This window comes from Lotus japonicus, chromosome 1, assembly GCF_012489685.1.
Source record: "Lotus japonicus ecotype B-129 chromosome 1, LjGifu_v1.2".
NCBI classification, from domain to species: domain Eukaryota; kingdom Viridiplantae; phylum Streptophyta; class Magnoliopsida; order Fabales; family Fabaceae; genus Lotus; species Lotus japonicus.
In genome coordinates this window covers 47,273,783-47,344,663 of record NC_080041.1, presented here as the reverse complement: position 1 = coordinate 47,344,663, position 70,881 = coordinate 47,273,783, and the positions used below count along the sequence as shown (strand labels likewise).

Sequence of the window (70,881 nt, the reverse complement as noted above, 5' to 3'; positions counted from 1 at the left end):
ACAAGCTTTGAGCTTAAACCACAATTCTCACTCACGGTCCCTGTGGATTCGATATTAAAACCTGGAGATATCTGTGCACTTGCAGATTGACCCAACAAGTTTTTGGCGCCATTGCCGGGGACTGTTTATGGTTTTCGGTTTAAGTTACAAGTTTGTAGTTTTACATTGCATTGAACATTACTAACCTTTCTTTTGTTGTGTATTTCAGTTTATGCAAGGTAGGCTTGGCACGGATCTGAAGGTGCGAAAAACACTAGAAAGGGGGGGTTTGAATAGAGTTTTTGAATCACATGTATACTTTTAAGCTTTTTCAAAACTCAAAGATAAAAACTAAGTGCTGAATGATAGGAAGTAAAGCACGCAAGTATTTTATCCTGGTTCACTTGAGATAAAAGCTCAAGCTAATCCAGTCCACCTGTGAAGGTGATTTCTTCCTTCTTCTGATGAAGGCAATCCACTAAAATCAATGAGTGTTACAACTGCACTTTGCAACCTGCTAAGTGACTAACAATACACTGATTTTCTCACTAGTATCCTCTTAAGAAGCTGATCTACCGATCCTCTTAAGACTAGCTAAATACTGAATCAGCCTTGATTCAGTCCTCTCAAGATCCGACCAACCTTGGTCTCTTGATGAACTTTACAATGTGATGTAAAAGGTTTCGGGTTTACAATAAGTGCTTCTAACAAGCGAATAGTAAACTCAGATGTTTAAGAACAGTGAAGAAATAATGCTAAGAGAATGGTTCGTATATGTTGAATGTTTTCAGCAAAGTTTCTTAACTTCTTTCTTCTTTCTTCAGCCTTTATATACTCCAAGACTTGTGATGTAGCCGTTGCTAGGGTTTTATCCCTTGGAGTGGCAATTCTGTGATATCAGACTGCTAGGCTGTACAAGGTAGGTGGCGGACAGACTGAGACATGTACGACGTTGTACTGTGAAAGCGACCTGTCCTTTCACCAGTTGACTTGAGATCAAGGAGCTTCAGATGAACGTTGGTGAAGCTTCTGATCATCGTCAGATTGAAGCTTGGATTCTTCTGACCTTTGCAACTTCTGCTTCTGAACACGTTCCTCAGAACTTCTGATCATCAGAGCTAGAATAGCTGGGGTCTTCAGAACCAACTTCTTGCAAGTCTTCAGAACTTGAGTCTTCTGCTTCTGGACCGTTCCACTGGAACATCTGGTCTTCAGAACTTCTGACTTGAGTTCTTCAGAACTTCTTGAGAGCTTCCATCTTCAGAGCTTCTGAAGTATTTGCCACTGTTCATAACGAACATGGTAGGTTAAAGAGCTCTCGTTTTAGTAACCCTTGGTTCTTCTTCTTCTGAACGAATAGGCTTGGGTCAGATTCAGAACCTGTTTGTCACATCTTAAAAAGACAAACGTTAGGGTACCACAATTGTTCATCATCACAAACCTTAATTGTAATCATCAAAACATAGAGATGCAACCACTGATCAAACCTTGATCTTACAATCTCCCCCTTTTTGATGATGACAAAACAAGTATTTTGATGAACAATTTTTACAGAATAAACTGAATACACAGGAAAGAAAGGATCAGAGATTAGACTTATCCTTGTGTAACGATTTGCATTGCTCTTTTTGAATCTGGGATAACACCTAATTCTGAGCTAGGGTCTCCCCCTGACTCCCCCTGAATCTATGACTTGATGAATTGGTGAATAGTCTAGATTCGGAGTCTGGTTATGTGATCAGAATTTACGCTTGAAGGGATGTATACTCATCAGAAGTGATGGTTCAGAACTTAGCGTATATCACATAATAACATAGAGTCTTGTTCAGATTTAATTGGAATAAGGCGTTAGAAGCAAGATTAGTTCAGAGTATGAACAAAATGTATTCCTTATCTGAGACGCTTGACAATATCTATGTGCTATAAGTATTGATACTTGTTCTCCTCTACTGGTTTTATATAAAAATTTATCAAAACCATTTTATGTACTCCCCCTTTTTGTCATAATCAAAAAGAGTGAAAAACAAAACCAACAATAACAATAACAAGAGGGTGAGGCAAATAAGAAATGTTATTATCACTGAACGGAGAAGAAGTACAGAGGAGTGAGAGGAATGAAGAAGACTAATCCTAGATAAATAGGAAGGCTCGAGAATTCTTCATGGAGAGAAGTTGAAGGTGGAGGGGACGAATGTCCTGATCAATTGAGGCTAACTGAGTAGCCAGTTCTTCCTTCAAGGCAACATTCTCCTGGACAGCCTCTTGATCCGCTTTAGTGTGATCTTCTTCATATTCCAGAAGCATACAAATGCCCTGGAGCTGATCTTCAACGTCCTTCCGGTGAGTGGTCAGACGGAGGAGGTCAGTCAGAACTTCTTGAAGGTTCTGAAGACAGTGAGTCTGATGAGAAGTGAGCCAGTATTTCAGAAGAGTCTCAATCTTCTCAAGAGCGAGAGAGATCTGAGAAGAAGATAGATTGACACTCCATGGAAAGACTTGGTCGAATACCATAGTCTTGAGTCTAGAAATCAAATCGACAGTAGTCATTTTGATGTAGAAGAGAGGAGAATGGATATGAATGGAGGAGAATGGGATTGAATGGTGAAGGAGAAGATGAACGCAGTGAATATAAGGAAGAAAAGTAACAGAAAAACATGCATAAAACTTATCAATCATAAAAGCATGTGAGTTACTAAATGGACGGTGCATTGAATCAGAGAATGAAACATTAACACAGTCAACATGAATTAAATTTAGTCATAGTAAATAAGTGCATGCATGATAGATGTGGGGGATTCAAGGCTTGGAAGATGAGGGAAGATTGTCCATTAAATACTTCATGATTGCTTCCATTTTGCTTGAGGACTCTTGAATTTGCTTGCTTTTCTCATTCTGAACATGTCCTTGTTGCTCAACCATCTGAAATAACCTCTGCTGATCACCCTGAATCCTGTCAATCCGGGCAGCAAGAATGGCAACTTCTGGAGCTGGAGCTGAGGTAGGAACTTCTGGAGCTTGTGTATGAGCAGCAACTTCAGCTTCTGAAGACATTGCAGTATCAACTTGAATTGGCCCTTGCTGCTCAACTTCATTTATATTTGCATCTTCCAGAATGACTATACCGTCAGAGCTTTCTTCTTCAACCTCTGCTGAAGGCCTTCCAGCATCTTCTGAGGTACATTCAGAGACAACACATGATCTTTCAGCCATAGCTCTTCTCAAGGGTTCACAAACCCTGTGCAGCACTCTCTGCCTTTGCTCATAGGCCCTCTCAGATGCATCATGAACTCTTAGTCGTTTCTCCCTGCTAAGTTGCTTCTGAAGTTCATGAACTTTGCCTTCTGACCATCTTTCAAAGGCAGACCATAGACCATCAACCAGAGAGGCATCAAACTGATTATCAGTTACCTGATACAGCCAATTCAGTCTTCTAGTGGCCTCTTCAGAGAATCCTTGAATGAGTTGAGTAAGATTCTGAGGTTGGAAGGAGGTGGCCAAGGTCAGAACAGGCTGAGGAGTTCTGACAGCATTGGAGCTTGAAGCGTTTGAGCTATCAGGTTTGAGTTGTTCTGAAGGAGTGGACTCAATCTCATGGTCCTTCTCTATGCCTGAGTGATCTGATTCATCCATGTGCTCAGCTTCAGAGATTGTGTCTGGCCTTTGCCTTGAGGTAACAGTCTTCTCAGGTGAGGTGAAACTCAGATCTTGTGAGTTGACTGCAGAGTAGTTGGACAAGGACACATAGGATAACTCAGGAACCTCTTGAAGCTGATCTTCAAAGTTGGAAGCTACTTGTTGAAGAGGCTTCACATTGAAAGGCGGTACAAGGATCTGAACATCATCATCCTCCTTTTCTGTCTCAGCAGGGATCTCACCAGTCTGGGTTATGAGGAAGGTGTGTGAAGTGGATGCAGGCTTGGGAGTGAATTGTTGAACCAAGGTTCTCAGGGTAGCCTCACTTTGAACAATACCTTGAATGAAGGAATTGAAAGGTGGTACTGGTTCAGTTGGGATGGATGTGGAAGAGGTGTAAATTGGAATGGGAGGAATGGTTGTGGTAGCTGTTTGGATGGTTGATTTAGGAGCTTGAGGTTCAGCTTGTGTTTCAGCTTGTGTTTCAGGTTGAGTTTCAGGTTGAGTGGGTGCTGTTTGGTTTGAGGTAGGCATGGAGGTAGATATAGGCAGAGGTTGTTCATGAATAACTACTAAAGCAGAATCAGAGTTAATGCTTTCAGTAATTACCTTACTTGGACTTCTGATGGATGTGGTTGTGGTAAGATTTGCAGCCCTTGCTGGATCAGAAGTGCGTTTAGATCTTCTTTCCCATTGTGCTTCTGAAGCAGATTCAGATGCTTGCTCTGCTTCTGCCTCTTTCTGCTGAAGTGGACCCCTCAGAGGAAGCTTCCTTCTCTTCACTAAGGGAACAGCATCAGAATCAGTTGATTCTTCAGCGTCAGAAGATTCCCTTATAACCTGAAGCACATTCTGGATGATCTCATGGTCATCCTGCTCATCTTCCTCTTCCTCAAGAGTAACCTTTCTTCTCTTAGCCACAGGAATATCATCATCTTCAGTTTCCTCGCTTGAGGAATCTTCACATGTGTCTTCAGAGCTTTCAGATTCAGACACTTGACGTGGTTGAGCTAAGGTTCTCTTGGAAGGTCTTTCAGGAGAGGGTTCCCTGATGACCACAGTCTTGGATGCAGCTTTCTTCTTTGTAGGTTCCTCTGTCAGAATCCCTTTGCCCTTAGGATCTGAAGGCTTGCTGCTTGTTGCCCTTCTTGATTTCCTTGTTACCAACTTAGGAGGGCTTTCAGGAAGTGCTTGAACAAATTCCTCAAGAGTGATAGGATCTCCTTGTCTTCTGAGCATCCGCACATATTCCAGAATACATGTTGGATTGTCCTTCTTGGACCAGAGAGGAAAGTCATCAACAGGATAGTTCCTCTGACGAACTTCATCAGAAGTGTCTTCTTTGGGAGCAACTTGTACTTTCTCAATGATCTGCATTTTCTTCAACTTTGTTCCATTGAGAGCATCGCCAATAGACATGGCCAGATCTTCATGAAGTCCAATGTCTGACAGGGTCTTGACAAGCTTATTCTGGACGAAGATATCTGACAGCAGCCTTCCATACGGAATGTAAGAAATGAACCTCTTGTTCTCAGAACCAGTTGTGGTCCTTGATTTCTCAATGCATTCCTTCAGATAATTGAAGAGCAGGAATGGCAGACATATAGGCTCACATATGGAAATGTAGTACATGATTACCTTTTGAGTTGCATTCAGGTAATCAGTTCCTCCAGTTCTGGGGTGAATGCAGTGAATGAAGATCTTCTGCCAAATCTTCATCTGAGACTTCAAGTCCTTTATGTTATACTTGGTTTTCTCCTGAGACCAGTTATCATAAAGCTCCTTGTTGACCACGGTCCTCATCCCAGGAACATTTGCATCAACATTTTTAATCATTTTACCTTGCTGGAACTCCATACCCAGCAGCTTTGCAATGGACTCTTCTGAGATTACAATCTTCTTGTCCAGCACATGAGAAACAACGTAGTAGTGGTTGCAGACAGCGTTCTTCCAGAACTCTACAACCAATTTGTGATAAATCGGACCACGAAGTCTATTGAAGTAGCCAGACCACCCTTGTAAGTTGACCTGATCCCTGATGTCGAACGCATGTTCAGCCAGATTGTCGAAGTCAACTCTTGCTTCACAGCACACATTCAGTTCTTCTACCTTCTTGGCACAAGTGACTACATTTGGTGCATTCAGAATCTTCTGTGCTTCTTCAAACCTTTGATTCTCTTGTTCTTCGGCAGTTTGTTTGGAAGAAGCAGAAACATTTACCTTGGGTTTCCTCGATTTGCCCATGATTCTCAGAGAGTGAGGTTTAGGGTTCAGAGAGAAAGGGGAAATGTTGGAGGGAGGAGTATGAATGAATGCAATGCACACGAAGAGTTTCAAAACCGTAAGTGTAAGTGAGTGGAAGATCGTGTGTGACAGTGCATATAGTGGGTTTAATGGTAACCGTTGACAGTTTTAAGAAATTAAGGGCAAAATCAACAGTTATAAAATAGATAGTCTGAAAATAGCATAATAGAGAAGAGTAGACATCATCATTATAGCAGATATACCACGCGACTCAAGGAACTATGTCACAAATGAAGTGACACGTGTATTGTTGCCTACCACAGAAGTTTAACCGGTGGGTTAAGTGTTTCTGATCGAGTAACTTCTGAAGAGGTAACATCTGATGACTTCAGAGGTACCATGGTCAGAAGTTCTGAGGAAAACCTTACTCTGGACAAAAATCCATGTTCAGGTTTTCAAGAATAAATAAAAACCTATCTTCTGCTAAGGGCTTAGTAAAAATATATGCCCACTGATGGTCAGTATCAACATACTCTAATGATAGAGTGCCCTTCTGAACATGATCACGAATATAATGATACTTTACCTCTATATGCTTTGCTCTTGAATGTAGAATAAGATTCTTGCTGAGTGAGATAGCAGCTGTGTTGTCACAGTAGATAGGAACCTTCTTCATAGACAATCCATAGTCCTCTAGATGGTTCTTCATCCATATGGTTTGGGTACAGCAAGTGGCAGCTGAGACATACTCTGCTTCAGCAGTTGATAGAGCAATTGTGTTCTGTCTTTTGCTTGACCAAGATACAAGATTTGATCCAAGGAAATGGCAGCTTCCAGAAGTGCTTTTCCTTTCCACTCTATCTCCAGCAAAGTCAGCATCACAAAAACCTGAAAGTGTATACTCTGATGTTTTTCTATACATCAAGCCAAGATAGTGGTTCCTTTCAGATATTTGAGGATCCTCTTAACAGCAGTTAAGTGAGTCTCTCTAGGATCTGATTGGAATCTAGCACAGAGATGCACACTAAACAATATATCAGGTCTAGAGGCAGTTAAGTAAAGGAGAGAACCAATCATTCCACGATAGAGCTTCTGACAAACCTTAGAGGAAACTTCCTCTTTCTCAAGAATGCATGTGGGATGCATTGGAGTCTTAGAGATGTTGCAGTCACTCATGTTGAACTTCTTCAGAAGTTCCAAGGTGTACTTCTTCTGATGGATATAGGTGACTCCTGGTTGTTGATCTATTTGAATTCCCAGGAAGTATTTAAGTTCTCCCATCATGCTCATTTCAAATTCAGCCTGCATTAACTTAGAAAATTCCTTGCACAAGGAGGGATTAGCAGAACCAAAAATGATATCATCAACATAAATCTGAACTATAAGAATGTCATTCTTATAGGTTCTGCAGAAAATAGTATTGTCACCTTTACCCCTTACAAACTCATTCTGTAGAAGAAAAGAGCTGAGCCTTTCATACCACGCTCTGGGAGCTTGTTTCAATCCATAGAGTGACTTCTTGAGCTTGTAGACATGCTCTGGATGTTTGTCATCTTCAAAGCCAGGAGGTTGCTTGACATACACTTCCTCTGAGATGTAGCCATTGAGGAAGACACTTTTGACGTCCATCTGATGGAGAATGATTTCAGGAGATCAGTAGCCTTATAGCTTCAAGCCTTGCTACAGGAGCAAAGGTTTCAGTGTAATCAATTCCCTCTTGTTGACTGTAGCCTTGAGCCACCAGTCTTGCCTTGTTTCTTGTTACTTCTCCTTTTTCATTCAGCTTGTTTCTGAATACCCACTTAGTTCCTATGACATGGAAATCTTTGGGTTTGGGCATTAAGGTCCATACATCATTCTTGGTGAACTGATCTAGCTCTTCTTGCATTGTCAGAATCCAGCCTTTGTCTTCAAGAGCTTCATCAACTGATTTGGGCTCAATGAGAGAAACAAGTCCCTTCAGACTTAGAAGAGTTTCTTCTGAAGGTTTGAGCATAGACCTGGTTCTGACGGGAGCATCTTTGTTGCCAATGATCAGTTCTTCTGGATGAGAAGCAACTATTCTTTTCTTCTTCTGAGGTTGATCAGAAGTTGTTGGAGCATCTTCAGATGCTTCTGCCTCTGGAGCAACATCCTTTGGGCTTTTCATTGGTTGATTTGCTTCTGAACAATCAATGCTTAAATCTGCAAATCTTTCAAACAGCTTTGACTTTTCTGAGCCAAGCTTATCATCAAATCTAATCTGGATAGATTCCTCAACGGTTTGATGAATATTATAAATTCTAAAACCTTTAGATCTTTCAGAATAACCAAGAAAATAACATTTTAAAGCTTTAGAATCGAATTTACCTAATTGCTCCTTAGTGTTGAGCATGAAGCAAGTACTTCCGAATGGATGGAAGTAAGAGATGTCAGGTTGTCTTCCTTTGCATAGCTCATAAGGAGTTTTCTCCAGAATTGGTCTAATGGAGATTCTGTTCTGGATGTAGCAAGCAGTGTTGATTGCTTCTGCCCAGAAGTGCTTGGTCATACTTGATTCTTGCATCATGGTGCGAGCCATCTCCTGAAGAGTTCTGTTCTTTCTTTCAACAACACCATTTTGTTGGGGAGTGCGAGGACAGGAGAAGTTGTGTGAGATTCCTTGAGAGTTGAACAATTCTTCAAAAGCTTTGTTCTCAAATTCTCCACCATGATCACTTCTGACAGTGATCACTGAAGCTTGGAACTCCTTCTGAACTTGAGTGATGAAGTTGGTAAACATGGTGTGTGTTTCATCTTTATGCCTTAGGAACTTTACCCATGTCCACCTGCTGTAGTCATCTACAATGACTAACCCATACTTCTTTCCTCCAATGGATTCAGTTTTCACTGGTCCAAAGAGATCAATGTGAAGTAGCTCAAGGGGTCTTGTTGTAGATACCACATTCTTTACTTTAAATGGCTTCTTGGTGAATTTTCCCTTCTGACAAGCTTCACATAGAGCCTCTGATGAATACTTCAGACGAGGCAATCCTCTGACGAGATTTAGCTTGCTAAGTTGAGAAATTTTCCTGAGGCTGGCATGCCCTAGGCGTCTGTGCCAGATCCACTGCTCATCATTTACTGACATGAGACACTTGACCTTCTGAGATAGCAGTTCAGAAGATCTGATTTTGTAAATATCGTTTTTCCTTTTTCCAGAAAACAAAATAGATCCATCTGTTTGACTAACAGCTTTGCATCCGGTTTGATTGAAGATCACATCGTAACCTTTGTCAGCAATTTGGCTTATGGAGAGCAAGTTGTGAAATAATCCTTCCACCAGAAGTACATCATTGATGACTGGAATTTTTCCATCTCCTATGGAACCTTTTCCAATGATTTTTCCCTTCTGGTTTCCTCCAAAGCCAACATCTCCTCCTGACTTAAGCGGTGTCAGTTCTTGGAATATAGACCTTGTGCCCGTCATGTGTCACGAGCATCCACTGTCCAGGTACCATGACAGGTGTCTTAACTGAGCTGCATAAGATGTCTGCAACAGGAATAATTTTTGCTTTAGGTACCCATATCTTGGGTCCTTTCTTGTTAGTTTTCCCAGAAGTTCTTGGAACTTTGGGTGCAACAGGAGGATAATGCAGAGGAACTTGAGTATAATATCTAGACATATCAAGTTTAAACTTTCCCTTTGGTTTCACCACCTTTGGTGTAACCTTTTCTGGAATGACAGTGCCAGCGGGAACGAAATGCTTATGCAAAGGTTCGCGTTTGGGCTCAGATGACTCATCTTTCATGGATTGAAAGTAGCCAAGGCCTTCTGTTCCCATTTCTGCTCATGCCATAGATCATTGAAGCCATAAGACTTCTGTCTATGCCCTTTGCAAGGAACTTTTGAAACGCTTTCTCATATTTTGTCTCATACTTAACATCAGATGATGCAAGTTGGTCTTCTAGCACATCATTTTTAGCTCGAAGAACAGCATTGTCATTAACAAGAGTATAGTTTTCTTCCATGAGTTCAGAGACTGACTTCTCATGAACTTCTGAAGAACTGGTTTGAACAGCATATTTCCTTTTAAGCTCTTTATGCTTATTTAGCAGAACATCATGTTTCTTCATTATTTCATATAAGGCAGTTCTTAGCTCAGATATAGAAAAATTAGAGAATACCTCATCGTCATTGTCAGAGTCTGAGTCATCTTCTGAAGCTTCAGCACCTCTGCTGGTGGTAGCCATCAGAGCCTCCACAGCTTCATCTTCTTCTGACTCAGCTTCATCAGAATCAGTTGCATCAAAGGTTATGAGAGCCTTCTTCGTGAAAACTTTTCTTGGTCTCTTATCCTTCTTTAACTTGGGACAGTCACTCTTGTAGTGTCCAGATTCCTTGCACTCGAAGCAAGTGACTTCCTTTCCAGATGATTTCTTCTGACCAGATGAAGATTCATATCTTCCTGAACTTTTCTTTGGTCCTTTGCCTTTGTTGTGTCTGTTCTTCCAGAGTTTGCTTAATCTCTTTGTGAAAAGAGATAGTTCTTCATCACCAGACGCATCTGATAGCTCTTCAGAGGAATCTTCTTCTTCTGCCTGATAAGCTTTAGCTTTGTCAGACTTTGACTTAAGAGCAATAGACTTGTCTTTCTTCTGAGGCTTGTCCCCTTTGATTTCAATCTCATGGCTTCTGAGATAACTCACGAGTTCTTCTAACTTCAACGAGTTCAAGTTCCTGGAGAGTTTCAGGGCCGTGACAAAAGCTCTCCACTCCTTAGGCAAACTTCTGATAATCTTCTTGACATGATCACCAGTAGAGTAGCCCTTGTTTAGCACTCTGATTCCAGCAATCAGAGTTTGAAACCTTGAGTACATCTCCTCAATGGTTTCACCAGATTCCATCTTAAACTGCTCATATTGTTGTATGAGAGCAAGAGCCTTGGTTTCCTTGACCTCTTCATTTCCTTCATGCGTCATGACCAAGGAGTCAAAGATGGATTTAGCAGTTTCTTTGTCAGAGATCTTCTCATACTCAATATATGATATTGAGCTGAATAGCATAGACTTCGCCTTGTGATGATCCTTGAAACGCTTCTTCTGAGCGTCAGTCATTTCAGAACGGGGGATCTTCACTCCTGAAGCATCTACTGGATCAGTGTAGCCTTCAATGACCATATCCCAGAGATCTGGGTCAGTGCCAAGGAAATAGCACTCTATTCTATCTTTCCAGTACTCAAACTTTTCACCATCAAAGATTGGTGCTCTGAGTTGGTTGTTGTTGTTGTTGTTGTCAGCGGAAGTGTTGGCTTGGGCCATTGTTTGTTTTTCACACAAGGTTCTGGATCACTGAACACTGTTAGGTGTTAAAATCAGAACCGGAGCTCTGATGCCAATTGAAGGTGCGAAAAACACTAGAAAGGGGGGGTTTGAATAGAGTTTTTGAATCACGTGTATACTTTTAAGCTTTTTCAAAACTCAAAGATAAAAACTAAGTGCTGAATGATAGGAAGTAAAGCACGCAAGTATTTTATCCTGGTTCACTTGAGATAAAAGCTCAAGCTAATCCAGTCCACCTGTGAAGGTGATTTCTTCCTTCTTCTGATGAAGGCAATCCACTAAAATCAATGAGTGTTACAACTGCACTTTGCAACCTGCTAAGTGACTAACAATACACTAATTTTCTCTCTAGTATCCTCTTAAGAAGCTGATCTACCGATCCTCTTAAGACTAGCTAAATACTGAATCAGCCTTGATTCAGTCCTCTCAAGATCCGACCAACCTTGGTCTCTTGATGAACTTTACAATGTGATGTAAAAGGTTTCGGGTTTACAATAAGTGCTTCTAACAAGCGAATAGTAAACTCAGATGTTTAAGAACAGTGAAGAAATAATGCTAAGAGAATGGTTCGTATATGTTGAATGTTTTCAGCAAAGTTTCTTAACTTCTTTCTTCTTTCTTCAGCCTTTATATACTCCAAGACTTGTGATGTAGCCGTTGCTAGGGTTTTATCCCTTGGAGTGGCAATTCTGTGATATCAGACTGCTAGGCTGTACAAGGTAGGTGGCGGACAGATTGAGACATGTACGACGTTGTACTGTGAAAGCGACCTGTCCTTTCACCAGTTGACTTGAGATCAAGGAGCTTCAGATGAACGTTGGTGAAGCTTCTGATCATCGTCAGATTGAAGCTTGGATTCTTCTGACCTTTGCAACTTCTGCTTCTGAACACGTTCCTCAGAACTTCTGATCATCAGAGCTAGAATAGCTGGGGTCTTCAGAACCAACTTCTTGCAAGTCTTCAGAACTTGAGTCTTCTGCTTCTGGACCGTTCCACTGGAACATCTGGTCTTCAGAACTTCTGACTTGAGTTCTTCAGAACTTCTTGAGAGCTTCCATCTTCAGAGCTTCTGAAGTATTTGCCACTGTTCAGAACGAACATGGTAGGTTAAAGAGCTCTCGTTTTAGTAACCCTTGGTTCTTCTTCTTCTGAACGAATAGGCTTGGGTCAGATTCAGAACCTGTTTGTCACATCTTAAAAAGACAAACGTTAGGGTACCACAATTGTTCATCATCACAAACCTTAATTGTAATCATCAAAACATAGAGATACAACCACTGATCAAACCTTGATCTTACAGGATCCATTACTGTTTGATCCGGAGCCTGAACGTACCCTCCATCGTCGTCGAGCTCAGCAAAGAGCTGCTGAGATAGCCGCCATGGCTGCCCATATGACGGAGGAGGAATTGCAAGCCCACATTGAAGAAAGAGTGAATGAGGCTATTGCTCAAAGACTTCAAGAGCAAGAAGCAGAGAATGCCAATCGTTCTCTTGGAGACCACACCTCGGCTGCCATGAGCTACGATTATCCGGGCAGCATAGTTTCCCCCGATGGCACGGGAAATTTGGAGCTGAGGCCGCATTCATCAATTTGGTGAGCCAAAATCAGTACGGTGGAGGTGCTCTTGAAGATCCTCATGCACACATGGAACGGTTCATCCGCAATTGCAACACCTACAGAGTTCAAAATGTTTCAGCGGACACCATCCGCTTGAGTTTGTTCCCTTTTACATTGAGGGATACTGCTGAAGAGTGGTTGAATTCACAGCCCCAAGGTAGCATTACATCTTGGGAGGACTTGGCTGAGAAATTCACCACAAGGTTTGTTCCAAGAGCCCTCTTGAGAAAGCTCAAGAATGACATCATGACTTTTGCTCAATCCACCGATGAAAATCTCTATGAAGTTTGGGAAAGGTTCAAAAAGCTCTTGAGGAGGTGTCCTCAACATAACCTCACCCAAGCGGAACAAGTAGCAAAGTTCTATGATGGTCTCCAATATTCTTCGAGGTTTGGCTTGGATGCGGCTTCAAACGGTGAGTTCGATGCCTTACTTCCACAAGTGGGGTACGAGTTGATTGAGAAAATGGCTATAAGGGCCATGAACTCAAGTAATGAACGCCAAGCCCGAAGAGGGGCCCTAGAGGTTGAGGCTTATGATCAGCTCATGGCCTCCAACAAGCAACTCTCCAAGCAAATGAATGAGATTCAAAATCAAATGAAGACTACCAAGATTGGTGGTCGAGTTGCCAAATTGGAGTGTGTGACTTGTGGAGGGCCACATGACAGCGAAGAATGCACAGAGACTAGACCGGAGGAGGAAGTGAAGGCCATGGGTCAAGCTCGGAATGACCCATTTTCAAATACTTACAATCCAGGATGGACGAATCACCCTAATTTCTCTTGGAGGCAAGGTAATAATGGGCAAGGAAGTGGCTTTCAAAGGCAATCTCCTAGCCAAGGTTTCCAAGGCCAAAGCTCAAGACAACCTCAAGAGCGAGGAGAAGGTGAAGGTGGTGGTTCCAAGAAAAGCTTAGAGGAGTTGGTGGAGACTTTCATCAACCGAACAGAGAATAATTACAAAAATCAAGAGGCGGCTATTAAGAACTTAGAGAATCAGTTTGGCCATCTGGCCAAGCAAATAGCCGAAAGACCTCAAGGTAAGTTTCCTTCCGATACTATCCCCAATCCCAAACAGGAGAATGCCTCTGTAGTGACTACTCGAAGTGGTAGGGTGGTGAGTGAATTGAAGAAAAAAACAGAGGGCGAAAAAATTGAGATAGTTGAGGGAGAAGTTGTGGTACCCATCAAGACTAAGGAAGTTATAGAACCCACTCCTAAGGTTAGCAAGGTCCCTTTTCCTAAGGCCTTGACTAAGAAGAACATATACAAGAAGTTCTCAAAGTTTGCGGAGGTTTTCAAGAAACTCCACATTAATATCCCTTTTGCCGATGCATTGGAGCAAGTGCCCATGTAAGCTAGGTTCATGAAGGATATCTTGTAAGCCTGTAATTCTTCAGAAGGTAAACGGAGAACAAAAAATAATTTACCTCATAAGCCATACACTCCAAGGGGCGGAAATTAGGTATCAGAAGATAGAGAAGGTGACGCTCGCCGTCCTCGTTACCGCCCGACGCCTAAGACCCTACTTTCAAAGCTTTCAGGTAAAAATAAGAACTGACCTTCCTTTGAGACAGGTGTTGCAGAAGCCAGGTTTGTCCAAAAGACTTGTCGCTCGGTCGGTTGAATTGTCAGAATATGGTTTACAATACGATAAAAGGGGGAAGGTCGGTGCGCAGACTTTGGCCGATTTTGTGGTAGAATTGACGCCGGAAGGCGGTGAGAAGGTGAGCACGCAATGGATATTGTTCGTCGACGGGTCATCAAATGACAATGGAAGTGGAGCAGGGGTCACACTACAACGGCCTGGGGAGTTGGTTTTGGAGCAGTCCCTCAGATTCCAGTTCAAAGCCAGCAACAACCAAGCAGACTATGAGGCCCTGATCGCCGGGCTGAAGCTAGCAATTGAGGTACAGATTGATAGTCTGTCGGTTAGGACGGACTCGTTGCTAGTAGCAAACCAGGTGAATGGGGAATTCCATGTGAAAGAGCCGGCCTTGATGAAATATCTAGAGCGCGTGCGACTGCTAATGGGTCGACTACAGGAGGTGATAGTTGAGTACGTGCCAAGGGCGCAGAACCAAACTAACGGGCAAGCGGAGTCGGCGAACAAGGTAATTTTACGGGGATTGAAGCGCCGGCTCTCGGAGGCGAAGGGAGCATGGTTGGATGAACTCTCAGTTGTAATCTGGTCCTACAATACAACGCAGCACTCAACCACTGGGGAAACTCCATTCAGGATGGCCTATGGGGCGGACGCCATGTTGCCCGTAGAAATAGACAACAGCTCGTGGCGAACAGCGCCACGTTTTGAGGGAGAGAACTCTACCAACATGGCGGTAGAGTTAGATTTGTTGTTAGAAACACACGATGAGGCTCGCATCAGAGAGGCAGCAATGAAACAGCGAGCTACGGCAAAGTATGACTCGAAGGTGCGACCGAGGGCAATGCAGGAGGGGGACCTGGTGCTAAAGAAGCGAACCGGGAACACTGGGAATAAGCTGAGTCCAATCTGGGAAGACCCCTACAGAATTTTTAAGGCCTTAGGGAAGGGAGCTTATCACCTAGAAAGCTTGGACGGAAGGAGAGTGCCCCGTTCCTGGAACGCGGCGAGCCTAAAATACTATTACAGCTAAGGGACTGACAAGGAGCTGGTTTTGGTACGGGGTCGATCAGCCAAGCGCGCCTCGTAGAGATTGGAGGTGTAAAGATAAAGATACATTCTTGTTCTCCATTTCGAGAGTCTGTTGGCCAATGCGCCTGAATGGTAAAAACAAAGACATGTTCTTGGTCTCCATCTCGGGAGTTTGTTAACTATCACGTCTGATTGAAAATACAAAAATTGTATCCAGCAATTTCAATCACACTGAATTGCGGCGAGAGCTATGTGGGAAAAATTCCCTGAAGGTGGCGATCCCAACACGAACTTGATGTCTGGGGATCGCTCGGGAAAAGCCGACAAAGCTCGTCGTCACTCGTCGGCGATGTGTGCGGATAAGCTTCTTATCCCAAAATCCCATCGAAATATGGGCGCGCGAACATAATAGGCATAAGTCTGGGTAAACCTATATGGCCATTGGGTCCCTAGAAATAATAAGTCCTCGCCGAGGCAAAACCGGCGAGGCCACACCTGCTCTTACGGGAAATATTGGTGTGACGAAAGCCTCAATTCAAAAATTGAGCAGAAGTCCTAGTTAAACAAAGCACACCATCAATGTCGTCGGACGTAATTCAGAAAAAGAGAAACTATGGGGGGAGGTGAGAGAAAAGAAAACTCCGGAGAAGCGCTAAAACAAACATAAAACGTAAAGAAATAAAGCTGAATTGATTAAACTTGAAAGTAAAGTACAGACAAAAAGTTTAAATGAAATTAAAAGTACAAGGCATTACAATTACTTCAAACAAGTTAACATTGCATTTTACTCTCTTATTCCATAGCGTCTCCAAGGTCAACGAGAGCAACTTCCGGCGGATCTTCCCGACCCACCAGACCGGTGGGTGTGACCTTCTTAAAAACTCCCAGGGGTTCAAGGTCAGCATTCGGATGGAGGTGCTTGACCTGAGCTTTGCAAATTAGGAAGCCGCGGATACGTTCGTTGGCTGTCGCGAAAGCCGCTTCTCTCCTTATCTGCTCTTCCAGGGCGATGGCCTGAGCATCCTTCTCGACCAAAAGTTTGCATTTTGATTCCAAATCTGACCGGGCCTCAGCAAGTAACTCACCTTTGGCCGCCAGCCTCTCGCACAGATCGGCAATCTCCTTATCTTTGGCAGCAAGGTTTTCTTCCTGGGAAGCAATAGCGGTCTCCTTGGCACTAAGGTCCTTGCGGAGTCCCTCGACCTGGTTCTCAAGCTGCCTCTCTTTCTCGTCCGTCGTAGCCTTTGCAATCGTTGCTTCCGCCAGCTTTTTCTGCATCTTCTTTGTCCTGTCTACCTCAGTGGCAAGCTGGGCAGACAACTTGGAACAGGTCTCGTTGGCTTGAAGGTTGATGGAATGCAGCTTTTCCACCTCTTGACGGAGCCCCGCAATACCAGTAAGGGGCCGAGCCTGCCAAGCCACATGGGCGAACAGACAGCCGGCGCGAAGAAGACTTGACACAACTTCTTGAGCAACCTCTTGTGGGTTTTGGCTGGGTATTTCCCTCAATTTCTCAAGATAGGGATGAGAGAGTAAGAAGAAGAAAGGATCGCTGGAAAAGCTGCTAGAGGGGTCCTTTGGGTGGTCTGAGGGAAGCCTCTCATCCTCGCCGCCAACCCTGGGAGAGTTAGGGGAAGGTGAATCGTGAGCAGTTTGGACGGGCGGAGGAGACAGCGGGCGGCCAGGGGACGGATGCTGCTGACCCGCCGTTGAGTCCAAGGGGCGGGAAGTGTTCACAGCAGGGGAAGTGTCTGCATCACCATGATGATCGAGCACCAGGGAATCACGTGCGCTTTCCGGAGCAGCCGGGGCGGACGCGATGGTTCCCTCGCCCGTAGCAGTCGAAGCGCCTGTCTCGCCCAGCTTCTTTTTCTTGGGAGAGCCCTCGCTTGTCGGCGAGCTCTGTCTTTTCTCTCCAACTTGGGCTGGGGAGGGTGCCTTGACGTTCCCAGAGAGGAATGCTTCCAGCAGTTCGGAAGTAGAAAACTTCATGTTCCCTGAGAAGCAAAGGTAAAGTCATCAGAAACGAAGAAATTAAGATAAAGGTGTGAAGAATGCGGTAAAAGGAAAGCCTAATCGAGGAAACAGTTTGGATCCGGGGGAAACAGCGAGTATGTCAGTGCAACTAAAAAGAGGAAGTTGGGATAAGACACCAATGGCGAAACTCTCTCTGGAAGAAGAACGTGTCTCGAGAGAATTGAATACGGTTTTGGGACACTGTGTCCAGTAAAGAGGGAAAAGGGCTTTCCCATCCTTTTGTGTAAATGATGAGGGGTAGGCAGGGTGGACGATGACCCTGAAGTACCAGCGAGCCAGGCCAGATTCGGGGCCAACTTGGTAAGGGGCAAATCGTTTGCGGCCTGGCTGGGGTACCAGGATGACCCAGCCATGGGTCCCTAGAGATTGGGAATCCGCTCTGAAGAAAAAAGAAAAGAGGGTAGGGGAAGGAACCACATCAACGCAGCAGCAGAGAATTTCGAAACACTTCAGATAAGCTCAGGAGCAAGGGTGAAGTTGACAAGGGAAAACATTAATGTCACATAGCACTTGGGTGAGAAAGGGAGAAAAGGGAAGTTTTACACCAAGATCAAGAAACAAGTATTCATATACGAAGAAGAAGTGGGAATATTTGGGGCCGTTAAACACACGGTGTTGCCAGAGGCGATCATGCTTTTGGCAGCCGGTGGTACGAAGGAGGCCCTCTAATAATGGGGAACTGTAAAACCCCCCAACCCTATGGGCAAGGTCCGAAAGGGATTCGCTGGTAGAGAGCTCTGATGGTTGGTCAAGAACTCCCTGGTCAGGAGCCTCGGAGATGGGGGGAAGGAAGAGTGGCAAAGGTTGCCAAGCGATGGCCTTTGATCTCCTCTACGAAGGAAAGGGCCCCGCCGGAAGACATCATAAAAACAAAACAAGAAGGAGAGGATAAGAAACTAACCAGAAAAGGACTGAGAAAGGAGGAGCAAGAGGGGCTGGAGCTTTAAGTTCGCAAGGTCAGCAAGGGGAGCCGGAGCGTGTGAGAGTCAGGAATGAATATGGGAAAAGTTGATGGGAAAAGGCGAAAAATGGAAGGGGAGAGAATTTAAAGACCAGGGAGAGTAACGGTTGGGGAATCGTGCCCTGACGTGGCAAGGTAAAATGATTACTTATGGGAATGCGGCATGAGTTTCGGGAAAGGAAGACAATGCATTAAACGAAGGGTTACAACAGTTAAAGCTTATTGGTTTGAATTCAAATCGTCAAACTCTACTGTGATTCGAAGGGACGTCCCAGAGATAGTGGTTGAGATTCTTTGGATTCGCTGACTCTTGTATCGCCTCAGGGCGCAGCACGTGGCGCAGGCTCGGCACATGTCAAAAAGTTACGGTTCAATGCACATGCGCGACTACGGTGGGGCGAGCAAATGCAGCCTCATCGCCGCAAGCTCGCTTGTGGACTCAAGTCGCCGGGGAACGTGACGAGGCGCTCAGAATTTTAAATTTTTAAAGCTTTAAAATTACCAAGCCATGTTGGCAATTGTTCTTTATTCCCGCGCCTTATGTTTGGCATTAGCTAGCTTCTTACGCCCATCGCCTTACCTCTTTTGTTTAAAGACACACTTAGCTCTCATGCTTCGAGCTCGGTGTCCTGTGGACTTGTGGACTGGGCGAGACCCCCGGGTCCCTCGCCCAGGGGTGCTGGCTTAAGGCAGGAATTACATTAGGGACTTGGGCCCTTGTCCCGGAGGCCCAACTGGCCCATTAGGATGATTTAGAGGCGCTAGGCCCAACTCCCCCAACTATAAATAGGGGAGGGATACCAATTGTAAGGGACTCTTAGCTCATTTATGCAATAACAAGCTTGAAATTCAGTTACTTTCTCTCTCTAAGCAGTTACACTCTCACTTCTCTCTAGAAATCTCGCATCACATTCCTTGCATCTTAGGTACTATACCTCATCTCAATGTTCATGAAGGAACACGTAGACTGGACCAGGTAGTCTATGGAAGTACCTTTCCCAGCCTTGAGCCTGCACTTCAGGACGAAGATCAACCCCATTTGCAGCAATGTTGTTGAGATCAAAATGCCATTCAGCAAGAACTTGAAGTTCTTCTGGAGGAAAAACTCAAGTAACTGCACAACCTCGTTGAGCTATTGGAATACCATCCCTTGTTTCTTGATTTTCCGCTTGAGTAGCTTCTGCGGAATTGGGACGAAGAACTGGACCAACTTGACCCGTTGCGAGACCCACTACCAAACTAGGGAACACTCTTCCATCGACGGAATCAGCCCTTTCAGCGGAATCAGCCCTTTCAAATCTAACCATTGTGAAGAAGGTTGAAGGTTGAAGGTTGAAGGTTTGGGTAGAAGAGGGATGAACGAGAGAGAGAGAGAGTTTATCGAAGAAGATAAGGGTTTTTCAATTAGGAGAGAGAAGCGAAAATAGAGAGAGTGGTGGAGAACGTGTGTGCGTAGTGGTTTAGAAAGTAACCGTTGTTGGTTGTAAAGCAATAGTAAAATCAACGGCTAGAAATTAAAGACATGATTATAAACAGTTATAAACAGTTAATACACAAAACACACGGTGGAGAATAAGCACATCTACACTCATTACAACAGATTATTCGGAGGGGCACAAGGAACGAGGCATCAGAATAAACTAACACACTTTTGCTGTCTTGTCTCAGAGTAAGCACCAATGGGTACTTAGCATCTGACAAAGTTACCTTCTGAACTAGACATCTTCTGATGAGGAAGCATCATAGTCAGAGGTTCTGATCCATCTTCATACTGGACAAAAGTCCATATTCAGATTTTTCAGTATAAAATTAAATTTATCCTCTGCTAAGGGCTTTGTAAAGATATCTGCCCATTGATGGTCAGTATCAACAAACATCAGAAGAAGTACGCCCTTCTGAACATAATCTCTAATAAAGTTATACTTTACCTCAATGTGTTTTTCCCTTGAATGTAGGATTGGATTCTTACTGAGTGAGATTGCAGCAGTATTGTCACAGTAGATTGGGATATTGCTCTCAAGGATTTGATAATCTTCTAATTGATGTTTCATCCAGAGCATCTGAGTACAGCAAATAGCTGCTGAGATATATTATGCCTCTGCAGTGGATAGTGCAATAGTAGACTGCCTCTTGCTTGCCCATGAGACTAAATTACTTCCCATAAATTGACAATTTCCAGAAGTACTCTTCCTTTCAGTTCTATCTCCAGCATAATCAGCATCACAGTAACCTGAAAGCTTATACTCTGATGTTTTCTTATACATCAAGCCAAGGTTAGTGGTACCTTTCAGATATCTGAGAATTCTCTTAACAGCAGTTAAGTGAGTTTCTCTTGGATCGGATTGGAATCGAGCACATAGATGTACACTAAACAGAATATCTGGCCTAGATGCAGTTAAGTATAGAAGTGAACCTATCATACCACGATAGAGCTTCTGACATACTTTTCCACTGGCATCTTCTTTCTCCAGAATGCATGTAGGATGCATAGGAGTCTTAGCAATCGTTGATTCTGTCATATTGAACTTATTCAGAAGTTCCTTTGTGTACTAGCTCTGATGGATGTAAGTTGCTTCTGGTTTTTTATCAACTTGTATTCCCAGAAAGTACTTAAATTCTCCCATCATACTCATTTAAAATTCAGCCTGCATCATCTCAGAAAATTCCTTGCAAAGAGATGGATTAGCAGATCCAAATATAATATCATCAACATAAATTTGCACAATTAAGATATCATCTTTGTAAGTTTTGCAAAAGAGAGTTGTATCTACTTTACCCCTTACAAACTCATTTTCCAGAAGGAATGAGTTAAGTCTCTCATACCATGCTCTGGGAGCTTGCTTCAGACCATAGAGAGATTTCTTCAATTTGAAAACATGGTCAGGGTTCTTCTCATCTTCAAAACCAGGAGGTTGGTGCACATACACTTCCTTTGAGATGTATCCATTCAGGAAGGCACTTTTAACATCCATCTGATGAAGAATTATGTTGTGATTCACAGATAATGAGATCAGCAGTCTCATAGCTTCCAATCTTGCTACTGGAGCAAATGTTTCAGTATAATCTATTCCTTCTTGCTGACTGTAGCCTTGAGCAACTAGCCTTGCTTTGCTTCTGACTACATCTCCTTTTTCATTCAGCTTGTTTCTGAAGACCCATTTGGTTCCAATGATGTGAGCACCTTGAGGTTTCTTGACAAGGTTCCAAACATCATTCTTGGAGAATTGATTCAATTCTTCTTCCATTGCCAGAATCCAGTCTTTGTCTTGAAGAGCTTCATCAATTGACTTTGGTTCAATTAAGGATACCAATCCTTTCAGACTAAGCAGAATCTCTTCAGAGGGTCTGAATGCTGATCTGGTTCTGACTGGTTCATCTTTGTTTCCCAGAATCAACTCCTTAGGGTGAGAGGCAACAATTCTGCTCTTCTTCTGAGGCTGTGAATCAGAGGGACCAACTTCCTCTGGAGAGTCTTCCTCTGGTTCAGCTTCCTCTGGAGCTTTGCCTTTGTCAGAAATATCAATACTCATATCTGCAAACTTTTCAACTAGCTTTGACCGATCAGAGTCAAGCTTATCATCAAATCTAACATGAATAGATTCTTCAATAGTTTTAGCATCAGTATTATAAATTCTAAAGCCTTTAGAACGATTAGAGTAACCAAGTAATAGACATTTAGAAGATTTAGAATCAAACTTATGCAATCTATCCTTAGTATTCAGAGCATAGCAAACACAACCAAAAGGATGAAAGTAAGAAATGTTGGGCTTTATATTCTTCCACAATTCATAAGGAGTCTTATTCAGAATTGGTCCGATAGAGATCCTGTTCTGAATGTAACATGTTGTGTTTACTGCCTCAGCCCAGAAGTGTTTTGCCATGTCATTTTCTTGAAGCATGGTTCTAGCCATCTCTTGAAGAGTTCTATTCTTCCTCTCAACAACACCATTCTGTTGAGGAGTTCTAGAACAAGAGAAATCATATGCAATTCCATAGGAATCAAACAGACTCTCAAACTTGTCATTTTCAAACTCTCCACCATGATCACTTCTGACACGCACAATCCTGCAAGCCTTCTCGTTTTGCACTTGGGCAATAAAGGTAGAGAACACAGAATGAGACTCATCCTTGCGGGATAGAAATTTTACCTATGTTCAGCGGCTAGTCGTCAACAATGACCATCCCATATCTCTTGCCACCTATAGACTCTGTTTTCACTGGTCCAAAAAGGTCGATATGCAGAAGTTCCAACGGCTTTGAGGTGGAAAACAACATTCTTTGCCTTGAAAGGGACTTTTGTAAATTTGCCTTTCTGACATGCTTCACAAAGAGCGTCTGAAGAGAACTTCAGAGTGGGTAAGCCCCTGACAAGGTCAAGCTTACTCAACTGAGAAATCTTTCTCATACTGGCATGCCCTAACCGTCTATGTCATACCCATTGCTCCTCATTAACAGAAAGAAGGCCCTTTACATTCTGAGTTTCCAACTTAGATAATATGATCTTATAAGTGTTGTTCCTCCTCTTGCTGTTAAACAGAACAGAGCCGTCGATCTGACTTACAGCGCTGCAAGACTTTGGATTGAAAATAACATCATAACCCTTGTCAGCTAATTGACTTATTGACAATAAGTTGTGAGTTAAATCATCTACCAACAGAACATTATCAATGCATGGACTATTATCAACACCAATAGTACCAGAACCAACAATTTTACCCTTCTCGTTGCCACCAAAGCCAACTTCACCTCCAGGCTTAAGTTTTAGCTCTTGGAACATACGTCTTTCTCCAGTCATGTGACGCGAGCATCCACTGTCTAGATACCAAGATTGGTGTTTTAGTGGAGCGATCAAGGATATTTGCAACATAGATAATCTTATCCTTAGGTACCCATTTTCTGGGTCCTTTCTTGTTAGTTACCTCAGAGGTTCTGACAACCTTGGGTTTCTCAACATGATAATGTAAAGGAATTTGAGCATGATATTTAGGCATAGAGAGAATTCCCTTTTTGAGAGGGGGGTCAGCAACTTTAACAGGCAATGGTTCAGGCAATATAGTACCAGAGGGTACAAAATGTTCATACAGATGTTTAGCCTTAGGCATAGGAGGCTCATTTCTACTGGGTCTAGAATAGCTAATGTCATACATTCCATTTCTGCTTACACCATAGATCATTGAAGCCATCAAGCTTCTGTTTACGCTTTTAGCTAGGAATCTTTGAAAGGATTTTTCATATTTAGATTCATTTTTAATATCAGAGGCATCACAAGCAACAACTTCTTCTAACTTAACAATCTGGTTTTTGAGCACAGAGTTAGAGTTTACTAAAGCATGATTATTCTCTTTTAACTCAGAAATAATTTTCTCATGTTTAGTAGAAGTCTTAGAAACAGCAGAGAGATCCTTTTTCAACTTTTTATGCTTAGTCAGGAGAGAGTTATATTTATCCATGATTTCAGACAAAGCACATTTAAGTTCAGAGGTTGCTTCTTTTGACTCTCTTCCTTGTCCTTGACAATAGCCATGAGTCCTTCAACAACTTCTCCATCAGAGTCAATATCCTCTGACTTTGATTCATCAAAAGTCACCATGAGACCTTTCTTAGCTTTGAAATGCTTCTTTGGCTTCTTGTCCTTTTTCAGCTTTGGAAAATCACTCTTGTAGTTCCCTGATTCTTTGCATTCAAAACATGTGACTTCCTTTGATGAAGACTTCTTCTGACCAGAAGAGGATTCATTCTTTCCTTTAGCCTTTCCAGAGCCTCTGTACTTGCTCTGCCTGTGCTTCCAGATGCGGTTGAGCTTTCTAGAGATCAAGGTTAGCTCATCTTCATCAGAATCTTCAGAGTTTTCTTCAGATTCTTCTGCTTCAGCTTGGAGAGCTTTAGCCTTTTCAGATTTGGATTTCAAGGCTATAGACTTCTTCTTCTGATCCTGATGTTCAGCACGCTTCAGTTCATGACACTTCAGTATGCTTATGAGTTCTTCCAAACTCATCTGCTCAACATCTCTTGTGAGCTCCAAGGAAGTTATCAAAGGCATCCAACTTTCAAGAAGACCTCTAAGGATCCTCATGACATGATCAGCAGTGGTATAGCTTTTGTTGAGGGGTCTTATTCCAGCAATGAGCAACTGAAATCTGGATAACATATCCTCAATGGACTCACTGGGTTCCATTTGGAAGGATTCATACTTCCTGATCAAAGACAACGCCTTTGATTCTTTCACATTCTTGTTTCCTTCTTGGGTCATCTTCAAGGAGTCAAAGATACCCTTAGCATACTCACGATCTGTTATCTTTTGGTATTCTTCATAAGAAATAGCACTGAGGAGAATAGTTCTAGCTTTGTGATGCAGTGAGTAAAGCTTCTTCTGCTCAGCATTCATCTCTGTTCTGGAGATCTTCTTGCCATCACCATCAACTAGACGCTCGTAGCCATCCACTATGATATCCCAGAGATCTGCATCAAAGCCCAGAAAAAAGCTTTCGATTCTGTCTTTCCAGTACTCAAACCTTTGACCATCAAACATAGGAGGCTTTGCACTGTAAACATCTTTTTGCGCTTCAATGGTGGTAGTCATCTCAGGTTTTCACACCGGCCCGGATCACTGAACACTGTTAGGTGTGGTAATCAGAACTTGCGCTCTGATACCAATTGAAAGTATGAAAAACAATAGAAAGGGGGGGTTTGGATAGCGTTTTCAATCTAAAACTTTTTCCCACTTGAGATTTTAACGAATCTCTTCAAACACCGAAGATAAAAGTGCTAAGATAAGAGTTGAGGAAAGCACACAATGATTTTATCCTGGTTCACTTGATAAATCCCTCAAGTTAATCCAGTCCACCCGTTAAGGTGATTTCTTCCTTCTTAGAATGAAGGCAATCCACTAATCAGAGTTTGTTGCAACTGCACTTGCAACCTGCAAAGTGACTAACAATACAATGACTTAGCTATCACTAAGATTCACTCTCTTAGTCTTCTCAAGGATCTAACCAACCTTGGTCTCCTTAAAGAAAAAAACAAACAACTGTTTGAGAGTTTGGGTTTACAAAGAATTGCTTCTCATAAAGCTAAAGTAAACACAATAAGAACAGTTTGAAGAAAGATTGCTAAGAGAATATTTTATATCGCGTGAGCTTTCTTAGGCGACATCTTTCATCTTCAACCTCTTTATATACTCCAAGGATTAGGGTTTAGACGTTGCATGGAATGCTACCGTTGGAGGGCAGATCTAGGATTTCCAAGTTCTGCTGTGGCTGAATAAGTTAGGTAAGATCGTCAGGAATAGTACAATTGCTTTTGTACTTGGATAGCGACGCTTCATGTTGGAACTTGTGAAGCTTGGTGATCAGAGTCAGAGGGAAACTTGGATCCTCTGACCTTTGTACCTTCTGCTTCTGGACTCAGAGGAGAAGTACTTGGTCTTCAGAGCCAGCTTACTCTTGGACTTCAGAGTCTTCACTTCTCAGCTTTTGGACCTTCAGAACTTCTAGACCTTCAGAGCCTCTAGACCTTTAGAGCTTCTGGACCTTCAGAGCTTCTGGTCTTTAGAGCTTCTGGACCTTCAGAGCTTCTGGTCTTCAGAACTTCAAGTGAACTGAATCCATATCAGAGCTTAACTATCTTCAGATCTTCTGAAGCTTATTCTACTGTTCAGATTGAACATAGTGAGTGCGAAAGCGTTGCGTAGGTTACTCTTTGAGCATAGTGCTTCTGATTTATGTGTAATTAGATCAAAGTCAGAGTCTGTCATTAAAACACTCAGAAAACAACGTTAGAGTACCATAATTGTTCATACATAATAGTTAACATGTAATCATCAAAACATAGAGTTGTACTACTTGATCAAAACTTGATCTTACACCAATAACCCATTGATCATCAACTTGAGGAATATATTTAACACAAATTCCTTTATTTTATATATATATATATATATATATATATATATATATATATATATCAATATTTGTAACTACTATTTGTCAACTGGTATGGTAGCTCCAAGAAGTCATAGAGTTGTAAACCACTTAGTGGAGAAAGGAAGAATAAGTGATGTAGAATAAGTTGGAGAAGCACTTTAGATCCATGTCCATCCTTGGGAGCTATGAAATTTCTTTTACTCTTTGGCACCTATGTAGACCTTAAAAAGCAAAATAAAAATATCACCACAAAATGGAAAAGAATCAATCATGAGGGAGAAAATAAGATAGCAAAAATAAAAAGCATGGTCCTTAAAATGTGTTACTACTTGCAAGAAGTATTATTGAAAGACAATTAAATTTAACAAACATGATCATATATTGGATTAGAGAAAATAATTTTAGAAAATTTTATTTTCCATGTTTGGCCTTTCACGATTTATAAAGTATTGGTCTTGGAATATCCATCTTGTGATCAAAGGATGTTGGAAATGACATGGTAGGTATACTTTAATAGTGTAGCCTATGGCTAAATGGAACCTCGATGATATGAACCATTTAAACATTGTCATAAAATGGTATGGTTTGAGAACATGGTAATTCCTCACGTAAGGATATATGTGAACCATTGTAACTATACATGAAATGATAGAATATTTCCTCAGTTTCTCTATAAATTTGTGACTTGAGTCACATGAAAGGGTAGGTCATATCCCATCAAAGTTTAGATAGAAGGGGAGGGAGATCTTATCATACAAACCAAGACATCCAAGTATAAAAAAAGACTCCCAACATTAAGTCAAGAGACAATGGATACAAGATACATTCCATCACTCCTTATCTTAAACTATTGGTATCCTAAATTCATGAAACTATGATTCTATATGAAATATTTATGTGTCTTCAATATTGTGTATTATGAATTATGTTCTTCAAATTATTAACAAATAAGTGTTGCATGATACACTTGTGCAAGGATGATTGAGAGAGAGAAAGTAGAGAAAAAAAAAAGTTGATCTATTCTATCTAAAAATGCAATGGAGCAGAATGAGTAAAAAAAGGTTTTACACTACCATTAGAGTGCATTATGTTGTGATACATAGAGATATGAAGATATATGCAATCTATGCACACATCTAAAATTTTCTAGGAGTAGAATAGAGATAACATATCTTCCTTCTAAAGGGGGGAAGCAGCGGGAAATACGATTAAAGTGTCCAATTGATCTCTTTAATACTTGCTTTAGGAATAATACATAATGTTGGTTTGACATGTGCTTAGCAAGGAAGGTTGGGGAAGTTAATGAGGTTATGTTTTAGTCTGATGATTGGTTGGGTAGTGGGGTACTCTGTGAAATATATAGTAGGTTTTCTAACGTTTTAGTTAAAAAGTGTTGTTGTGTGAAAGAAAATGGTACATGGACTAGTGGTTCATGGAAATGGGAGTTCAGCTGGAGACATGCTTTGATTGATTGAGAATAAAGGTTTCTATCTGACATGGAGAGAGTTATGGTAGGTGTGTCTCTTTGTGATGGGCGACAAGATCAGTGAATGTGGACTACGAGTAGTGATGGAGTTTACTCGGAAAAATAAGCATACTGTATTTTCCAGAGTCATGAAGCTTCAGTAGCAAATCCGGTGTCAATCTGAATTGTGATATATAGAATCTTCCAACACGATAACCTTGGCGTAGAAAATTCTCTTAAATTGTATTCAGATGAAATGGAACCTTATAAAGAGGAAAGTGGTCTCAGGTGAGGATAATGTTGTTTGTTCTTTATGTTTACAAGAAGTGGAAACTAGTGACGATGTATTTTTTCCCTGCATCGCTTCTTGGTGTATTTGAACCAGAACTTGTTGGGTACCAAACCTGTGTTACCAGGTGATGAAAGGAAAGCATACTTTTCCAAACACGAGTTTGGAGGTAGGAATATTCAACTAGGAAGAGATTGGTGAACATTTGGATTATTGTAGTGTGGTCTATAAGTCAGGAAAAATATTATCTTTAGGAAAAGACACTACAAGAAAATTGGCATTTAGCGACGGACATTCTGCGGCGGTTACGCATAAACCGCCGCAAAATGTAAACTTGAGGCGTTTTTTCAGGCGGTTAAGCAAGCCGCCGCAGTTTTCATACAATTTGCGGCGGGTTTTTTCAATTAGTGGGGGTTTTCTTGACATTTGTGGCGGTTATTTCAGGGGCGGTTCAACCAGGCGCCGCAGAATGATTAAATTAGAAAACCTAAAATTAAACCCCTCACCTAAAATTAAACCCCTCATCATCGCGTTTCACTCTTCCTCTACCTCACTTCGCGTCTCAGCCTCTCTCTCAGATCGCGATTCCTTGACTCCATGGCTTGAACCTCTCTCAGCGATGGCGAACTCCATGGCTTGAAGGTAAGCACTTCGTCCTGGGTTTGGTTTCTTAGATTTCTTCCACTTCGATTTGATGGTTTGGTTTCTTCGATTTCTCACGATTTCAGGTTTCTGATTTGGATCTGATTTGGATCCATCAATTTCTTCCACTTTTTAGGGATTTTAGGTTTCAGATTCACATTCTCGTCAAAACTGTTGTTCGTGCTCTCGGTTATCACTCAGATTTTCTTCTCCTTGTAGCTTTGATTGAAGGTAAGCACCTAGTTTTTGGTTTCAATTTCTTCTCAGATGTGCAATTTCTTTGTAAATAAACCTCTGTTTCAATTTCTTCAGTGAATGTGGTTTCGTAACATAGCCTATGATGAAACATAGTAGCTTCTAGCGTTGATAGTTCCTCCTCCCATCACTAGTTATTTGTGTCCACTGGGTAGCTACAGCCAATTTCGTTGATGTTGTAGTACTAACATCAGAATCCACCTCTAGTTATTTGTGTCCACTGGGTAGCTCAAGACAAAAGTGTACTGCTCAAGTTTTGCATTGGTTGGGAATTGCAAACTGTGAATCAAATCAGAGAACAAACTTGGGCAGAAATCTTTCTTTCTTTCTTGGTATTCCCCTTGTGTTCTCCTTTTTCATCACACAAGTTTCTCATACATAACATTAGAGAGTGGTGAAGTATATATGAAACAGATAATATTTTAGTTTGTAGGTGAAGTATATATGTATGTCAATTTGAACACAAACTAATTTTATTATAACAATAGAAACAAAACAGTTTTTTATTATTGCAGTTTTTGAACATGATGAGCATGACAATAATAGAAAATGTTGGATAAATGTGAAGTGTTTGAGCATAATGAGCTTGACCCAAACTTTAGATGTGGATTTTCAATTTCATTTTATAAAACATTTTACCCTATGCATATATACTTATATTGTCTTTGAGTGGTGGCTTTTATATTTATTGCTTGTGAATATGGAATTTGCTGCTTGGATGGATGGAGCAACATCTGATTGCTAAGTTGAAGTACCGGGACTAGTAGATAGTGTTCCTATTACAGGGAGATTTGATCATATGATCTATAGGTGTAGTTCATTAGATTAATTAATAGGTTCTCCCTATCTTTGATTAATTGCAAACCAAACTTTAAAATTTAAGCAAGAGTAAGTATATATGACATTGGAGTTCTCCCTATCTTTGAAAGGGCAGAAATCTTTCTTTCCCTTTTCCCCTTGTGTTCTCCTTTTTCATCACACAAGTTTCTCATACATAACATTGGAGTTCCTCTCTGAAAGGAGGAAAGTTCAAGCGTTGATTGCTATTCCTTTTTCATCCCAGAAGTGATTCTGATTTAAACCTCATATGTTGTCACTGTTTATCTCTTGCTATTACTAAAATTCGTTATTACTTCCTTTGGATTTGGAGAGGGATTGAGGCTGTAATTAAACTGGATCTTGGGGCTGGTTAGCAGTCATCGTTGCTGCTGTTTATCATCCAGGTTTATTGTAAATAAAATTACTTGCAATTAAAATGCTGCTGTTTATGCATGCCTTCTGCAATTTTTGAATGCGATTTCTTTCTCATTTTTTTGTTGTGAATGTGATTTCTTTCTTGTAACTTGGTTTCTTAATGCAAGTAGAAGATAACTTCTGAGAAGTAGCATGCATGCCTTCTGCAATTTATAAGCAAACATGCTCTGGTTCTGATATACAAGATAACTTTATAAGCAAACATGCTCTGGTTCATATACATCTGAATCATGAACATAAGCTATTATTATAAGCCACATATTGATATCATATACAAAGTTATACTTAAAGTGTTTTTATGATCAATATTGTAATTACTCTAAGTTAAAGGCTGAACCTATATGAATTTTTTCTAGAGAATATTAGATTACATAAGCTTTAATAAATAGTAATCCCATGCTTGCTGGTATGAAGTATAAATAGTAATTTGTGACTTGTATTTTCTTTGATTTGACCAGAAGTTATATCTTAAAGCAATGGATAAGTCATGGATTGAGATGCCACGAAATACAATGGCGTATGAGGAAGGTGTAAAGAGATTTATTGACTTTGCCTTTGAGCGTAGTTCAATTGAGGGTAAAATTATATGCCCTTGTCCTCGATGCGAATTTAGAAAGAGGCAAACTAGAGATGAGGTGTATGACCACCTGATTTGTAAGCAGTTCCCAAAAGGTTTAATGGAGAGCAAGATATGCGTGATCCACCAAACATATTATCTGGTTCTGTAATTTATGACCAAGTTAAGGATATCAATGTCACCTTTGGTAAAGAAGTTGTAAAAGGTGGAAAGAGGAAAAGGAAAAAGAAGTCCAACCAAGGCACTCAACAGTGGAGAAAGAAAAGTATATTTTTTGAGCTTCCTTATTGGGAGCACAATTTATTGCGCCACAATCTCGATGTCATGCATATCGAGAAAAACGTGTGCGAAAATATCGTTTATACCTTGCTAAATGATGGAAAGTCGAAAGATCATCTCTCTGCTCGAAAAGACCTTCAAGAAATGGGCTTTAGACATGACCTTTGGCCAGATGAAAATGGAACTTATCCTTTGGCCATTTATCAAATGACTAATCAAGAGAAGAAATCATTTTTAACAACTTTAAGGAATATCACTGTTCCTGACGGTTATTCAAGCAACATTTCTAGTTGCATTGATGTGGACAATCATCGGTTGAATGGGATGCTAAAAAGTCATGATTTTCATATATTGATGGAGCAATTTTTACCATTGGCTATGCGGGGGTCACTGCCTGATGAGGTTTCGGCTGTTTTGAATGAATTGTCTTCATTCTTTAGGCAATTATGTGGTAAAGTATTGAATGTGAAAGCTTTAGATAAACTACAACATGATATTGTGCTCACTTTATGCCACATGGAAATGTTATTTCCCCCTTCATTCTTCACGGTCAGTGTTCATTTAATTGTCCACCTCGTTGATGAAGCTAAGTTTGGAGGTCCCGTACAATACCGATGGATGTATCCTATAGAGAGGTAAAATATGTATTCGTTTAATTTATTTTTTTACCCAATGGAATTATTTCTACAATGAATGTTAACAAAATATTTATAATGAATGATTTAATAGGTACTTAGGGTTATTAAAATCCTATGTTCGCAATAGGGCTCAACCAGCGGGCTCTATAGCAGAAGGTTACCTAATGCAAGAGATATTGACATTTTGCTCAAGGTATCTAGATAACATAGAGACAAGATGGAACCGACCTCGTCGGGTGGATGATGTGCCTAATGATATACAACCCAAAACGCGAGTTGCTGAATTGTTCCCACAAATAGGAAAACCAGTTGGTGGTTCTTCATATTTCACTCTTACATCCACCGAAAAGTTACAGGCTCATCGGCATGTGCTAACCAATTGCCCTCTAGTTGATCCATATCTCCAGTAAGTACATCTTAAAAATGGCTTAATCATATGATCCTCTTATATGTGTATTTAACTTAAATCTCCATAGGCAATTTAGAGAACTTGTGCGGAGGCAACTTAGGAGGCACACAAGGAATGCTACTGAGATAGACAAGAAGGTTCATAGAGAGTTTGTGGGTTGGTTCTATAATTACGTAAGTAAAACCACTCTCAACGCCAAGTATATGTTGCTCGTATATTGATAATATACATGACATTTACATCACAATTTTGTCCAGATATTCAAAAATGTGGACAAGCTTATTGAGGCAGATAAAGATGTTCTTCTTTCTCTTGCTGAAGGTCCTGATATACAAGCTACAAGGTTCACTGGGTATAATGTTAACGGATATAAATTCCGAACCTTAGCAAGAGACAGAAGTTTGAAAACTCAAAATAGTGGGGTCTTTGGTACATTTGGCACTAGGAGTTACTCAAGTAATAGAGATACCCAAATGAGGTTTGGAGGTGTGCCTTACTATGGGAAGCTTGTTGACATAATTGAGATCAATTACAATGGTTTATTCATGGTTACTCTATTTAAATGTGAATGGGCAAATACCACTAATCCTAGAGGCATCAAGAAGGATAATTTGGGTTATCAGCTATTCATGGTAATGATATATTTTTGTGTGATAATTCTCTAATAATAGTTATCAGCTACTGATTTGGTTATTTTTGTATTCCTTCACAATGTAGAAAATGTCTGAAACGAATGCCTTAAATAGACAAAAACAAACTATACCGCACACGCTTGGCACAAAGACCATTGCAAGGAAGAGGCATGAGCTGGTAAAATCACTAATCACGCTTTTGTTCTTCATCAAGCTTGTTTTTCCTGTGGTTGCTGGTACCTGGTTGTGCTGAAATTTATGTGCTTCGAAATTGTTTTGAAGATGTTGCTGCTGCTGTTAGGATTAGAACTTTTATTTTCTCCTATTTCCTTATTCTAGAGTTGTTGCTGTTTTTAACTTGTGGTTGTGCTGATAATTTTTTTAGGAAATTGAAACCGGCCGATCGTATAGTAGAGCGGAAATGTACTCCATTTCACACAAGAAAAGTGATGGCTCTTTTGTAAATGAAGAAGCAAAACAAAAGAGTGTGAGTATAGTTACAAGTTTCTATTTCCTTTGAAAATTTTATAACTATCAAATATGCTTTGTATGTTTGATGGCATGCACATGTTTAATTTTTTGTGTAGGATTTATTGGAGAAGGAACTTGAAAAGAATTGTTCTGAAGAGGCTGCCTATGTTAAAGTTTTTGGGAAAGATCGCTCAGGATACGTGAGAGGCATGGGCTTTGGTGTTTGTCCATCTCAAGTGTTGGAATCTACTAGCAGCTCTAGTAGCTCGCAATTTGCTGGCATCACATTGGCTGAATGGAATGCCATGAAATCAGAATTGCAGGAGAGCAATGCGAAATTTCAAGCTTTAGAGGAACGAATGAATTCTTTCATGCAACAGTTTGGAGGTCAAGGGCCACCTAACCAGGTATTGAAGCTTTAGATTTCAAGTGTGTTCATCTTGTTTCAATGTTTCCCTTGCTCTTCACTGTTTTCTATTTCTCTTTCACTCTTATCTTTGTGACTGGACACTGGAAAAGTTGATCAATTTATGGTGATAATTCTAATGTGACCTTACTTCTATTTTGTAGAGTTAAGTACAAGTCCAATTTATAAGTAAAAATTTCCAAGATTGTTGTATGTGATGTTTACTTCAGATTGATTCAGACTATAAATTGAACTTGTACTAAGAAAGAGTTGAAGTGATTGAGTATTGTTTATTTGAACTAGTAGTAATCTTTTTCTTTTCTTGGTTTTTACAGGTCAATTTGCCATGACTGAACCCTCCAAGGACATCCTACTTCTATTTTGTTATATTTAGTATTTTGCACATGTAAAGTTATATCATATATGGAGTAGAATGGTTTTGTAAGTTGTACTTGATCATATTATACTTACTTCTATTTTGTAAGTTACTTTTTATGAATCCTTTAAATAGATTTGGGTGGATGAAAGTGCTAGTACATTTGGCATATTTCCAAGGTGTTTGGAATTGGTTGATTTCTTTGCTACTGTTTATAAATATTATAAGCTTCATTTTATTTAAAGAGATCATTTTATAAAGATTATAAGCTTCATTTTATTTAAAGAGATCATTTTATAAAGATTATAAGCTCTATTTTATTTAAAGAGATCATATTATAAAAGATTATATGCTTCATTTTATTTAAAGAGATCATTTTATAAAGATTATAAGTTTCATTTTATTTAGTGATTAAATTAAATATATAATTTGACTTTTAAAAAAAATTGAAAAACTATTTTAAAACTCCTTGTAGCAAAAAAAAATGCCCCATTACTAACTGTAGAACTTTGCGGCAGTTAGAAACCGCCGCAAAACAGAGGCGGAATGAATTACAGGTTTTGCGGCGCTTTTAACCGCCGCTATATACTGCGGCGGTTATTCCAACGCTTGGTTATAAGCGCCGCAGAACGGCCCCCGACGCTCGTAACTGCGGCGCTCGAGGAAACGCCCCATTATACATTCTGCGGCGGTTTTAACCGCCGCAAAATGGTTCCAAAAGCGCCGCAAAATGGATTTTTTTTTGTAGTGAGATCTTTTGATATGGGTACAATTTGGGATCTAACCAAGCTTAGAGTAGAATTGACTCAAATCTAAGATGAAGAATTTCAGTAGCTCTTTCTATGATTGGCTTGCATGTAAATATTTCCTAAGGATTAATAACAATAACTTGGCAGGGTAGGCCTTTCCTACTATCATGCTTACCCAACTTCCTTGATTGCTTAGACGTTGTGCTGGCTGGGGTTTTACTTCTTAATATAGGTGCTGGGAGGCTTGACATAGGGTGGATTTTCTTTCCATGGTACTTTTTTTCAACCAAGATAGTTGCGTTTCTTATACTATTTTCTTTGCATATATAAAAGCTCTTGCATTAGTTCTTTTAGATTATACTTTGCTGGTTGAGGGGATATTAAGTTGCAGGTGGTGGAGACAAAGACCATCATGTACAAGTGCTTGAGTAGTTACCAACAATATGAGGATTTTATGTGCCTAAAATTGTCTATTGTTGGTATCATCTTCTCTTATCTACTGTACCTTGACTATGTATATAGGTTTTGAGCAGCCCTTGTGCTTAGTTGATCGAGCTTATTTTGGCTATTGAAAAAACACAAGGAGTTGAAAAATCATATTTGCACTCATAAATCACATAAAAGGAAACAAACCAAAAGAAGTCATCGGGTCCAAAAAATACACAAGTAAAAATAGAACACTACAAAAAAAAACGTTATTTAGTGGGGTTTTTTTTTGCATTTAGTGGGGGTTTTCAACCCCCGCGAGTTACTTAGCGGGGGTTTTGAAAAATCCCGAAGTTACACTCGCCACAAATCATTAACGGCGTTTTTCAGCAAACCCTGGTACATGCATATATATTTAGCGGCGGTTTTAAACCTCCCTTATCCGCAAGCTTTTTTTAACGGGAGTTTTCAACCCCCCTTAAATGCAAGAGATTATTTACAACTTTAAACCTCCCTTGGCTACTAGAGTTTATTCTAGGGACATTTTTAACCTCATTTAATTGTTGAGTTTACTTATTAACCATTTAAAGAGGTTTTCTACACATCCTAACTAGTCTTCATTTTTTCAGAAGTAAAGAATGAGTAAACACAAAAGTCTGGTATATTGGTGAAACAATAGAGAAACATGACCATACAGACAAATACAAGCAGAATAAATTACAAAGGAAATTCAGTAGAGGCAGACCTCTGGAATGTAAACCATCAAAAAGTTGTTGGCGCATACTGATAATACGATCAGCCATTCCCTTCAACTCAATAGTCCACTCATTGTACAAATCCCTGACAAAGAAGGAAAACAGTTGAGAAACTTTAACAAAGGCTCAAAGAGGATAATATCACCTAACAAAAGATTATATAGTAGCATCTCCTGGCAGTTAAATATATGCACTTAAGGCTCAGTTAAATATATGAACTCAACCCAAATGGTCTCAAAGTTGAAAGTATTGTATAAATAGATTATGCATGTTCAGTTTACTCAATAAATTGAATAGAATTCTTTTCTTCCAAAATTTATTCAGACTATCATACGCAAATGCAATCAGAGCACAAAGGAAGCGATAAACAAAAATGAAATTAATCAATCTGAAAATATCATTCAAAGTCAAATGATACGGATCATAATAATAAGCAATCAATTCTGAAACGCAAGTAACATAGCAAGCAAAATTGAAACTCGGATCGAAGTGGAGTTGAGTTCTTACCAGGAAAATGCAAGTGAAGTTGAGAACCAGCGTTTTCTTGTGAAACACTGGAGATTGAGGAATCAGGAAGAGGATTGAGAGGAGATTTTAGGGTTTAATCGAGAGTGGGATCAGAAGAGTGAAATTGAGAGTCGAATCAGAAGAAATCGGTGGAGGTTGAAATCGGTGGAAATCAGGTTGCAATCGGTGAAAAATGAGATCAAATTGGTGAAAATCGGTGGAAATTGACTGAACGAGATCTTGTGTGAGAGTGAGACCGAGAACCAGAACGAGAACGAGTTTTGAGCGAGTGTGAGAGTGAGAGTGAGAGTGGGAGTGAAATCAGAGTTAATTAATGAAAATTTTGCGGGTTATTAAAACCCCCTTAACTATTAAAAATTAAGGACATTTGCGGGGTTATTAAAACCCACGCTAAAAAACCCCACTAAATAACGTTTTTTTTGAAAACTAAATATGAAAGTAATTAGAAAATGAATCAAAAAACATAATGAGATTGAAGGAAACACGGGCTAGAAGATTAAGGAGAAGAAGAAAATGAGATTTGAGCTAAAATTAATTGAAGAAAACAACAGAAAACTCACTGAGGCAGATTTGAATCTGCAAGAGTGAGATTGAGTGCCAAAGCGAACACAAAAGCAAGATTTAAACAGATGATTGAGGTGAATGGAGATCGACAACAAAGGGATGGATCAAGAGGAGAACAGGGGCGGACCCACAGCCAAGTCAGGGGGTTCAGATGAACCCCCTGAAAAAAAGAAAAATTCTACTTACCCCCTGTTATGTTTTTTTTTTGAACCCCCTGAGAAATTTAATTTGCACCCAGACCCCAACTTACTCCTCTCTCTCACACACACTCACAGACTCACGCTCTCACCCTCTCACGATTCACGCTCACCACGCCCTCACTCTCTCGCATTCTCACTAGGTCACCAAGATTCAAACACGCACGACACGGCGCATCACCACCGGCCACCACCACGCCACGCCACCACCGTCCACCAGTCCAGCCGCCCCTCTGCGGCTCTACCCTAGGTATGACCCCTCATGGAACCAGATGCACTCCGTGGATGTGTTCTGTTGTTGATTTTTCTGGGTTTCTTCTGGTTATTTTCTGGGTTTGCATGTGCTGGAGTTGTTGGGTTTCAATCTAGGATGGTGGATATGGGATTTGCAGATCTGGATGGTTACTGTTATGGGTGTATTTGGGAGGTTTGGGTTTGAAGTAGAAGGTTAATTCATGGGGCTACTTGTGGCTCATTGGGGTAGCTATGGGGGTTGTGGTTTTTTTTTTGCTGCAGTTGCAAAACCACGTCGAAGCACCTGTAATTGATGAATTACTTTGTCAAATGCATCCCTTTCATTTTTTCAATGCAGGACCTAGAACCAAATAAGCATGTGTTAAATGAATTTTTAGATTTGATTTGAATTGTTCAAGAACAATTTCAAGTTTCAACGATGGGTGATGAAAAATTGTGGACAGTGGGTGGTTGAATTTGGTTTTTAATTCAGCAGGTGAAACTGTGAGTTGTGTTCTTCCATAATTAATTAGATAATTTCAAGGGTGATGGTATTTTCAAGGGTGGTAATTGTAATCCAGCGGAAGTATTTGAGAAGAGTAAATAGAGGGCATGGGAGTGGTTGCGGGCCAGGGATAAGGATTTCCTACATGCTTTTGGAGAATGGTATTGCGTGTATTGTTGATGAGTTGAGGATGATATTGCTGCAGTAGGAAGGAAATTTTTAATCTGATTAATGAGTGATATGGTTTTGATGTTATTGGAAAGGTCAAAGGAGTAGTAAGGTAAGGTATGAATAGATGCAGCGTGTTTAAATGCTGGGAGACTCTGGCATCTGAATTTCAATTGGCATGGTGCGGACTAGAAGTGCATCTTGGAATTCATGAAGCTTTGTTATACATTGTTGGGATTCATTAGCGATATTGGGGGCATGGTCTTGACAACAATATGATATGTGGCTTTTAATTGTGAGGATCTATGTGAGAAGAAGGTTGATAGTTTTGCAGGGTTCATTCTTGGGCATTTGGCAGAGTTGCGTCAGCTTAATTGGTTGGTGAATTTCCATGGCTGAAATTGCTGGTGTTAGGAATCAGCTTTGGCATTTGAAGATAGTCTAGACTATAGTACTCCTTTGAGGTATCTCTATGGCTTAAGTAATTTAGTACTCTTTTTAGTGGTGTATAATAAATCAGTCCTTCTATTCTAGTCTATTGTAGTGGGATTGATTAATTTAATTTCACTTTTGATGACAAAAAAAAAGTGTGCTTGTAGTCTTCATTTAATTACATTTTTATCGATTTACTCATTTGAAAAATTTGAACCCCCTGACCCCGGGGTCCTGGATCCGCCACTGAGAGGAGATTTGGGTTAATGAAGATCGAGAGCTAAAAAGGAAAGAGAGATGAGAGCTTCACTTCAAAATAACTGAATATTGAAAATTAACAAATAAACACCGAAAAAGTGTATTTCGTTGTGATGAAAAAGTACTTTTTATTAATTAAAGATTTGGGTTACAAAATAATACAATATGAGCATTAACTAAACAATCCTTTTTGAGTGCGCCTACTAACACTAAACAATCTTCGCCACAAACAACTCTTCCAAACTTCTTCCCTCACAATATCAAAATCCTCATCTAACAAAGCCTAAATCTCAGTTATAAGCGGATCACCTCCAGAAAATAGAAAAGTCACGAAGAACACCTCTCATTCCCACGTGTTGTTTTGTACTTCTGTTCTGTACTAGGGAGATCTGACGCAAGAGACTGACAGAAAGCAAACCCTAGCAGAGTACTAAAAAATATCATAAAAGGAATATTCTCATTTAATGTTCAAAAAGGTACTTTTTACAAGGTGTTGACCTCTCCTTTTATAGAGGGAGTGATCGTAATGTGGACTTTTACTGTACTTGGGCCTGACAACCGGGGCCCAAGCCTCTATACATATAAGACAAATCTAAAGGAATCTTCCAGCTGGCGTGTGGGCCTGTCCAAAGGAAGGGCGGGATTCGATGTTGTTCCGCAAACCCCGCCATGGCTGCTTTCGTTCATCTAAATGCTCAATTGGGATCCTTATGTCCCGCCCAGTCCAACTTCTATAAGCACCACCAATTATTAGGGAGGCAATTCTTCAGAGGGCAACGTCCAGCGCAAGTGTGGCCTCGAAGTATGCTCGCAGAGCTCTTGAGTTCCTAGGTAGCTAGTGAGAATTATCATGATGCTTCTGTTGAATCCATTCACGAACATAGGCCACAAGCCACTACTTATCACCCAAAACATTCTCATTTCTCCACCTCCAAAAATCCCAAAGAACAACAAACAAACAAAGAATCATTTCCCCCTCTAACTTAGGTCTGAACCCACGCTTGGATCATGGGAGAGTTAAATCCTGGCCATGTAAGAGCATTAAAATGCAGCCATACTTCATGGGAGGGAGAAACAATGCAAGCTATATATGCTCAATGGCTCATCAGCATTGCAAGCAGCTAAGAGAGGACGCAAGATGGTAACGAAATTTGGGAGCATTTACCCTTACAGCGTCATGTAGATGAATCCAAACGAACACCTTTATCTTATAAGAACTTTTATTTTCCAAACCCAAAGCTATTCCTCAATAGTCAAGAGCGTTTACCCTCGTTCAATTTTTTTAAAACAATTTAGAATATAAAAACTAAGTTAAAAATTATAGAAATTTATTTGAAAAAAATCATGACAAACTAAGTTAAAAATTATAGAAACTTAACACTGACAACAGTTTTAGACCAGAGATTGGGTGCATGGGCGGAGGGGGTTTACTCCGTGATAGCAGTGGTAATTGGCTTGTGGGGTTTCAATGGCATGGTGAGGGTGGCACGCCATTCAGAGCGGAGGCTGAAGCTCTCAAGAGGGTTTGTGGCTAGCTTGGACTCGTGGCTTCCGGCGAGTTATTGTGAGACGGATTGCTCTGATTTAGTGACTGTGCTTGGTGATGACAGCAGAGTTCGGTTCCATAATCAGTATCGAGTTCTCATGGACATTTGAGAGTTGTTAACTCGGAATTGGACAGTTTTCTTGGTTTGGGTGCCTCGTGAGAGGAATGCTCCAGCAGACTGGCTTGCGCGGCAAGGAGCGCTGTCCCCGCCTAGTGGCTCGCGAATTGTGGATTCTCCCGAGTTCTGATGTTGAAGGATTCTTTAGGTGTTCCTTAGTTTTTCTTTCCTGTTGTTATTTTTCTGAAGCATAAAAAAAAAAGTATGAAACCACTCCATAGGTCCCAGAAATAATATTCCAGACTTTTTATTATCATTTCAAGTCTTTACACTTGTGCAAGATTCACTGGTCTTTGCCGTAAGCAAAGCCACCGTCAACACGAAGATCAAGCCCGGTGACAAACTCCGACTCACTGGAAACCAGAAACAACACCGCCTCCGCCACGTGTTTCGGAGTGAGCACCACTCCCTCCAGCCGCGCGTACCGTGCATAAACCTCCTGCAACTTCTCCACGCTCACCCCTAGCGCGTTACACGTCAACGGCGTCGCCAACCCATTCGGTGAAACGCAGTTCACCCTTATCCCGTGCACCCCAAGCTGCACACTCGCCGCACGCACCAGCCCCAACACCGCGTGCTTCGACATCGTGTAGTCCGTCCCCTTCGACCCCGCGTGGGTGGCCGCGACACTCCCCGTGCAGACCACGCTCCCCCTCACGCACCGCTCTATCATCGCACGCGCCGCGTGCTTGACGCACGCCGCCATGCCGCGGACGTTGACTGCGAATAGGTGGTCCAGCTGGGACATGTCGAGCTCCGTCACGGTCTGGTCGGAGGGGCTGAGGATTCCGGCGTTGCTGAACATGATGTCGAGTGTTCCGTGGGCGTTAACCGTTGACTGTACGAGGTTTCGGACCTGTTCCTCGTCTTCCACGTCGCAGTGGACGTAGGTGCAGCGGTGGGTGCCGATTGATGCAGCCACTTGGCTTCCCAGCTCGTCCTGGATGTCGGCGATCACCACCACGCGCGCACCGTTGTCGGCGAAGACACGCGCCGTCGCTTCCCCGATGCCGCTGGCCCCACCGGTTATGATGGCTACTTTGTCTGCTAATTTGAGAGCGTTGTTGTTAATGGATGGATTTTCTGCCATTTTGAGATGTTATTAGTGTGATTGGAGTGTAGCTAGTATATAATCTGCAAGATTTTCCATTTAAATATGAAGGAGCTATTTCTCAGTATCCTCACTGGCCTTTGTATTCTACTGTTCTTTCAATTCAACTCTGTCATCACTATCAAGACGTAAGGTATTTGAAATTTTGAATCATAGAAGTTTGATACTCCCTCCGTCCCTAATTATAAGCTAACATTGAGACTTTTTTTGTGTCACTAAATATAAGCTAACCTTACAAAAGTTAATATTTCTTTCCATATTCACCCTTGCATTTATTGGTAGTGGAACACCACCATTAGTAGTACAATAATGAAAAAGTGTTATCATAAATAGGGGTAAACATAGAAAGTTGTACATTTTTTTTGAAAACCAATGCATCAATTAAGGCTTTCTTAATAAGTATGATTTTTACAACTTTAGCTTATAATTAGGGACGGAGGGAGTATTATTTATTGTGTAATGGCATTTAGCCGGCTAAATTGCCTCCCCATGGTTAAGTTATATTAAATCGGGAATACATACATATTTCATTTCTCTTAAGTAATGTTTCGAGTTCAAACCTTAAAGATGGAGAAAACTTCCGTTGAGAGAGTTAGTCTCAGTATGATGTGAATGTTTTTAATTCGAACATAATTGCATTCCTTGAAAGATATTAATAAGAAAAAAAGTTATATTAAATTAATCCGCATATATATGCTATTTCCTAGGCACTAATGTTTTTAAAATTCCTTAAATTCAATAAGTGTTTATCTAAAATTTGGAGTCTCTATTTCTTACCATATAAGCATCCATCTAATCCCTTAAGTATAGTGGAAATGGAGTAAATGTGTGAATGAATTATAACTCTGCTTTGAATGATTTACGACACAATTGATTAATAATTATAAATAAAATCATATTTTGTACAAAAATGTTGATAACAGCAGTGAAAATTAGTGAAACTCGTGCTCTCGCCTAGTTGAACAATAGTTTATACTTTATAAACCCACAGAATGAGGAAGGAAGACTTGCAAAACAAGATAGCATCTTGGACCGGATTGCTTCAGTCATTTATCAGTGATCTGAATGTGACTCATAAAGATCACTTGGGCAAGGAGACATGACCTCTTGTTCCAACAACTGTAATACCTGGTTCATTGATGGCCGGTCATCCGCGTTTGCATCTGTGCAACTTGCTGCTAGCTCAAGAATCACTTCAACAGATTCCCATTCTGCATCACTGCACCTTTTGTCTACCACCTCTTCCAATGTGTCTTCTCTCAGATATGTTTTCATCTACAATAAATTGCCAAAACTTCAGTTTACTATGTTTTGGAACATGGATGGAAAAAGGAAGGAAAAAGTGTATATGTGACTCCCCATTGAAATAAAGCTTACCCAACCAACAACATTTAGGCCTTTATTTGCAAAGGAAGGATCTGTAGGTCTCTTTCCAGTCACAAGTTCTAGCAATAAAACTCCAAAGCTATACACATCTGACTTCTCAGTGGCTCTCCCACTTTGTAGATACTCTGGTGTTGACATATAAATAAATAAATAAAATCAACAGTCATCAGCTGTTTCTCAAGAGATTAGTAATTAGTTACTGCTACTTATAAGTTGAAATTGATGTGACTAATGAATATAATAAAACATGAAGCTGGCTATTTAGAAAGGCATAAAACACTACACGAAAACCTATTGCATCTCTTTACATGTCGAATACTGAGAAGGTTCTGAGCATGTTACATTGAAAAGGAAGCAGCTCAGAAATCGAGCTTAAATTTTGTTGTGATCGGTCGCCTCTTAAACATGATTATTCATCTACAAATTTATAGCTATAAAAGTAATTCTCTTGGACATCATCAAATTCAAAGTACAAATAATGTGACTCTTAGCATATTTTAATGATCTGGTGAGCAGATGACCTTCTGGTGTTGGGTATGCAGAACTAAAATCATACCTGGTGCCAAATAGCCGAATGTGCCGGCAACCACTGTTGTAACATGGGCGTCTTCATCAACCAAAAGCTTTGCAAGACCAAAATCAGAGACACGAGGCTCCATGTTTTCGTCAAGAAGGATATTGCTGGATTTTATGTCACGATGCACAATTTTTGGGCAGCAGTCATGGTGCAAGTAAGCCAAACCCCGGGCAGAACCAAGAGCTATCTTCAGGCGAGTACTCCAATTTAGTAATTGTTCAGTATTTTCTAAAGCAGAGAGGATAAATTATATGTTAGCAAAGTGCAGAACTGAAGGTCATGTCATCATCAATTCTTAAGACCAAATTGTTACCCTTGGTCCTAAAGCTCATTCCAACCAAGTTCAAAGTTTTCTAATAATACTACTGATACAATATTTTGATAGAATCCAACTTAACTACAATTTGTCAAGATTCAAAAGTAGGTGGGATAGAAGAAATCAGAAGGTAGCTCAAGCTTTGCTCATTTATTTAAATCAGCAAAATTTAAAGCTTGAGCATGGCTTGTTTGGCTCGTTTGTGACTTCATTATCTTTTTACTACATCAAATTTCTTAAATTATTTTTTTATTAATCACTTGTAGAAGGACACCTAAAATAAACAAGCTTTATCAAGCTGAACATGAAGAATTCACAGATAGCTAAACTTATTTACACCTGTAAGGACCACAACCATTCAAGAATAACTCACATTGCCAATCAATTCTGACAAAAATACTGACTATGTATTATTGTCTAATAGCTAAAATCATAGATAACCTTCTTCTTTATGAGGGATGCTGATAAATGATGATGCCACTTTAAATCACATGCGTCCACTCAGCTTGAAGTAGAGAGAAATAGATAGAATTTCTTTTCCTTGGAGATAATCATAGAATGTAAAGCAGCTCATTTTGTTGTCAATATCTATTTCATGAGCATCAAGCTTCTGTAAGACTGTTATATACTGTGATGATGACATTTACTGCCTTTGAGAAGAACATCATCTATATTCCTAGATAGCCTATGATTCCCACCTAAATTTTGCACTCTTTCATAACTACCTAGATAAATTCACCAGTGCCACAGGGTCCTCCAAGAAAACAGTTATACATTTAAGGAATAAAGATAGATAGTGTGCATAAAAGAAGAACAATACCATGCAAGAGATCATCTAAGCTCCCCATGGCCAAATAATCATAGATTAGAAGCTTTGTAGAAGGGAGCCTGCAGTAACCACGCAGGTTTACTAGATTAATGTGCTTGATGCTACCCAAGATCTCTAGTTCCCTTTCAAACCCTTGATCAGAACCTTGACGACTTCTATCAATCCGCTTAACAGCAAATGTACAACAATCATTCATAACAATTCGGTAAACAGTACCAAATCCTCCCGACCCTACCACGTCATCATCATCAAGAGACTCTAGCTTTTCTATAATCTCTGATGTTGTGTATGGAAGATCACCATGGAAAGTAGTAAGTTTTGTTCCTGTTACGATACCCGGTAAGTGATTATAATAAAGAGACTAAAGTGTTTATTTTTTCAGTTGCTGGATAGGAGATTGTGAAATTTGAAATACCATCTATTATACTTGATTCTGAACTGAATTGTTTCTTGACTTCTTTGTATCTCCTCGCAGCTCTTTCATTCTTTGATAGAGAGCAAATCCAGAGTAATGAAAGGATAAAGACAAGTGAAACACCCATTGCTATTATTGCAACAATTAGCACCCATTTCACATAATGTGAAGATCTTTTGGTAGGGACTGCATCATGCAAATTCAAACAATGGTTGCTCTGTATGTGAACTTGTTTATAAGATCAGGTAAGATTAGAAAATAAAATGTTTGTAACACAAGATTTGACTTGCCTGTAGCTTCTTCGCCTTCAGCACGTGGTAGCACTGCAGGGAAACCAAGTGATGTCCGACATGGTTTTTGGACTTGACGCCCACAAAGATCTAAATTCCCAATAAACCTATTCAAATGCAATGATATTATAAATAGAAGCACAAAGACAGATAATGAAATCAATCTTCCACTACATTGCGCATAGGGCAAGCCAAAAAATAGGTTAACAAGAATTGATAAAAAGAAAAAATGACAAAAAAGTTACAAAATATGTGATGTTTTCATCTATGTTGTCCTTCAAAGTACTTAATGCACACGATCACAAGAATGAACTCTAGGGTTCAACAAACTCAACAACCACGAAATTGTATTTTTCGGGTCCAAACAAGGATTAAAATATATGACACAGGCTTGAATTTTTATCTTGCAACGTTGAGCATTCAAAATTTCTTTAACAAAACATGCACTGATGTATAACTTTGATGATTTTAGAACACACCAGCACTTGGCCTAATAAGACGTTGAGTCAGCTCTATGGTACAATAAGAACAATATTAGCGGTCATCACAAAAAACAAATTGTATTGTTTAGTTTAAAGATAAAATGTACCAGCCAACTAAAAATAGCAAGAGACTCAAAATTATATTGGGCATGAGCACTTACGCATTGTTGCCAAAGGTGCTTAGTACTCCAATATCAGGGACTTCACCGGAAAAGAAATTAGTTGACAAGTTCCTAAGGCAAGCAGGATCAACATACATCAAATACAAAAGTTACATTTTCCAATATCATTATGCCCAGAGCTATAGGCTAAACCGCTAAAGGAACTTACAGAACTCGCAAATGCGTGAGACGGCCAACAGAAGAAGGTATAGCACCCTTTAATGAGTTGCTAGATAAATCCCTGTATTTGAACTTTCTATGAAGATGCAAAATAAGAATTCAAATGCAAATGAAAAGTAAAACCAGGTTAAGAACTTAATTGAAACCTGAACACAAATAGCTCCATAAGTAAGCTAAAAATCATTGAAATTTGAAAACACTACAAACTATAAGTGAAAAAGCAATGGGAAAGCCAAAAAAAAAGGGCCTTACAATATATGTAAAAAAGAAAGATTTCCGATATCTGGTGGGAAACCTCCTTGGAAATAATTAGCCCTCAAGTACCTACCATTAGAATCAAATCCAACATGTCATTACATCAGCATGAATTAAAAGGAATGGATGAACAGAAATTACAATAGAAGGAACATCCACAAATAAATTTCTAATGAAGCAATGAATTAATTCACTTACAGTGCTCTAAGCTCAGTACACTTGCAAATCTCATTGGGGATAATTCCGTGTAAGCCATTCTGATGAAGCGCCCTGATTCATTACAACCATTATTAAACAGATTAAGAAAGACCTATGTCAGAGATGTTAAATCTTTCCGCTTAAAGAAGTAGAAAGGAACATATTGTATTTACTCACAATCTATGTAGTCTACTGAGTTTGCCAATGCTAGGAGATATAATTCCCCCAAGTTGCATGTAAGGCAAATTTCTGAAGAACACAACACACACAGGTATGATTATGAACACTCATCATTAGAGTCAATGCACAAAATCGAGGAATTAAGAGAAATTGAAAGTGTGTGCCGCCGCTTACATACATAGAGCGAACTCGTTGATCACCGGGATGACAAGTAATACCAGTCCAAGTGCAGTGAGACTCATCAAACTCCTGCCAGTCACTGAGAAAATTCCTAGTGTCATTCAAAGTGCTCTTGATTTCCAACAACGTCAACCCTAGAAGATGAAAACAAAAATTGAAACTTTAAATTCACATTAAATACACCCAAAATGCATTTATTGCATACCCAACATTAAAAATTCTTATTTTATTTTGTCACCTTCCAATCAAACTAGCAGAAAATAGAAGATGAAGGGTTTCATGTAATTCTTAGTTTCTTACCGTCTTGAGTGAGAGCAGAAGATAAAGGACAGTGAAGCGTGATGGTAATCAGAAACAACAGCCACACTGCTACATGACCCATTTTACTATTCTTGCATTCCAATGGAGTTTTGCTCAAACTTCACTTCAGGGAGTTATATGGGTAGGAAATGGGAATGGGATTGGCTTGGTCCAGTAAGCTTCAGTCACTGTGAGAGTGTCAACAGATTATGATTCCAGTTGGTGGAGTTGTGATGACAAGGTAGACCACAAAGGGTTACCATGATTGAACTTTAAACTAACACAAATGATAATTTGAACTTTTGAAGCATGTAGAGAGAGAGAGAAAGGGTGATGGAGAATGCTTCTTTTTTACTCCAATAATATATATTTAATATTTAATACAATGTACAAAGTACAAAGATGGAAGATGAAGGTTGGTTTAAGTGGTACTTATTTAAAGATTTCGATTTTAAGTTTTGTGTATGGAAAAATCTCCGGCTGAAAGAGTTAATCTCTCATCATAATGTGAATGTTTTCAACTCGAATAAGATTGTCTCTCATGAAGGATGAAGTAGTCACTCTATCGTGTAAAATTCGAAAAAGGGAAATTTTTTATGTGATTCTCAAATGTAAGAACCAAAGGGAAGAATTTAAACACGGCCAGCAACTGGGTAGTTGGAGAGTGGTAGAATTAAGGCGCGTTATTCAAATTTGATATTGTGAAAGAAAGGGGGGATGCAGCATCAACTGCGGAGGATCATTTATCATTTTGGTCATATAATAACAGCACTGCATAGATATGGCCCATGACAATATATTGTAACCACTAAACCAAGTGAGAATATGAATAACTTTGGGATGAGCATAACCAGATCAATATAAATTAAAACAATAGTAATAAATATTGAACTTTTTATTAAAATCAGTTAGTTTATATAAGTTTAAATTTATCAAGTGTAAGTAAGTTAGACCCTGTAAGGATGAAAACACAAGTTTGAATTCTGGAAAAGACATTTGTTGAAAGAGACATGCAACTGTATCCTAAACGGGCGGCGACTTCCATCAAAGATAAAAAAAAATGCTTAGATCTAGGGATTGTCGTGTGACCAATAATTCCCTAAGCAGTCCCTCAATGAAGAAACTATGTTCCTTAATGCAAGTTCCTAAGATACTCCAAAAAACTCTTAGTTATTGCTATTGCTGGATGAGATTGAATGTAGTCGAATCCTAACTAAGGTAAGGAGAAAAACGGTTAATAAAATAACTAAAACGGCTAAATAAATAAGCACAAGCATAAAGTAAATGACTGAAAGGAATAAATACAAGTTAGAACAAATTAAAGTAACTAAAAAAAATAAACAACGAGTACAATAAATTTGTATTTTGATTTAAGATTTGATTTATTTGTACAAATAACATTTTCTCTATTTATAGGGAGAGTTTTGGTTGACTACAATAGTTATTCAAGCATATAACCACTAATATGCGTCATATTTGTGCGCAAGAAACATGTTTGCAACACGGTCTTTCTAACACTCTTTTCAACATTCTCATTGATTATAAGTTCTATTAAAAATATAGACATCACTTCTAATTTAATGGGACTCACGTGAATTTCAAACAATCAATAAGAGTGTTGAGAAAAATGTTAGAAAGAGTGTAATGAGGTGTTTGTGTCTCTCATTCCTAGTCAGTTTGGAAGACATGTCATTCTCGTATCGGTTGATACCTAGCTTGTAATAATTATTCCTACAAATTCAAAAATTGATTTCATTTCGAACTTACACATGTTCAAAACCTAAATTTTGATCCATACTTGAAAAAATATTCATCTTCGAACCTATGCTTCTGTGTTTGTTCCAATGCAAAGTTCCTTTAACCCGACTGATCATCCGCACTAAAAAAATGACTAACCACTCATACATCGACTAACATATCTTTCGTCTCACACCCTTCTTGGGGTCAATATTTTGGTGCCAACAAAATCAATTTGATGTTATTCAAATTTTATACTAAATATACCTATTAATAAACACTATAATGACGAATGCTTTGTTTGTTTTGAATGATTTTGTGGGAATAGAAAATTGCAGTAAAGAAAATGACTGAGAAATGTTATGTTTGATTGTTTGGCAAGGACGTGAAAATGAGAGGGAAAAGATTAGTGTAAATGTGCAGTACTTAGTCAGTTTTACAATCGCTTGAGGCGAGAAAATGAGAAAGAGGGAAGAGATTAGTTGGGAAAGACCTTACTCTCATTTCTCCATCCAATTGGGTCCCAAACCATACGGGGCGTAGCCAGGATTCTCACACCGGGGGGACTATTGATCAAACAAAATATTTATATGTGCATGTTTGATAATACTTTAAATTTTTATTATGGATGTGAAGTTACTTTGATCGACTATAATTTTGGTTTGGCGTTATTTTTATTGTGTATTCAAACACTAACTATTATTAAAAAGGAAAAATAATATTTTTCGTCATGAACACAATAGTATGTTTATATATCAATCACATTTTTCGTTAAGTATGTGAAGGGAAAAAATGCATATTTGTGCTTTTTATCTTGTTTGAAAAAATAATGTAAACGTAATAAGTATGTTATGAGTGTGAAAACGTAATTAATGACAATGTAGAAATGTGAAACTTTTTTTATTTCACTTTTGTGTTGAAACACATGAATTACCAAACTACCAAAATTTATATGTCTATTTATCTCTTATTTTCCTTAAAAAAATTATTTATCCCTTATTTAGCAATGAACTTTTTAGTTATTTTATATCTAATAGTTTTACTTTATTTTATTCAAACAACATTCAGTTTTTAAACTTACTTTTGGGTATAATTTTCACATACAAATTCAATTTTTTATACTTCATTTTATCAAAATTCATTATATCAAACATCATTTTACTAAATAGTGATTTTTTTGAAAAGTATTAAATAGTGATTCAAAAGGACTCTATATGAAAAATCAATTGATATTTTTTATAAATAAAATAAATATATAAATAGTTTGAATATAAGAGATACCAATTAAAAATTGTGTTTGCTATCTAAAAAAATTTAATATTTACATATATAATAATGTAAAACTATCATTTAATATACAATAGTTAGATCAAGTATAGTGGTAATTGGTTCTCATAACTCTTCTTGGTACGGGTTCAACCCATACTCACACCATTTTGTCCATTTTTTTTTGAAAAGTATTAAATAGTGATTCAAATATACGGAATTTGGATCCAGGTAGGGTAGGTTTGGGTGAAGGGGATAAGAGAGTTTGTGGTTGTTTGAGATTTCGGTGTTCATGAAAGTTTGAAGGCGAAGAGAGAGAATGATGAAGGGTATGGGCGGAGCCACCGGGTGGCTTACCGGTGCTCCGCGCCTTTGGATATTTTAACTTTTCATACCGATATCATGTAATTTTTTTTCTAGCACCTGTAATAAATATAATATAATGTAAACGTAAACACCTAGCATGAATTCGATGGTGGTGCAGCGGCTAGCAGGGCTATTATTCTTATATAGGTCTCAGGTTCGAATCCTAGATCTGCCAGTTTTAAGATCCTCTCAATAGTAAAAAGAACGTGATCATGTCAAATTTCACAATCTAACCATAGTTTAATTTTTTTTAAATTATTTAACACACAAAAATCAATGGTTATATGGTAAAATTTGACATGATACAATTGAGATAATCATTTCCCACCCAACTCTCCTTCCCCTCTTCTCTGACTACCTCAATCTCCTCAAATAGCACCAGAGTGAACAATCTTCTAGACCCCTTACTCATTTGAAATGATTTTAAACTTATTTAATCCAAGAAATATTGATTTTTTTCGACATATCCTCAAAAAAACATTGTTATGTTGCTAATATGTTGGACCTATTGATAACATGTTTAGATTTTAGTTTGTAAACTTCATTTTTATTATTTCTTAGTTTTAATAAAATTATGGAACTATTCAGCTGAACTTTTAACCTTTTTAAAACATATTTAATTATTAGAATAAAAATTAAATATGATGTTAGTTAAAAATAATTTTTTCTTAATGGAACTCTGTCCAATGGTACCATACAACCTCCCCTCTCTTTTGTGTTTGGTAGGAAAAAGTTTGGGTGAGTTCAGCTCCATCCACCACCACAAATCAGGACAGCTTACGGGATCATCATTTTTTTATAGAGGTACTTACAGATCACCAATTATCTTAGCTCTTACTTCAGCAGTGGGAATCAAACATTCAACCATCTGATAGGAAGTGACATATCCTTACCGACTAAGCCAACAACTATTATCCTCAACTCTCTTCTTCGCTCAGTGTAAGTTAAGAGAGAAAACCTATCAAGTGCCCACATAAAATAATTTCATGATAAATAAATGCTACATGTACTGCTGAGTGCAAGTTACACACATCAACGGCAGTGAACTACTAGAAGAAAAATAAAAGTCTAACCAACATAATCCGCATTTGGCTCATGGCAAAAAGAAAGAAATGGTTGCTCGTAAAAATAGGATCAGAGTGATTAAAGTCCTAACAAAAACTACATTTTCGAATCCCATCTCCCAATTCCAAGTCTTCTCACATACAATGCAACCTATGTGAATCACCCACACATACATACAATGCAACCTATGTTCATAAGTTCTCAGAGATTAAACCACTTTGCAAACAATCAGCCATAAAGAATTGCTCAAAAATCTCTACATTATCAATGTTTGAGCTTCTCAAAACAAACACAGAATATGATGTACAATGAATTGAACTGAGATAAGAAAAAATACAGAATGGAGAATGTGACTAGTACCAGAACTAATTCTCCTTTTACAGTTGAAATAGAAGATGAGCAACCACCTCCTCCCTCTGTTGTTTCTACTTCTTCATCAAAAGAAGCTGGAGGATGGAGAGCCATCAAATATATCATTGGTACCTCCCATGTCCCAACCAATCTGGCAATCTTTATCAAACATAATATTCCTTGTTTGCGAGTTGTTGATTTTTCTTCTTCTTTGCTTTGCATTCCAATTTCCATGTGACAGCCAATGAATCGTTCGAGAAATTGGCGTCGATGAGTTTGATATCGAATATAACAGTGTACCTGCTTACAAATTACAACCTGGGTGGCATTTTTGTTGTTAATGTGGTGCAAATTTGGAGTGGATCCTCCAACATTGCATCAATAGCTGGAGCATTCATTTCTGATTCTTATCTGGGAAGGTTTCGGACCCTCCTCTATGGCTCTTTTGCATCTTTTCTGGTAAGCAATTAATCACTAATAGCAACATTTTTCTTAATCTCTTGCCATATGTGCATATAATACTTTCCTTGGTCTATTGTTTTACTAGTCTAATTTTGTATGACCAATAATATAAAAACCTCAAAATGCACAAATTCAACTACCAACTTTTACCATCATGATTTTGTACTGAATGGAGGTTTCAACTTCTTTATTGCTTCAGCTATTCTCATATATATCAATCTTTGTTGGGTTTATGTATAAGTCACCAGCTTGGATTCCATTTGATACCACTAGCATAGCATATATTTGAATAAACTTGTATTTCATCATAATCAATTCTTATATACAGAAGGTATTCAGAAAACAATTCCCCTAGAATTGATCTTGACTTTAGAATCCCAAGTTTATTGTTTTCAGTTTTCACTAGCCTAACCTTAGAATGAACAAATTCACCTACCAATTTTTCTACCATCATGATCTTGTACTGCATTTGACAGGGTATATTGACCATGACCCTAACAGCAGGTATTCATCAATTGAGACCCCCTACCTGCGAGCAGCCACCCAATTGCAAAGAGCCACAAGATTGGCAACTAGGAGTCCTCTTTGCAGCTCTGGGACTGTTATCCATAGGCGCTGGCGGCATCAGGCCCTGCAACATTGCTTTTGGCGCGGATCAATTCGACACTAATACTGAGAAAGGAAGAACAAACTTGGAGCGCTTCTTCAATTGGTGGTACTTCAGTTTCACCATTGCACTCGTTATTGCTCTCACTGGTGTTGTGTACATCCAAACAAATGTGAGCTGGACTTTAGGCTTTGCAATCCCAACAATTTGTCTTGCTGTCTCCATAACCATCTTCTTGCTTGGTCTCCACACTTACATTTGCAAAGAACCTCAAGGGAGCATCTTCCCAGACATGGCTAAAGTGATTGTAGCAGCGTGTCGAAAACGCAAACTGCAGAGTCAAGGAAAAGCCTTTTATGACCCTCATCTAGACTTGGAAAATAAAAGACTTGTTGCTCCCACAGATAGGTTCAAATTCTTTAACAAGGCTGCTATCATTGCTGCTCCAAGTGAATTAAACGACCAAGGGATTACGAAAAATGCATGGAGGCTTTGCAGTTTGCAGAATGTGGAAGACTTTAAATGCTTGCTGGGAATTCTTCCTGTTTGGGTAACTGGAATTTTCTGTTTCGTTGTCATGGACCAGCAGAACACTTTTGGAGTGCTTCAGGTCAGGGACTAAACCACATATACATTACAATTGGGGCTGTCACCCCCTCAATAGTACTTTTTTTCCTTAACAGAGTAGTATTCAATACAGTAGTCGATTGCACCCTTACATTTTTATACTTATGTTGATTTTTTACTTCAAGTTTCTGGTTCCGTCACGGTTTCAGGTTGCACAAACAAACAGGTCTTTAGGACCCCACTTCAAAGTCCCACCAGGGTGGATGAACCTGTCATCAATGATAGCACTTTCAATTTGGATCTACATTTATGAATGCATCTACATTCCTCTCACAAAGAGAATGTCTACAAGGGCTAAAAGATTGACCGTAGGGCAGAGAATAAAAATTGGGATTCTGCTATCTATTCTGTGCATGCTGGTAGCAGCAACTGTTGAGAAGAAGCGCCGTGACTCGGCTTTAAGACTCGGCTCGTTCGTCTCACCCACCAGCTTTGCATTGCTGCTGCCGCAGTTTGCGTTGTCCGGTCTAAATGAGGCATTTGCTGCTGTTGCTATAATGGAGTTCTTTACAATGCAGATGCCGGAGAGCATGAGGACCGTTGCTGGGGCTGTGTTTTTTCTGAGCATGTCCATTGCGAACTACATAGGTTCCTTGATTGTGACCATCATTCACAAAATAACATCACTCAAAGGAAGAACACCCTGGCTAGGTAGTCATGATTTGAACAAGAACAGGCTTGAGTACTACTATTATGTCATTGCTGTATTGGGGGGTTTGAATTTCCTGTACTTCAATTTCTTTGCTAGCAGTTATGTGATCAACAACAGCAAGGATACTGGGACAAGGGAAGTGCAGCAAGAGGGTTCAAAAGAAGGTAGGATGGGAGATAACACAGAGGATGAGGAGAATGCAATAGGCATAAATGGCACTAGATGATGGGTAGTATCATGTCACATTTTCCCATGCTAGATAATAAAATCCCAATATTCATGGTTTTTTTCTTGTTGTAATTATAGTTAGTATTCTTTTAGCACTTAGAACTACTATAAATAGTTTGTTCATTCTATTACACAAGTAATGAAACCATTCATTTCAATTACTATCTTCTCTCTCAATTTATCTCACCGATATGGTATCTTAGCTTCATTTTCAAAGCTCTAGTGCGAACTCTAAATCGATGCCACGACCTTCCCTCAATGCACCTCCACCACAATTGGATCCAAGAATTTCACAATGCAGAGCTGGTCCAATGGATTGAATTGGTGCTATAAGATAAGAAATTTAATTCTGCAGTGTGTGATTGGGGTCAGTTTTTCGGATCTCTTCTATGGAGTATTTGGAAGGAGAGGAACAATGTGGTGTTTAATCAAGGCGAGTTCGATGTTAATAGTGTTATTCTCAGAGCCCTCACAGATGGAAATCATACAGGTAACACATATTGGGTGCGGCTAGGAGTCCCAGTTACTAATTGGATATGGAGTTTTCCACCTCCAACTTGGCATAAACTTAATGTGAATGGCTCAATGTCACAACCTTTAAACAGGGCAGCATGTAGAGGTTTTTGCTCAGGTTTATTCTCAATCATGAGATGGCAGAACGAGTTATTTGCCTAAAGCAGCTTTATGGTGCAATTAAATTCATCGAGTGGCTTAGATTACAAAGGCACATCCAATGGCGGAGTTTCTGCAATGGGCCACACCATTCAAAAGGATTACAATCCTCTGGAGTTCATTAGTTGAACTGCATGAACCTTAGCTGTTGATTTATATCATAAAATGATACGTTTATATTTTAAAATCAATTTTATGCACCATCGTGGCAGGTGACCAAAATCCCTTTCAATATGATCAATCAAATCCAGTTATATTATTAAATATTAATACAACACTAACGTGCACAATTGCATATCTTTAGATGTGCTATACAATTCTAATAAATGTGAGGCGTGAAATTGTGAACAAAGCCACGAAAGAAGTCCTATCAAATATCAAAACACTAAAAGTTAATTGAAAAGCAGTGCAGGAACGCAGCCTCTCACGCAAGAGAATCAAACTCTAGAGCATTTAATGAATTAATTATCCTAAAAATTTTATTGTTGGGTAAATGACACATGAATGATAGAGAAAAGAGAAAAGGAACATAATGTGAGGAAAAGATGAACGATTTGATGGGAACGTTTGAAAAAGAAATAAGTGAAAAGAAAAAGAGATCCAGAAAAATCACAATTATATCAATACTTCATAAGGCACTTTTTCTAAGGAATGATTCATATCATATGCATTTACATAGAGAGAACTAATAAAATTGTAAAAGCCCTGATTACAGCAAATGACAGCAACTAAGAAATATGCTTAAACTATATGATAACATGCTTCTCTGACATTTATAAAACATTAAAACCTAAATGACAGTTAAAAGACATAAAAAATAAATGAACCCCAATTTAAGACAACATGATTCTCTTATATGTTTAAGATCGAAGTTTGAAGGGATTGAAAGGGAAGTACGAGGGAAAATTGGGTACAGAAGGATAGAAGATGAACGTCTCTCTGTTGCATTATAAAATTGTAGAGAACAAGTAACAGATCTAGTATTAACATGAAATGAGATGCAAAGATAGACCTTACAAAAAGCACTCCTTTAATGTGCTCCAAACAGCAAAAGGACATTGAACCTAATCACCATACATTCCATTCCTCTCTCAGCAGTGTATTCAAATATATAGCCTCTTCACACTGTGTATGCTTGCTGAATTGTATCTACATCAATCCCCTTCAATTTCAAAACTGATTCTACATGACCTTTTAGTGTATGCAGTTCTCTCAACCTGCAAACAAGTATTAGGAAACAAATAATCACAGTTATTTGCAACTTATATCCTACTTGAATGGAATAGATTCAAACTCACAACTTCCTCGTATGCCACATGCAGGCAATGTTATGATGTTATTTCCCCAATTAAATTCCTTATTAAACAAAAAATGCAATTGCTTAAAATTATAGCTGTCCATACCTTGCAATTTCGGCTCTCCGCTTAGCTTCTTCGGCCATTTGATTGAGTTCATTGAAATGTGTGCGCTCAGGGAACATCTTGGTGTCAGGTGGTTGTAATCCATGCAATGTCCTCTGTGCATGCGCCCATTGAAGTTCCCTTTGTTCCTTTCCAAAGTCCTTTTGCCTTGTGAATGCAATCTACATGACAATAAAAGCCATGAGCGCACAAAGCCAATGAAATCCATGAGCGCACGAATGCAATCTAATGTGTTCCTTGTATAGCAGGTTTGGATACCAACCAAAGAGCACTTCTTGGAGTATCTTTACTTAAAAAAAGGCACTAGATAAGCTCCAATAACTGCTCTTTGGTTGGCCTCCAAACAAACTCAATGAAAAAACTTTACTTACCCTTTGCTCAATGACAAGCTCCCATGCCCTTCCACTTAAAGCATATCGAATGAGAAACTTGATGATGTCAAGAGGGATGTAGAATATTATGTTATATAACCATATTACACCAGCCCAACCCCAACCTATGCCTTCAATGGCAGCAAAGCTCCAGCTTGCATACACCGCAATCAAAGTGGCAATCTGCAAACAGCATATCAATCACCAAAGTCATCCTTGATATGGCTGAAAAACGTTGCAGCAGAGTAAGGGTTATTTGGCTTACCAGTTGTGCAATCACAAAAGCTGTCATCAGCAAGATACCAGGACGTTCAACATATGACCAACCTCGAGACCGAGTCACGAATATTAGGGCCTGACTAATAGTACTCACTTGAAGATAGATTGCAGAGGCTAGTTTTCGGAAATCATCATGAGCAGTTTTTTCAAGACTAGAGACTCCAAATACCCGCTGCACAAATAGCAGGCATGAAAAATGAATGAGACATTTTAACTAGATAGAAACAACAAACAGAATCCATGTAAGGCAGAAATTGACATTGACGCACATAATTAGGAAACTTTAAATTATAACAGTCATACACTAGAATACATACCACATGCGATAAAGTTGCATACAAGAATTCACACAATACACTCTGATATAAGTATAACCAAATTTAATTAAACTAGAAAATATTTTGAAACCAACAATATCAATAGATATACCGGGAAGAAATTTGTTTTGTATGCTGCCCAAAAGAATATGACAGTCATCACTGCCAAGTAAGATCCAAGCACAACGCCAGTAGTAAATATTTCAGCTAGCTTCCAGCTATCTGGCAGAGGTGATGGTTTTACACGATCCTTAGAAATTGTCATAATAGTACCTGCAATTATATATATATATATATATATATATATATATATATTTATGGATATATATCACAATATTAGCTCCCAATATAGCTCAGGACTAGAAAGGGGCATGCTATAGTAGGAGAAAAGAAACAACAAACCATCATTTAGAATGGCGATAATAAGCACCATAAAAGGTGGAAAGTCAAACTTCCATATAAGAGCCAGCAACATGAAACCAAGCTGCAAGCATGTCAAAGATGTAAAATACAGAATAAGAGACTGATCAAAGGAATGGTGACACCTAAAGTAGAAAGTATATTTCAGAGCTGGAATATAATTCACTTACAACAATACGAATTGTAATTGAGACAGCATAAATCTGCATGAAAGACGAAACAAATGGGTCAAACAATGGCATTATACGCACTCGTATTAGCTCAAGTGCATATGGCCTGAACAAAAAAAATCCTAAAAATTAATAGTGATGGATTACTATAACAGGATACGTATATTTGGGGGATCATTAAAAAAAAGTACAAAACTATTAAGAAGATATCGCTTACAGTATAATTTTTCATTCTCTGGAATATAGCTCGGCTGGTCAACACAGCACTAATAATAACACTAAGGCCTGGTTCTGTTAAAACAATATCAGAAGCACTTCTAGCTGCATCAGTTGCATCAGCAACAGCAATCCCAATGTCTGCCTTTTTGAGTGCAGGCGCATCATTCACCCCATCACCAGTCATTCCACAGATATGTTTCCTTGCTTGTAAACGCTTGACAATCTCATACTTGTGCTCTGGCAAAATATATAAACCAATTAATATGAGAAAAATAACAATATGCTGCTTAATTATCCCGAGTCCCAACTGATATCTAATATTTCATCCAGTTATGTCAAACAATAAAAACAATCAATTGAATTGATCAACATAAAAAACATACCAGGAAAGACACCAGCAAATCCATCGGCTTTTTCTATGAGTTCGTCAATCGGTAAGGCTGAAATGGATTCATTCTTATCATGCCCAAGCAATGCAGATGACGGATACATATTGGTACCCATTCCCAAACGACGGCCTGTTTCCTTTCCTATAGCTAGCTGATCCCCTGATAAGGTGAAGGAGGATATGTAAATGAAATTAGGAGGAGGATATGAGACAATAAGGTCAGAAAAATAAATCATAATGTAGCAAAGTTGGAAATCATATTGATTACTCTACATGCATAAAAGAAGTCAATAGAAAGTTAAGAAGGACTGAAGGAGAATGTATAAATAAAAATTAGAGGGAGGATATGGGGTTAATGAGGTAAAACAGAAGTTTCAAGGTAATGTGGGAAAATAATCCATTACTTTGAATCCAAATGAAAAGCCAGTTTCAGGTGGATACCATGCCTCACAAAAATTCTTTCACTACAGGATGTTCATGATGACCTGGTTGTGTAGATGTCTCCCTTCATTTACTAGTGAATGTTTGTTTTTAACTTTTAACTCAGATCAAATCAACTTCAATCATGACTCTTAAGCAATATGCACAAGAAGTTTATGTGGCCAATAATATTTGCTTAATCACAGAATAACGAGCAACAGTACTGGACTACCAAATTTGACAAGACTAAACTTGCATCAGTTGAATGCAACTGCTTGTTCCTGAGCTTAGAAATTAACTAGATTTTAAGTAAAGTTATTTTTTTTGGTAGATAAGTAAGGCTTAAATAACACTTTAGTCCTTGAAATTGTAAAGGGAATCAAATCTGATCCTTGTAAAATTTTCGCATCAAATTGGGTCCCAAAAATTATTTTTTTTAATCTAATTAACTCCTTTTGCTCAATTTTGACCGGTCAACGGTCCAGTGGCAAGCTTAGTCAGCTAAAGACGACCACGTTGACTTTTTCACATCAATTTTAGTCCCTTGAAAAGTATTTTAATCAATTTTAGTCCCTGTTCTTCCACATTCATCTTCTTCCTCTTCCACCTTCATCTTCTTCCTCTTCCACCTTCTTCCTCTTCCTCTATAACTCAAATCCCATAAATTCAAAAGGAAGAACAAGGTGAATGTGATGAACATATAGTTTTTTTAGGGTTTTGAATTTCTAGATTTAAGGATTTGAGTTATGGAGGAAGAGGAAGAAGGTGGAAGAGGAAGGTGGAAGAACAAGGACTAAAATTGATTAAAATATTTTTTAAAGGACTAAAATTGATGTGAAAAAAAATACATGTGGCCATCCTTAGCTGACTAGGCTTTCCACTGGACCGTTGACTAGTCAAAATTGAGCAAAAGGATTTAATTAGATTAAAAAAACAATTTTAGGGACCCAATTTGATGTGAAAATTTTACAGGGATCAGATTTGATTCCCTTTACAATTTTAAGGACCAAAAGAGTATTTAAGCCGATAAGTAAAGTTATTTTAGTGCCAAACTAAAAGCAACTCAAGGGTTTTCACTGTTATGTGTAATTGTAATAGACCTGTAATCATTTTGACATTCACTCCAAGGTTCAGTGCCCTCCGTATCGTTTCTGCACTGTCATGCCGAGGTGGGTCAAACAGAGGCATAAGGCCAATAAACTGCCATGGACCTCCGGGGCTCACTTTTCGTCCCTCTGGAACTTCCTGTGTAAATTGGAGAAACCTTAGAAAAAATATTTCTAGCATAAAATGTAGGTATACAAATTCGCCAAATGATCAAGCCGGAGAGCGTGCAATGAATCAATTACCTGGTATGCCACTGCAAGGGATCGTAAACCACGCTCTGCGAATTTGTCTATCACTGCATGAACTCTACGTTCAATGTCTGACTTATTGTGTGCAAGATTAAGGATCTAGCAACAATGGTACAAAAAAGAATGAGAATAAACCAACCTTTAACAGAAACTTCAGAGGAAATCGTTACTAAATTACCTGTTCTGGAGCACCTTTGCTAACTCTATGCATCTTACCATCACGATCAATATAAGTCAATGCTGTCCGCTTATCAGTAGGATTGAAAGGAAGAAAATGTACTTCTTGGATACCAACACGCGCCTTTATAGCAGTTGGTCAGGAAAGAAAATTATTATACAAATACATCAAATATTGTAAGCATGTGAGGATTAGAGTTGCAGGCATGCAGCTATGAAATATAAGTTTTTGGAAGAATCACAGTGAATGATATATAATTGACTAACCTCCTTTGGATCCGCCAGCATCGATACTATGGCAGTATCTATTGCATCTTGATTCTCAAGTCTCGAAGCTTGAGCTGCCATCAAAACAACAGTATCTGGATCCACTCCTTTTGCGAAGACCTTATTTGTCAAAAAGAATAATCAGAAAACTATTATATTTTACAAAAGGCTCGATCTTATAACAACTAGTAAAACCATTCATCGCCTGACCTCAATAAGATTTTTGTCAACAGTTAGCTTATTTAATGTTAGAGTCCCAGTCTTATCACTGCAAAGCACATCCATTCCTGCCATCTCTTCAATAGCTGTCATCCTCTTTGTGATAGCTCCCTGCAAACAGTATATCCAATTAACCATTAATTCTTAACCATTTTTACCAAACATACTCGATTGAAGGGACCTAACCAACCTGCTGAGATAGCCTGTGAGAACCAATGGCCATGGTCACCGAGAGAACAGTGGGCATGGCAATTGGAATCCCCCCAATAAGAAGTACAAGAAGGTTATCAATTCCAGGACGGTACTCTCGATCTTGGATGGGGTACATAACAATAATCTCAATAATCATCCCCACAGCAATTGAACATATGCAGAAATTCCCAATTGCAGTCAAGACCTAAACAACAGCAGAAAATATAACACCTGAACAAAATTTTATAATGCCAGAAAAATTGTGTCTGCCTTCGTGATACCTTTTGAAAGTGACCAACTTGATTAGTGGTATCTACAAGGTGAGCGGCTTTCCCAAAAAAGGTATGAACACCGGTTGCAATGACCACAGCTTCAATCTCTCCTTGTTTGCAGGTAGAACCAGAATACACACCATCTCCAGGGCCCTTTGTCACTGGCAAAGACTCACCTGTAAGTGCAGACTGAAAGGTACATGGCATAGGTTAAAACAGGGTGTAATTGAACCATTTAGCACGTAAGGGATAAAACAATAGACACCTGATCAATTTTCAAAGGATCCCCTTCAAGAAGTCGAGCATCAGCTGGTACAATATCACCAAGCTTAATGCTGATTATATCACCAGGTACTAGGACCGCCGCATCTAGCTCACTCCACCTACCATCTCGAAGAACCTTCACAACACAGAAATTACAAATGAAAATATGAGACGAAAACAAAAATAAAAGTTGAATCCTTTCCAGAGCAAAGATTTTAAAGCACCAATATAAAAAAAATGCACACTTTATCAAACTGAAAGAATCAAAATTTGACACCTTTGCTTGCGGAGCAAGACGAGCCATGAGAGCTGCTGCAGCATTACCCGCATTGTTCTCCTCAATGAAACTAATAGTTGAATTGATGACAAGCAAGGTGATGATCCCCACAAAATCCTGCCAATCCGGCGGCTTGCCCTGCATAAAAATCATCTCATCAGTAAAAATTACAGTCATTAATTAAGAACACTCCCAAATAAGCTGAGTGTAGTCCACTCCACTTACTCCTCCATTGGCAAGAGCAATTGCCATTATAGCAGCAGCCTCCATGACCCAAGACAAAGGATTCCACATAAACCCTAAGAACTTTAAAAACTTGCTCTCCTGAAAAAAAAACACCAAAAAGATATTATAATTCACCGCGAAATCCACGCGGCCGAAACAAGAGTGAATTAAGTGTGAATTAATTAACCCTCTTCTCCTCGAGCTTGTTGTGGCCGAAAATGAGCAACCTCTCTTCAGCAGCCGCATTGGTGAGACCTTCTTTGCTACATCTCAGATTCTCAAAAACCTCCTCAATAGGTATATTCTCCTGCAAACACACAAACACAAACACACACAATGAAACAAAGAAACCACAGCAAAGAAGAACAAAACAAAGAAACAAACATTCAGATCTGGTTAGTTACCAAATCCACAGCTTCCTTCAACACAGCCTCCAACACTTCAGGCTTCTCCGCCATGGTTCCTCCTCCTCTACCTCTTCCAAATGATTTCTCTCTCACTACAAAACATATATATATACAAAAAAAAATTCCTGATTAAAAAAAAACAGCACACTGCGTGCAGAGCACAAACCTCGAAAGCTGTCACAAAAGTACAAGAATAAAACTATGAATTTTTGTTAGAGTTACACACCGAAAGAAATTGTTATTAGTCTTCTAGGGATTTAAGGTTGTTTTTTCAAACTAAGAAGAAGAACAACAACGTTAACATCGATTAAGATGAATGAAACGCCTATGGAAATGGAAATGGAAGCATGGAAGGAGGATAAGTAGAGTCAGTAACAGTCAGTCACCACTCACACCTCATAAAGTCACAACCATAACTCCTCCTTTTGTCTTTTTCTTTCCTTTTTCATTGTTTTTTCTTTCCAACTTTTTCTGTCATTATTACTTTATTATTCTTCTCTTTTTTTTTTTGTGGAAAGGAATCAGCTGAAAAGACTCATGTTCCTGAATGGCTGAATCAGAATGAATAATTGAATATCATCACATATCTGCTAATTTAACTTACTAGGTTAACTAGTGCTTAATCTCACACTTATGTTATTATTATTATTATTATTATTATTATTATTATATTTGTTATTTTTGTTATACCTTATAAGATATGACACCTGCACCATGTGGATGGTACGGCACGGATTATGGTAAGAATTACGGATTATAATAATATCTTAAAATTATATCATGTTAAATTGTTAAGGGTTTAACCATATAAAAATCTTCAGAATCAACTAATGATCTATTTACTTTCACTTTGACGTTATAATGATTTTAATATACTTTAACTTGTTAGCTTATAAGTTTGTTCACAGATTTACAAATAAATTGTTAGTCTACTTAAATGTCTTATTATAAAGTAGATTTTTTTTAGGTTATCAGGTCAGGGAGGGTCGGTCCCGACATTTTGGAGGCCCTGGGTTATTTTAGAGTTAATTGGTTCACCAATTAATATTCACTTATCTAGTGAATTAGGTAGAAGTACCCAAGGAAACCTTCAACATTCCAATGCTAGTTAAGCTCTTAAATATAGAAGTACAGAACTGATCTTGAATGGAACTATTAAATTTTTTTTTTTTGAAAGTTTAGTGGGAATTTTTTTTGGGACCCTTCTTTTTGGAGGCCCTGAGGTCAGGTCAGGTTTTCAAAAGATTCAGGCCTAAAAAAAAGTCTATAATAAGTAACAGGTCAGTCTTATGACTTGAATTTTTAAAGTGAATCATGCTTTTTTAAGCAAAGCTTAGCCCAACCTATTTACATCCCTAGATATGACATGGACAATGAAAAATTAATAAAATTTATCCTTTCAAGTAATGTTTTTTTAAAAGTGAACACTCTGTTAAAAAAAATAGCAAATTTATTAATGAGATTTTATTTTAAAATTGACTAAAACTGTTTCATTTTTTTGACTAAATTTTTATAATTCAATATATACTATTTATCTTCTTTTAATTAAATTTACCATCACTATATTTTTTATCTTTTAATTCTTAATTTATAATTTATGATCTGCGTGAGAAGGCGTCGTTGGCGCAGGCTTTTCACGAACAAATGTGGGCTTGTCTACGAGCTGGGTACATTCACTAGAGGATAGAGTGAAAATCAATTTTGATGCTTCTGTTGGGTTTGATTGTGTGCCTGGTTTGCGTATGGTTGTACGTGACCATGAGGGTGAGGTGTTGGCTACAATGGTGTTGTTCCAAACAATGTCTTATCCTCGGTGGTGGTTGTTGCTATGACGTTCCGTTGGGCGATGTCTTTAGCTTCTCAGATTGGGATCAGGAGGAGTTGCTTTAGTATTGATTGCATTCAGTTATTCAAGAGATGGAAGAAGCGTCCTGATGGTGGCTCTTATTTAGTTTCTATTGCTAGTGATTGTCGGTTACTTTCATCGCATTTTGATTTTGTAGACCTTTCTTTTGTGCGTAGGAGTGACAATTATGTCGCCGAATTCTTAGCTAGACACACCTTCTTCTACTCTGATTCATTTTGGGTGGAGGATGTCCTTTTTTAGGCTCTTTCCTTTGTGAACACTGATGTATTGGCCTTTATGTCCATTTCTACTTAATGCATTGCAGTTTAACTTTAAGAAAAATGCTTTGATGACAATATTGCTTTTATTATAGGATTTTGAATCATTATACCATTTGGAGTCCCTCTTGGGTTTGCTCGCTCCTTCAGAATGTTTGTTTATTTAAACTTCTGGTCTTTAGATTTTAGTTCATCAAAACCTTTGTGTCTCCCTAACATGTCTTCACACTTTATCATTAGACCATGTCTTTATTACTTGTCTTCATACCGTGTTCTTCAAACCTTGTTTTCAGATTGTCTTCAGACCTTGTTCTTCATACTTTGTTTCCAACACTTTGTCTTCACACTTTGTCTTTAGACCTTATTTTCAACACTTGTCTCCCGACTTTATCCCACATACTTTTGGTCATAAGACTCTGCCTGTATATCTCAACAAAATTTGTGAAATATAATTAAATTTTTGATTCATTAAAGTATAGGAGGTTTAAACTAATTTTTCCTTGATAATCCCCTCTTTTTAATGATGGTAAAAATGCTTATTTGGATATGTTTGTTGCTTTGAAATTGAGTTTTCTATTTATCTCTTTATTCTAAGCTTCCCCTAAGTTTGATACTCCTCGAGTTATGCTAAGGTATTTACTTGATACTTGTTTGCCTTTATTCCGTTTTTATCTGATTATCCTCCCTGTTTGGGGTGGTAGCAAGTTTTTAGCTTTTTTTTTTTGTGTTTTCAAAAACTAAAAGGTGTTTGACAAAAATGAAGCCAAATTTGTTTTTTTATTTAATTTAAAAACAATTTCACCCTAATTTTAAAAACCACAAAAAATGGTTTGTGATTACGGTTTTTAGTTTCAAAAACGTTATCCACTACCACCCACCCCCTCTACCACCTCCATCACCGACACCAATCACCACCACCACAACCTCCCCCACCACAACTTTTTAAATTCACAGTAGTCACCACCTTTTGTCATCTGTCGAATGTTCAAGTATGCTTCAGACTATAAACGTTTATCATTTCCATAAAATAACTTTTAATCAAATAAATCAAGAATCAAATACCAATAATATCTATCATTTAAATCTTGTAAACAACTTTTACATGAAACAAAAATTTCTTTACTATGTCTACTCTTACAATTCTTTATACAAATTTTATGCACTCATTATATAATTCGTTATTAGTTGAAACAATTCTCCATAGAAAGATCACATTGGCTTGAACAGCTCATCTAAGATAATTCAGTAATCTGCTAAGCACGTTATGTCTGCAGTGCACCAATATTCAGACTTGTAATCTGCAAAATGTGTGGTTTTCACAGGATTATGCTGTCAATTAGAGCTATCATGTAGAGAACATAACGAACTGTTCCATCAAAATTTCATCATTTTGAAATAGATCAGCCTAAGATCTCCAAACGCTAAGAGGATTTAAGTGCAATTAGCAGCAGATAACATTCAACTAAACATTAAACTAGTTCTGGTCAACTACATCTCGCACATTATAGATCTCTGGTAGCTGGAACCACCTTCAACAATCTGGCAAGGTCAAAAGACTTGAAGTCTTTCCCATAACATAAGCTTAGATCCAGTGCTGTTTTCCCATCCTGAAAAATAACCAAACAATGAAGTTCTACCACAATGAAATCTCTATAATTCATTTCAAAAAAAAAACTCTATAATTGATAGTAGTCTTAATCCAGTTTTTGGTCCCTACCCTTTGTCATAAATATGGTTTTAGTCCCTCGCCGGAGCAAAGGTGGGGATTGATCCCCAGTTTTTTTGCAAAATAGTTGGTTTTGGTCCTTCCGGCCGGTTGGGTCAACGTCGGAGCTCCGCCAGCTGATGTGGCCCTTGCCACATCAATTAATGAAGTCTATGTGGCTTTTTTTTCATTTAAATTCTGAAAAGAATATAATTAAATCCTTCATTTAGTTAAAAAAAAATCATTTTTCATCTTCTGGATTCATCCACACATCTCTCATCATCATCTTTCATCTTTCATCTTTCACCATCATCAACATCCTCCCCCTCTTCGTTCAACCTCCCCCCTCTCCCCCTGGGTTTCAATCTGCCTCAGCTTGGTGGTGTTTCTAGGTTTGTCGTTTTCTTTTCTTTTAGATCTGTGATGTGGGTATGGTAGCGGTGGGTTGGGGTTATGGGTTTTGGGGGTGGGAGTTTCGATGGTCATGGTGGGTGGGGATTACGGGTGTGGTGGATATGGGTTGCGGTGGGTGGAGAAAAGGGGGCCAGATCTGGAGGAGGAGGAAGAAGATGAAAGGGAAGCTAGGGTTTTTCGTGGGTTTGCTTCTTCTTCCCTTCGATTTGGAGGAGGGATTCGGTGGTTGGTGGTGGTGGAGAGAAAGGGGAGATAGGTGCGTGGTAACTTGCTGTGACTGATAACCAAATCTGAGTAGAAGAGCCTGAAGCAGTGTTAACCTGCTGTGACTGAGTCGTTGTAGGAGCAGAAGTAGACTGAGTAAAATTAACTGAAAACTCTTATAGTTTTCTTGTTCTTCTCAACGCTAACTTCTTCAGAAAGAAAATCTTCTATTTCACCAATGGTTAATGACTGAAACTTTCCACTGATATTCAGCAAATTAACTAAACATTCATATTCTGAGGGAAGACCTTCCGAGATTATATCAATCTGCTCCTTGAAACTAGTTGGATCCTCTTAGTTGAAGAATGGTGGTGGTGGTGGAGAGAAATGGGAGACATATCTGGGTTGAAGAATGAAGATGAATAAGAAGATAGATTTTTTTTTTGAATTAATTAAGAAAGTTCATTAGTGAGGGACTAAGGGTTAATGGTGTTTTAATTTTATTTTTTTAAATGAAAAAAGAAAAAAAAAGCCACCTGGACCTCATTAATTGACGTGGCAAGGCCACATCAGCTGGCGGAGCTACGGCGTTGACCCAACCGGCCGGAAGGACCAAAGCCAACTATTTTGCAAAAAACTGGGGACCAATCCCCACCTTTGCTCCAGCGAGGAACTAAAGCCATATTTATGACAAAGGGTAGGGACCAAAAACTGGATTAAGCTTTGATAGTATAACGGTACTTCATAAATGAAAGGAGCTGTGAGCTCCACCAATTTCTACCTATAACACAAACTTGAAACCAAAGGAAGGAGAGGATTTCTACACTTTACAACTCAAACAACTTATTTATAAGCATTATATCCTAAAAGCCAAAGGGATTGAAAAACAAAACACAGAAAAATCGTGAATCAAACAAAGCCTAAGAATAAACAGAATGATAACAAGTGAGCAAATCTGTGTTGCATAGAAATTATAACAGTGAGTACTGTGGTAGAAATTACAACAAAATTACCTTATTTTTTCTGGTCTGATCTGCACCATTGCCTAACAAAATTTTCACTATATCTCTATTTCTGCTTTGGATGGCTACGTGCAACGGGGTCCAACCTTCCTGGAAGATTAATGATTTATAATAAACCATATACAAAAAGTAAAATTGAATAGCATCTTTACAAATAGAAAAGGCTTGTGATTAAACAAACGCTCACATTATCTGCTACATTGACATCAACATTGTGCTTGATCAATAATTTCACAGTCTGCTTGGCACCAACTTGAACTGCATAATGAAGTGGAGTAGCTCCATCCTACCATATTAACAAATATATAAGCGGCTAAGTACACTTCAGAACACAGTCAACAGTGTATGACAGCTATGTAAGGAATTTCTCTGCACCTTATCCTTAACATGAGGACTTGCACCTTTCCGTAAAAGATGGCTTATTACAGCTTCCTTTTTACCTATAATTGCCTTATGAAGTGCACTGAGACCATCCTGGTTGATCAAATTATGTTATTTAAGAGTAGGTAGATGCTATCAAAAAATGATATACTTATCACATAAAAAACACACCTTATTATGGAAATCAATATCAAGTCCGTTTTCAAGAAGCTTATCCATGCAACTAATCTGCATTGATAGTGCAAGAGAGTGCAACGGGCTCCATTTTGCCTGAAAATATCAATATAAGAGCTTAAGTGTAAATAATAAATCGTGGCACTAGAAGAGACAGAAGGAGAGCCATTGACTTACAGACGATATTTTTTCCAAGTTAGGAGTTACATTTTGTTGCAATATTGCTCTTTCTTCAGGTTCCAAAAGTTGTTCAACCTCTGCAGTAATTAGTGTCGAGCTGTAATGTAATGTAAATATTGTAAGATTAAAATCGGATTTGGAATCTAAAATCCCTTGAATTAAGGGATTATGATAAGGCATGTTTTTGGAGCAGACAAAACAGACGTTTATTTTACCTTGGAAAGCTCAGTCTCACTTTCCAAGAATAAAAACGTGAAAGGAAGGGGCGAGGGACATTCACGTTTAACAGAAACTATAACTCAAACCCATCCTAGGAAGTCTGATTAGAAAATTATTTGTTATAAATACCTGTATTGTTCTATTCCATATTTCCAATCAGATAACCTCCTGAAACCCCCTATTCTCTCTATAATTACTGATATCTACATTACTACTAGTAGTAGAAGCTTTAGATGACAAAGACGGAGTCACACCTTTCATCATATTTTTTCTGACTGGTCTCCACTGAAACAGATCTGGAAAAACGAGTTCTAAATGAATTTCTGAATCTACCTCCTGAATTTGTAACCACCTTCAAAACAGTAAATCAATGACTTGCTGCTACTATTGGCTGAAATCTTTCAAGAATTGCACGAATCCATCCCAATTAACCTCTTATTGCAACCTTCTCCCATTGAAACCAACTCAATGCCTTGTCCTCCAAAGATACCAACACTGCCCGATGTTTTCCTCCTCCATGGCTCCTTTCAGCAGAAAAATAGTGTTCCAACTTATGCACCGAACTGAATGCATCTTCTACTCCATCAAAAATTGGAGTGTCCAATTTTCTCCACCTTTCAGAATCGGCAGAAACTTGTCCCTAACCTTCAGATTCCCTTCTCGGTCTTTCTAGTTCCCTTTAGCCGCTGCTGGATTCTTCACCCGTGACCTATCCTCTGCATAACTGTCTCCATGAAGATCTCCGACCTCGGAAATCAATTCTCATTCTGCTGCAGATCAGAATCGAGTGTCCTTCAGTCTTCTTCTCTATCTCGGTTCAGTGCTTGAAGCACCCTCTCCGTGGTCTCTACTCTATTGTCCATTCTACTCCTTACCATAGACTATCTCAGTATCACAGCTCCATGCTCCTAGATGGAGCTATGATACCAGTGATAAGAAGTCGCTAAGAAAGGCTTAGAAGGTGAATTGGATGAAAGAAAAGTTTTATTGGGAAAACTCTCTAATTCTCCAGAATTGGAAAACAGAGGAAAAGAAAGGTTACAAAGAAAGTATTAACTCCTGTTTTTTCGACAGATCTAGTCCTCTCCACTACTTCTCAATAAATTCCCAGCTTCTTCCCTAAGTTATATCCCTGCTGATTCTGTTACAATTGACAAATCAGTTTTACAGTTAACAACTAAGTCTACTAATCACAGTGAGGGTGCAGGGTTATTTTCCCCTGCCCGCCTCTGACATTTCCTCTCATGTACTAGGGGGTCGAATCTTATCTCCCCTCATCCAAAAAATGGAACATGTCTGCTGATGCCACCTTCACTGAAAATAAACCACTGTTCTCTAAACCTTCTTCTCAAGGGGAACTCTCGATGATAGATGATGCTCAATTGGAGTTCCTTGAACTAC

The 70,881-nt window shown here is 38.9% G+C and overlaps 5 protein-coding genes, 1 non-coding gene and 1 pseudogene across 8 annotated transcripts in view; 2 read left to right on the top strand and 5 right to left on the bottom strand.

Annotated features, from left to right (window-relative positions):
- Positions 1–13,005: 13,005 nt before the first annotated feature.
- LOC130734847 (small nucleolar RNA R71) lies at positions 13,006–13,112 on the bottom strand. The gene has a single exon (XR_009018186.1). It is a non-coding gene; the product is annotated as a small nucleolar RNA R71 (small nucleolar RNA).
- A 15,461-nt stretch (positions 13,113–28,573) lies between these two features.
- Positions 28,574–33,593, top strand: LOC130737181 (uncharacterized; annotated as a pseudogene).
- A 7,133-nt stretch (positions 33,594–40,726) lies between these two features.
- Positions 40,727–41,746, bottom strand: LOC130737109 ((-)-isopiperitenol/(-)-carveol dehydrogenase, mitochondrial-like). Its single transcript, XM_057588901.1, has one exon. It carries the CDS (start codon positions 41,592–41,594, stop codon positions 40,788–40,790), a length of 807 nt encoding a protein of 268 aa, XP_057444884.1. The 5' UTR covers positions 41,595–41,746; the 3' UTR covers positions 40,727–40,787.
- A 718-nt stretch (positions 41,747–42,464) lies between these two features.
- On the bottom strand, positions 42,465–47,682 carry LOC130736961 (LRR receptor-like serine/threonine-protein kinase FEI 1). Of its 3 annotated transcripts, none has more exons than XM_057588841.1 (13): positions 47,365–47,682; positions 47,059–47,198; positions 46,882–46,953; positions 46,705–46,776; positions 46,504–46,575; positions 46,241–46,327; positions 46,072–46,143; positions 45,429–45,535; positions 45,139–45,324; positions 44,715–45,047; positions 43,558–43,806; positions 42,993–43,126; positions 42,465–42,890 (listed from the first exon to the last, which is right to left on the bottom strand). In XM_057588841.1, the coding sequence occupies exons 2-13, from the start codon at positions 47,163–47,165 to the stop codon at positions 42,669–42,671; spliced, it is 1,713 nt and encodes a 570-aa protein (XP_057444824.1). In that variant the 5' UTR covers positions 47,166–47,198; positions 47,365–47,682; the 3' UTR covers positions 42,465–42,668. The 3 variants fall into 3 exon arrangements, with proteins under 3 accessions (XP_057444824.1, XP_057444740.1, XP_057444789.1); XM_057588757.1 differs by having other exon boundaries at positions 47,063–47,198; XM_057588806.1 differs by having other exon boundaries at positions 46,241–46,312; positions 47,063–47,198; positions 47,365–47,681.
- A 4,456-nt stretch (positions 47,683–52,138) lies between these two features.
- On the top strand, positions 52,139–54,723 carry LOC130737048 (protein NRT1/ PTR FAMILY 2.8). Its single transcript, XM_057588819.1, has 4 exons — positions 52,139–52,277; positions 52,391–52,608; positions 53,088–53,828; positions 53,995–54,723. The coding sequence occupies exons 1-4, from the start codon at positions 52,139–52,141 to the stop codon at positions 54,721–54,723; spliced, it is 1,827 nt and encodes a 608-aa protein (XP_057444802.1).
- Positions 54,724–56,229: 1,506 nt separating this feature from the next.
- Positions 56,230–63,460, bottom strand: LOC130736830 (ATPase 11, plasma membrane-type-like). Its single transcript, XM_057588628.1, has 22 exons — positions 63,284–63,460; positions 63,055–63,149; positions 62,838–62,957; positions 62,651–62,749; positions 62,426–62,563; positions 62,150–62,284; positions 61,894–62,073; positions 61,611–61,817; positions 61,412–61,531; positions 61,202–61,321; positions 60,936–61,058; positions 60,752–60,856; positions 60,503–60,647; positions 58,978–59,142; positions 58,593–58,831; positions 58,376–58,408; positions 58,188–58,269; positions 57,898–58,058; positions 57,455–57,640; positions 57,190–57,372; positions 56,801–56,979; positions 56,230–56,614 (listed from the first exon to the last, which is right to left on the bottom strand). The coding sequence occupies exons 2-22, from the start codon at positions 63,106–63,108 to the stop codon at positions 56,518–56,520; spliced, it is 2,871 nt and encodes a 956-aa protein (XP_057444611.1). The 5' UTR covers positions 63,109–63,149; positions 63,284–63,460; the 3' UTR covers positions 56,230–56,517.
- A 2,775-nt stretch (positions 63,461–66,235) lies between these two features.
- Positions 66,236–70,881, bottom strand: part of LOC130736897 (ankyrin repeat domain-containing protein EMB506, chloroplastic) — a 10,558-nt gene continuing 5,912 nt past the window's right edge. Inside the window, exons 3-8 of the mRNA XM_057588691.1 lie at positions 69,259–69,338; positions 69,079–69,177; positions 68,902–69,000; positions 68,714–68,812; positions 68,518–68,616; positions 66,236–66,788 (exon numbers count right to left, since the gene is read on the bottom strand). Of these exons, the coding sequence (XP_057444674.1) occupies positions 66,684–66,788; positions 68,518–68,616; positions 68,714–68,812; positions 68,902–69,000; positions 69,079–69,177; positions 69,259–69,338 (581 nt within the window). The 3' untranslated portion in view covers positions 66,236–66,683. The remainder of the gene's footprint in view (positions 66,789–68,517; positions 68,617–68,713; positions 68,813–68,901; positions 69,001–69,078; positions 69,178–69,258; positions 69,339–70,881) is intronic.

Coding starts and splice junctions, on each gene's coding strand:
- LOC130737109 (XM_057588901.1), bottom strand. CDS start 41,594: ATGGCAGAAAATCCATCCATTAACAACAACGCTCTCAAATTAGCAGAC.
- LOC130736961 (XM_057588757.1), bottom strand. CDS start 47,446: ATGGGTCATGTAGCAGTGTGGCTGTTGTTTCTGATTACCATCACGCTT. Junction 45,048..45,138: donor AGAATCAAGTATAATAGATG/GTATTTCAAATT, acceptor GTATCGTAACAG/GAACAAAACTTACTACTTTC. Junction 43,807..44,714: donor CTTAGATGATCTCTTGCATG/GTATTGTTCTTC, acceptor TCTCTGCTTTAG/AAAATACTGAACAATTACTA.
- LOC130737048 (XM_057588819.1), top strand. CDS start 52,139: ATGGAGAATGTGACTAGTACCAGAACTAATTCTCCTTTTACAGTTGAA. Junction 52,278..52,390: donor AGCCATCAAATATATCATTG/GTACCTCCCATG, acceptor TCCATGTGACAG/CCAATGAATCGTTCGAGAAA. Junction 53,829..53,994: donor ACACTTTTGGAGTGCTTCAG/GTCAGGGACTAA, acceptor TCACGGTTTCAG/GTTGCACAAACAAACAGGTC.
- LOC130736830 (XM_057588628.1), bottom strand. CDS start 63,108: ATGGCGGAGAAGCCTGAAGTGTTGGAGGCTGTGTTGAAGGAAGCTGTG. Junction 62,285..62,425: donor GTCTTGCTCCGCAAGCAAAG/GTGTCAAATTTT, acceptor TGTGTTGTGAAG/GTTCTTCGAGATGGTAGGTG. Junction 59,143..60,502: donor GAATGTCAAAATGATTACAG/GTCTATTACAAT, acceptor TCACCTTATCAG/GGGATCAGCTAGCTATAGGA.